This window comes from Daphnia pulex, chromosome 2 (genome assembly GCF_021134715.1).
Source record: "Daphnia pulex isolate KAP4 chromosome 2, ASM2113471v1".
Classification (NCBI taxonomy): domain Eukaryota; kingdom Metazoa; phylum Arthropoda; class Branchiopoda; order Diplostraca; family Daphniidae; genus Daphnia; species Daphnia pulex.
Genome location: NC_060018.1, coordinates 2,682,880 through 2,742,744, shown reverse-complemented (window position 1 = coordinate 2,742,744; position 59,865 = coordinate 2,682,880). Strand labels below are relative to the sequence as shown.

The following is a 59,865-nucleotide window of genomic DNA, read 5'->3' as shown; positions in this document are numbered from 1 at the left end:
GGATTATAAAGCTCGGCTCTCCTATGTTTCATGCTTATATTTATTCTTTTTAATGCGTGGAAATGGAAAGGTGATCGGTCGTCGCAAGAAAGTGGGCGACATAGGAGCGGCCGTCCGTCCAGCAGCTGTTGCCAGTTGTAGGGTGTATATAGACAGACACACGGGCCGTCGTACGTAATACCTTCTCCGCAAAAAAAAAGAAAAATAAACGAAATAAAAGAGCGGCTACGGCACTTCCGCTCGCGCCTTTTTTAACTTGATTCTTTTCGCATCTCCAGGGGAAATGATGGATCACGCGAAAAATGTTTAGAATGTAATGCGCGTGCATAGCCCGTTGTCTAAACGAAACAAATTACATGCGTGGACGCTCATTTTTTTAACTGTGTGACGGCTAAACCCCCCAGAAGAAGAAGAAGAAGATGAACACATCTTTTTTTCCGTTTCGGGCGTGCTGCTTTGGTAAACAGTTTTGCCGTGTGTGTTGACGTCAAACCGCGCAAGGGAACCGCCTTGAACCTATATAGATAGTTGCACAAATCTGGGAAAAAACGGCAATGGTGCAACAACTTAACACGTAGAAGACGAAAAGAAAAAATATGGTTTTAGGTATTAATGCGCCTTCAGCCGTATGGGATATGGTTTTCCCCCCCTCATCACAAATTTGAAAAAAAAAAATATATATTTTATTGTTATTTTGTTTCTTCTCTTCGTTTCTTTGACAGAGAAAAAGATGAGCTGAACCTGAGGATGGTGTGTCTCTATGGTAAAAAAAAAAGTATTTTTATGGTAAGACGAGAGGAGCGGAACAAATTGTGTCCCGTATGGATATACCCCCCTCACCACAGAAGAAGAAAATAACATCTCCCGTCCGTCCGGTTTGCCTCGGCATACATGAGAGAGATGGTGACGTCATGGCCGGTTGAAATTATGAATAACAAATATACACGGACGAAGCGCGCACCACAGCACTGTGTCGTGAGACAGTCCATTTATTACGGATTTGTTTGTCTGGACACGTCATGTGCGTGCCAAGAGGAGGGAAGAAAGAAAAAATCATTTCTGAAATTAACAAAATAAATCTTCTGTCATTCTTGTTGAACCAAACTTGCGTGCTGTAAGTACGCCGAAAAAGTCTTTGATGAAAGTTGGAACGATTTTCTTTCATTAGTTAGTTGCTTCATCGCAGAAATAATCGGGTCGGCGTAATAGAGCGCACGGTGTACACGATAAAAGAAAGAAACAAAAAAGAAATGAAATTTCGCCTGGTTGCCATGACAACCGTTTTCTTATTAGAGGTTTCGTATAGCTCTACCAGGCTAAACCACTGCCCAGCAACGCAATGACGGTTTTTTAAAGGCAACGATTCATCTTGCACGCCGACCCGTGAATCATCTGATGGGGTTCCGATGTAGGTAAAAACGTCGGATGATTTTTTTCCAGAATAACTCATTTCGTCGGTACTCTTTACCACCTGTTGGCCTCGTCTCCATGTGTGATGGGCTTGTTGTTTCGTACCCAATGACAACAGTGAAAAAGAAGGAAACAAGAAAAAAAAAATCTGCCTCGAGTCAAGCAGCTTCTTCGCCCGAGTCGAGTTGGCTCATCGAGATACGGTAGACCCGTAATCGCTTCCCTCCTACACGCGTCCGTCGCAGGCTGCAATTAAAATGGTCTGGGCCAGAAGAGCAAAAAGAACTAACAGCCAGCAGAGAGAGAGAGAGGAATGAGATAGCTCCTCTTATCTGTGTTTCCCCCTGCTATTTTCTATAGGGAAATAAAAACGAATACTGAAATCGCATCAATCCGGTATAGCCCGAAGAGTCATAAATATCCACAGTTTCAAAATGAGCGGGCCATTGGCGGAATTGTCGGCGATAAATCAGCTTTTGGCCTGGGCTGGGTGCCACACGACGATACGCCCAATTGCCGGATAACAAAGAAATAAAACGAACGAAAAAAAAACGACCAAAAAAGGAGGAGTGGGATCAAGAATTCACGCGTTTCCGGAGAATCATCCAACTATTTGAAAATGGCAAAATAAGAGAGAGATGGGGAAATATATAGCCGCATCGAACACGAAGATTTTGGAGAATTCGCACTTCGATACGGTTGTCGTCCACCGCAATGTGAAGCGCGGACGGACGCGTAGAGAAGAGAGAACACATAAAGCTGATCTTGTACATCTTTATCGCGAAAAAAAGCCATTGGATTCGAATTACAATCAGCCATTGGACGACGAACGGCCTGAAAGCGGATTTGCCCAAGTGGAGAGTTGATATCGTGACTCCTCGGGTCTGGGAGAAAGACGATGTATATAGTAAAGGAGCGTTGTTTGTCTGAAGGCGAAACGATTCGAGTTGGGGGGGGGGAAGATCCGTGCTCAGCGCCCGTTTGGTTGTTATCAGTAATCCGAAGGAAAGGAACGACGCGATTGTGTGCCGGATTTTTTTTTATTCGGCCTTTTTTTTTCTTCGTTTCATTCACGCAAATGAAGACGCTGAACGCCGTTAAATAGCTCTTAGACCCGAACCGAAAAGAACAAGCTCGTGTCCCGCCATTTTATTCACACCTGTGTCCCTTAAATGCAAACAGCAATTTACCTTTCCATCCCATTATCCATCCCCGTTCATAGCCTCTTTGTGTTGTTTTTTTTTTCTTTTTTTCTCATCGTGTTCTCTCTCGTTTTGTTCCTCCACTTGTCTAGGTTACCGAACGCATCCACGCCTGATCGTAAATCGAATGCTGGCCCGTCTGAAATCTCGGAATTCCTCCTCGGTCTTGTTGTTGGGCGCCTTTTTTTCCCCCCTCCATCCACCAGAAAGCCGTGCTGGCAGGAGAAAAGAAACATCAGCACACGCGCAAGAAGGACAACAAAGGTTATTGAATATTCAAGCAAATGTCCCGAGTATTTCCCAACTCCTCCCATCGCTCTTTCTTGTCTTCCCCTCGTCTGGATATTCCCATTACATGGCCGACACGGAACAACACTTGCAGCTGGATCACCGAGTACACAGCGGAACGAAACAGGTGCCTCGCCTTGGTGCTGGAATATAAGCTATACAACAGATATTTATAATGGAAATTCTTCAAAATTCGAGATGTATTATATTGCATCCAATTCCCCCTCCAAATCATCTAGCAGCTCTTCAATGTTCCCTCTCATCTTCGGCATAACTTTAAAATTGTCTTCCTCATTCCGTACGTCCATCTCTCGATGCTCATCCCAAATAGGGTTCCGTGTTTTCTGTGGCAGTTCCACCCACAGGGGGGGAATAAAATTAAAACTCGATAGCTCGACCGCGATTTTTGATTCGCGAGTTTTTCAAATCTATAATTTGCACCAAATCGTTATTTTCCCGATAGCTTTCATTTATTGATGTTTGCATAAGGTTGATAAGTTATATAGAGAATTCCCCGGTGACGTCAAACGACCAGCTTAACAAAAACGGCTCTCTCATCGCTGCTGCGCATCAACTTGAGCCGGTTCGATTCGGATTGAGGTCCGGATGGCGGATGCGATGACGCGGTTGCTTCATCCGAGTACTGCTGCATATCTATATTGCATATGATGTATACTCGCAAGAACAAACAAGTCATGGGCTGCATAATCAAACTCTTGACTGACCACTTGTCAACAAATATCGAATTGCGTTGGTTGTGGGAAAATCCAGGCATTGATGAAGAAGAAGCCAAGGGCGATCAGGCGGTGATTGGTTGAACTAGAAAATACCCGAATGGATGTTTGTGTGTCTGCATGTGTGTGCAGTTGAAGACGAACGAGGAGGACTGCGGGACAACATCCGCCGAGAGAGATGTTGGAAGGGCAGTTGAATGGACCCTCTGACGTAGCATCGCATGAGTTGGGCTCGTTAGCGCAGGACTGCGGCGCCGCCATGGCCCTTTGAAGGGCTGGAACGAAGAGGAGGAATCAGACGCCGCCGCCGTCCACCGCGGACGGACGATAGTTCGTGCGTGCAGTACTTCCACTGCGCCAGGGCTTTACGTGGAACTCACGCTGAGTTTTACGACCCTCACAAGGGCACGGGACCGGCTGACTCTCGACGTTTTGCTCATCATCCAGCGACTCCTCTTTCCTCGTTCATCTTCCGGCGCGCTAAGGAAAGAAACCCGGCGCACAGAAAAACACCAAGACGCCCTTCATGGACGCTTAAAAAAGCGGAAAAAAAATAATAATACACGTATTATACTAAGTCTTAAAATTTGCCTTTACATGCTTCCCTACTTCTTCTTCTTGTTCTTGTGTTCCCTACCACCTTCCCGGTTCTTCCCATTTTTCAACTAAACAACAAAAAGATAAATGTGTAAGGAGAATCAAAACAAAATAGAAAAACACGGCCAAATATAACGACGGCCAGCTGTCTTCTCGGAGATCCTGTTCAGCTAGTTATCCCGGCTCTATATAAATCAGCATTCTTGTGCGGGTGTAATCAGGAGAGTGACCATTCACTATGGCTTCCCATCCGGGTTAAAAACGTCTTATAAATATAAAAATAAGGAAAATTAAAAAGAAATAAACACTGAAAAAACAAGCTATATAGCTATAGAGACGAGAGCCAGCTTTCACATCAAGACTGTATATAAGACCGAGGGATTCCTCTATTCTCAGCGCCGACCACTAAAGGCATCGTGTATGTTCGTGAAAGATTGTGGCCAAATATGAACGAAACACTATTTCTCAGTCACCGGCAGGCGATAAGGACTACAAAGAATCTTCCACTCTCTTCTTCATTTTCCTCTTCTTTCTTCTTTTTCTTATTCTCCTTCGTTTTCTTGATTTCTTTCTCACTGGCGGCGGCTCGACTTGGAAACAGCCGGGGAGGTCAATGTCAGGCAAGTCCCCATCATCTGTTCTAACTTCAAAGGCAGCTGGAATCTTCTTCTTTTTTCTTCTTCCCCGACTTCCTTCTTCTTCATCTCGGGGAATTGATGCTGGCACGGCAGAACTGTTTGGCCACGCTCTTTTGTTTCTTTCAGCCCTCTCTCTTTTCCCCTCTTTATCTCACAGTCCCGTGTAGATGTCCTCGGGTTACACTTGTACCTATATACGCTCGGATCGGGACGCAACGGGAAAAAATAAAATAAAATAATAAAGAATAAATAGAAAAACGTCCGGCTTATTTTATCGTTATCCCCGATGACGGTTTGTGCATTCCGTGTTGCAGCGTGATGCAGCGCAACAGCCAGCGGAGAAGGCTTTTTCTTTCTTGAATCGCATTCGCTGCTGTTGTTGATTTTCTTGTCGGGATTCTTCACCGTCTGGTGTGTGCGCACATCTATTCCTTTATATTTGTTTATTATTTTTTTTTTCCTTTCTCTGTGTCCATGTTAACATTGTTGCTGCTGCCAAAATGGGGATAGGATCTCTCGCGTTCCGACGAACTGAACTGCGTGAATCAGAATCAGATAGGTGATGAGTTAGATCCACTATCCCAGATTGACGAGTCACTGGATACAGCAAGAGAGGAAGAAAAAAACAGGTCAAGTCTTTCAGGTGTCTGTGTCATTTTGGTTCCTGTTAACGAAGTTGAATAACCAACACCAGCAAACAAAATGCGATGAGTCGGCGTGAAACCAAACCTGGCATCCCAATAATACAAAACGTGTCTTCATTTCTGCTTCCCTTCAATCTGAATCATTACCTTTGATTTTCTTTCTTTCTGCTGCTCATCCGGCCAAAAAGAAATGCTGTATGTAAAAGTATTTGGGTACAACTTCGTGTGCGGTCAAACACGTAGGACGTGATCGCACGACTTGCGATCGTGTTCAATGTGTGATATGCCCGAATTGAATGTCGGAAAGTGACAGAACAAAAGAGGCTTTACTCTATACAAACTGCCCATCACTTTCATCACGTCATGACTCTTTCCTCTCGCTTTTAACGCACTGTAATGTACACGTCACTTGAAATCGGAACGATGAGCGACGATGAGCGCCCATTTCAGTGCAAACGAAAATGGAATAACTTTTGCTTGATACCTAATGGCCAACCACTAACCCCGTTTGTGTTTGGTTGACACGATTCGCGATTTCCTCTTTTTTATTCAGTATGGGGTCACCAAAATAAAACAAGTTTTGATAACAGGAAGTAGCTACACAAGTGACATGATTTTTAATTGCATCACTATTTATAACTTTCCACCTTCTTCTTCCGTATAAAGGCACTGTCCTCTATACAAATAATTGCAATGTCGATCTATTTGTGTTTCTGCATTTCAACATTTGAATTTTATTAAATTAGTGTCGCCAAAATTACCTTTGCGTCAGCAGTTGCCTGCGCTTATGAAATCCCTGGAAACAGCGCAGATGGCGAGTGACCCACTGCAATTGACTATTTATCCATAAATGGCAATAACCTTATCTATTGAGCAACATATGGTATAAATCCGCCCTTTATCTGAAGGAATTTCCTCGTTGTTTTCCCTTATGGGGGTTGAAAAACGAAAACCAGTTTTGATTTAAAGTGTCCGCATTTAGATTTTCAGCCATATATTGGTTATAGTCAAACCCGGAAGGAGTAAATAGAAGCATCGAAGTATTCCACATAATAATTTTGCCTCTTTTGCAGAATGGTTGACGGCTTCAAAGGCCCGCACGGGTTGTTGTGTACAAACACGTTGAATGGATTGGCATCGCCAAGGACCTATATTGAATTTCAATCGCTTAGCCTTTTAAAGTGTCCGCATTTTGCGATTCTGTTTGTCTGACGTCACCTAAAAATAATCGGATATGGTCTCCTCGTTTGGGTCATCCGAAGGAGGCGGAAGCAACAACAAAAAGGAATATAAGAAAAGAAAAAAAGGAGACATCGGTGGTCGGTCGCTGTGTCTTTGATCGAACCGCGTCGATGAATAATAAAATTTTTCATTCTTTTCTTTTCTTTGTTTGTGTGTGTGTGTAGATACATGTATGTGTGTGTGTGAGTGTAAGCACATTGACGGGTCGGTTGATAGGCCTGGTGCGCTCTCTCTATTCGTGGTTCCTTCTTTTACAAGCCCACCAGCAACAACAACAACAACTGGGACCGCGACAGTATATATCCGGAGGTGTGTTTGTAGTTATGCGTCTGTGGCGGGAGGCGTTGGGTGCGGCCGGCAACTGGCAGACAAGATGGCGCGGCATGTTCGGTTTATATTCGTGATGCTGTCTATATAGGCTCGGCCCGGCCTGGCTTCCTTCTATCGGTCCCTTATCCTCAAAACTTTTTGAACAAAATTTATCCTCTTGGCCACTCGTGCGTCCTCATCATTTCTCTCCATCCTTTCTTTCCTCCTCTTTCTCCCATTTCTTATCTCATTTCATTTTCCTCGTATTCTGTTTCACATAATCGTCAAAGAACTCGCTAGCTACAGCTCGGCGTGTATTTATAGAAACGGCCGAATGAGAGAGACGTCCCGACTCCTTATTCCTACCTTCGCCGTGTCTTCTAACTTATGGCCGACAACTCTCTTCTTCTTCTTCCACTTCATCCTTCTCCTTCCTTTTCATTCTAAATGTTATTTATAGTATATATATACCCGCATCGCCCTTTTATTGGGTGATGTACTGGACGCTGGACTCGTTGGCCATTCCGTCCCGCGTGCTGCCCAGGAAACAACAACAAAAAGGTGAATATAAATCCCAGGCGAGCGAGCGCGCGCTCAGCGGTCGGCCCCGGTGGCTCCGCGCCATCGTCCTCATCAACAGACAACAAATTCCACTCTCCCTCCCGCTGCCCCGCTCCTTCGACGCGTTTTATTTTGCCACACCGATTCCAAAGTCCCTGCGAGAGAGAGAGAGAGAGATAGAAAAACAAGAGACAGGCCAACCAGCAGACTAGGGCCCAGGTATACTAGTAGTTGCATATCTACCACGTCACATCCGCCGCCCGGAGACGAACCAACATAACAACTTTGTCTTATTCTTTTTTTGATTTTTTGAAAGAGAGAGACTTGATTGTTGGATCCATCGAGCGCATGAGAAGAAGGAAGAGTCATTATCGATATCTCTGCAGGGGACGCGTTTTCTGGGAATCAAATAAAACACAAGGAAACGGGCAAACAGCGCGCGTGCAATGTACAGTCAGTATCTCTCTTTCTCTCTCTTTCGCTAAATTTAGATAAATATTCTATGCAGACACAACAGACGAACGAGCAGAGTGCGAGTATCATCGCGTTTCACGGTCGAAGACTCGCGGAATTTTATCGGCGGCGGCGGCGGCTAGTCACACCATCACTTCCGGCGGCGACCATTAGCCCCGGCAATCGATTGGAAACAAGGTGTTGACCTTTATTCCCGCATCGTTTGCAGATAGACGAGCGTGATTCCTATATATTTTTCCTCCTTTTTTAAGGAGTTGCCGGATGGGCTAGGCCTAATCTACGTATATTATCGTCGACTAAGCGTGTCAAAAGAATGGCGGTGAACACGGGTTATTCCACCTAAACCATCCTCGGGACTAGATTAAAGACCCCAAAAGAAAAAAAATTAAACGAAGGCTGGGTCGTCGGGAACACGCCACATGCATATAATGGAGCCATTGTATATAGCCTAGTCTCGGAATCGTGAACTCGGTGATGTCGATCTCCAATATACGGAATAGGTTCGATCGTCTATATTATAGCGCTCTCTATAATATTGGTGTGCCCATCTGGCCAAAATGAAAACCTATCCAATGTTTCGGGGGGAATGAGTCAAGGAATAGAGGAGAACCGCTTTTAATGATCTCACAGGCTAAAAACAGGTTGGCCCACGCTCGGTCATCCTCTTCCCCATCGACTGTCGTAATACGATTATTATTTAAAGAAATAAGAAAGAAAAGAAGAAGAAAAACAACAAATATAATTTTCAAAGAGAAAAGAATCTCTCGGAAGAAACTTGTTTACGGGGTGTGGGTCGAAATCATGTTTTCATACATACGTAGAATGAAACGCTCAAAACAAGAAAAACAGACCAAAATAATTTTAAAAGAAAAAAAAAGAAACAGCGCGCCCAGACAACGGCCGGTTTCTGGCTGCTGGCGATATGCGCTGGTCGGACGGACAAGAATTCCTCGGCCTCTTTGGCTATGGCTTGTCCCTGTCGGCCGCCCGCTATATCACTCGCGCTGATCTAGAATGGAGAGAGCCTATTTCTCTTATTTCTCGTTTTTTCTCCTCTATAGAACTATAGACACACATTCATTCTCTTTCTTCTTTTGCCCCCTCGAGATCTGGCCGGGCAAGGAGAATTAGCTTGTTATATGAGGCAGATTCATTCAGCAGTCGAACGAACGGACGCCCCCCTGCTGGTGGTACTTCTCTTCTTCTTCTTCTTGTTTTCTGATTCCGGCTTCTGCTGCGGGCGACAGTTGCCTTGGCTGCTGCTGCCGAACGGCACAGCAGCGCATTTTTTTTTTTTCCTTTTTCGGGGTCATTGCTCACATGGAGGTTATCAGCGCGCCGCGTTCGATGACGGCGAGAATAAGCGTCATTTGATGTCGATGAGGAGAAAAGCAGTCGATCGACTTCTATATCCCCCAACCGTCGCCCTTCTTTTGTTGCTGTTGTTGTTATTATTGTCGTTTTTTTCTTGCTTCTTCCCATGCAGGTGGGACCTTATGTTGTTGTAAAAAAAAAAAAAAGTTCACGACAACCCCCGGCGCAACACCGGGGAACGGTCACGCTCCCCCATCGTGCCTAGCGATGTTTGTTGCTGAACAGCGGCGCATCTACAGACGTTACTTAGCGCGTAAACCGATCCTCCTCTGGTTATCCATTCACCAATTCATAAGACGGTCGTTGTCGTCGTGCACGGTGATGTCACTGAAGAACGGTGCGTGTTTTGACTATTTGCACAAGGTGGGCTGCAATGTTACATTGGCATAGTGATAGTCGATGGTCAATTCACGCACGACCCCGGGGGCATCCCACCGAGTTCCGTCTGACGACATCGACTCGACGTCACCGTTGCTGGGGCTTCAAACTCGTCTTCACGCTCGGTCCCGCGTCCTAGTCGGCGTTTATTTACACACTGACCTGTCAAGATGTCAACTGGCTTCTTTCAACTTCGTCTCCCTCCTGTTCCCATGACCGATAGACGGACGGGCAAATGAGGCGTATAGGAGACTACCGAGAAATCAAAGCGACGATCTCGGGACTAGCTTTGCGAGAGCCCTCATTTCGGTTGTCGTAGCAACGCCCTCTCTTTTTGGGTGGCGTTTTTTTGAATTCACCAAATCTTTTTTTTCTCCGAATTTTATAGTCAGGCCATTGGCTTTTTTCCCTCCTTTCCTTTCCTGGCCCTTGAACTCATTTTTATTGTTTCTTGTTGATTTTCCGTTCATTCATGTCTTTATGAATTGCCGATTGGATTAGACCCACGCGCGCAACTCCCACCTCTTCCGATTCTTGTTGGTCAGCGACAGCGCCTCTAATAAAAAAAATCCTATTCCTTCTATTTTTTATGTGGATCGTACATGCAAATTGATCGCGTGAGAATCGCCCTCCTCCCGGTCGTTGGGCTGCCGAACCTCTATTGTGTTATTTGAAATTATGCTGATACACAAGACGACCATTCGTTTCCTTATACACCATTTTGCCCCCTTCCATTTCTTTTCCTTTTGTTTATTTATTTTCAATTCCATCATTTGCCTCACTTATTTCCTCCCATGTTTATTATGTGCCTCGCCGTGTGTGTGTTGTTGCTTATTATATCTCTCCTTTCCTTCCGTCTGTGTATTCTTACATCTATAACGACCTTTCGATCTATCGCGTGTTTTGGCAGCCGACTTGTTCGACTGCTGGCCCCCGAGTCGAAGAATCCAGCAACTCCCACATCCTCCCAAAGTTTTTCTTACTATATTGTTGCCATTGTTGACTGGTTTGTTTGTTTTGTTTTGTTTACCCTGGCCTTGAAGAGTACATGGGTGTATACCTGGCGTAGTAGATATACCCAGAGCCAGCTCACACTGTACATTATAAAAGACTTGGCAGGTGATTGCGTGGTTGGATGTGATCGTACTGCTGCGCAAATTGTGGCGAGTTCATAAGGGAGAAGCTGCCAATGATTCACTCTCGCTCTTGATGCCTGCATGACTCTCCTTTACTTCTTCATATTTTGACCGTGTACCGTGTATATAGTACTTGCGTAAATAATACCTACTCGAATGAATGGCGCTACCCACGCAACGCATCATATAATAACTCGGTGCGCATCCGAACAGAATTCAGAACAAAAAAGGCAACAACCACAGCGGCAGAAGATGGTGAATGATGACCGTTGATCATCAGGGCGGGCATTCCAGGAAGTCATCGCTGAAAGATGGAAGAACCTCATCAAGATGCTATAACAAATGGAGAGAAGGGAGAACAAACAAAAACTGCCAAGACGACAGAGAGGCAATAACAGGAAAGAAGAACAAGAAAAATAACAATACGCACGGAGGTCCATTATCCCACTCATTTTTTTCTCTTCGTTTTTCTTGTTTCATTTTCTTTTTTTCAGCGTTGAAAATTTTTAGCAACCGTCAAGGATAAGCCGAAAAATCCCCCACACACACACAAGAAAAAAAAAAAGCGTTTGCCATTAAATTACGCCTCGTTCAAAATTCAGTTTGATGCATGGAGATGTAAAAGATATGCCAAATGTGTCAGTGTCATGTCGTAATATCATTTCTTTTTCCTAGTTGAAAGCTTCCGGCACGTCTTCCGCACCTATATCCAGCAGGCTTCATTATAAAAATTTGAATTTTATTTTTTTTGCTTTCCTCGTCTTATTCTCTCTTGTTTTTCTACTGTCTCTCTCCTACTATGTATCGGCCCCCTTGGTTATACGGTGAAGGGCAATCACCCTGACATCTCTCCAGTGTATAGGGGGGGGGGGAGGTATTGTTGGAAAAACAAAACAGAAAACAGAAAAAATGTCCAAAAGAAGAAATCGTCGAGTCAAACAAGAAGAAAAGGGACAATCATGAAACTCTTGTAAAGCTCATTCGTGCTGCCGTCAGAATTCCTACGCCCCATCAAGTCCATGACAGCACTCAGGTAAAAAGACCCCCCGATGACGAGAGTTGCCCAAGTTCACCCTGGCTGTCACGCTCTTATAGCGCAAATATAACGGCAACTGTCCTGTCCCAAGATTTTTTCGCGCTTCAACGGGTTTTCCGCATCCCGTTGTTTCGTAATACTCCGACGCAAGGTGCATACTACTTTATGCATTTTTGTTGATAATACGATTCGGTTCGTGGTTCGATTCGATTCATCGGCCAGCACCCATCCACACACGCTTCTCATCACGGACGTTGTTACGAAACAGCCAAGAGCTGGTCAGGGGAAAAGAGAAGAGCCCGAGGAGAGTAGCATTCTAGAGTGAAACGGGAGAGAGAGAGAAATAAGAGAAAGAATCTCGCCGAGTATATTATATACTATCTATACCACCACCACACCATACACACTGACCAAACCACTTCTAAACGGAAATCCAGCAGGCTTTTTGGGAGAATAGATCATCACATATTCAAGGCGAGAGAGAAGGGAGACGAGGAGTTCTTTTTTCTATGGAAGTTTTCGGTTTTTATACGGTATAGAAGACGAGTTACCTGGGGGCTACACGAAAACAACACGCCGGATGCGCCCGTGTGTTACGTTGATGACTGCCGTAGAGAGTGTATACAGTGCATTCTTCTGTAGGTACATTTATATACCTACGCTCGGCGATACAATTCTCCGCAGGTATGAACCGATGTTGCCGTATATATACAAGTTTATCACAGGCAGACTGCAGAAATGTGTGTCGACGACAAGAAGATTTATGACTCGCATTCGCAGTATTAAAAAGCAAAAAGCAAAAAAAAAAAAGAGCAAAGGGTTTAGTAATTTTCCATTGAAAAAATTTTTTCTTGAATTTTGTGCGACCGCGCAACAAGATCTCTGCTGCTGCTGCCCTGTAAATTTCAATATAATAATCCCGTCGGGGCATTTTTCGTTAAAGGAAGGTTGTTTTTTTTTTTCTTCTTCTTCTCTACAGATAAGAGGTCTAGGGAGTTTTGACCTCTCTCTCTTTTTTTTTCCGTTTCTTTCTTTCTTTTTCATTCTAATTCTCTTTTGACTCGTTTAAAAAGAGTCTTTCTTCATATTTTTTTCTTCTTCCCTTCATTTTTTTTGTTTTGTTTGTGTGTCTCTAAATTATGCTGTGCATTATCTCTCAATCTTTCTGTCCAGACTGGTTTCTAACGCCCGTCCCGTCCTACAGAGGAATGAGACGCTTTTTTAGAAGGTAGACACAGAAAGGAAGAGACCCACGACCCCAATCTTTTGCCAAAAGTTCTCCGTCTACGGAATGAAAATGAAAAAGACCAACAACAACAACAACAACAGCATTTTCGGAGTTTTTGATTACATCAGCGCGCACGGCTGCTACCCGACATCTTTCTTCGGTTTCCTTTTCAACGGTTAACTAATTTGGTGGGCCAATAGGAGAAGCAAAGATAAAAGAGGACAGCACAAAAGGAATCACTGGTTTTTTGGTGGGGGACCTCTCCTCTGGTCCCGGGCTTCTCCTCCGTGATCATTGCCGAGACGCCCGGGATATGATTCTCCGCTAATCTTTCGGCTCTGGTGAGACGGCAGCGTCGAATCCATAAGCGGATTTTTCTTGGCAAAAGTTTGCAATCTGATCTGACGTTCCGTGACGATATATCGGCGGACCGGCTCGGACAATCGGCCCACAGTGGAGAAGTAGGTAGGTACACAGCAGTGCACTTTGTAGGTAGGTCATCCTCCAATATGATCCATCAAAATGGCCAGTCGCTCCCACAGCATGACCCAGTAATGGAACTGAACGGACTCGAAGGGAAAAGAGAGGCGATTATACCAAACTACTATTCAAAAATCAGAAAGGGAAACAAAAAAACAAAAAGAATGGACGAATGGATTGGTGTAAAGGTAAGTTCAACGCACGCCATGCCTATAGCCTCAACTTCTTTAATGGCAGCAGGAGTCGAAAAAAAAAACTGCGCAACCGCTCGCACGCCACGTGCAATATAACGCCGCCGAAGAAGAAGAAAAAAAAACCTGAATGAATGAATGAATGGAACAGCGAAATTGTGAAATGTGTTTTTACTATATAGCTGAAAGCACACTTTCAGTCAGCTTGAGATCGACAAGCGAATGTGGGAGTGTTTCACGCATTCGACTCCCGCCAGATATAAATGCGATAAAACATATAATTTAACAGTAACGACGCAAAAAGAAGAAGAAGAGAATATACACGACGGAATGTTTGAGCTGCAAGACCAGACAACTGAATGGAAGAGGCTCCGCCATACGTAAAGAGGCCAAGAAGCGTCGGTCCCATCTTCCGAAATCCATTTGAGTTTCTCGTAACCGATGTCGTTAACGTCAAGTCATTATCAGTCGAAAAAGATAATAAAAGAAAATGATTTTTGAAGAAAAAAAAAACGAATGGCAAAGTATTTCAAGCACACGGAGCTGCGAACAACAATTGAGAGAGAGAGAGAGAGGAAAAGGGATTTCCACTAATGGATTTCAATGACTGTATTATATGACATTAACCTTGAATCCTGAATGCGGACGAGCAGTGATGCGCAGGATTTGTGCTTCGTTACCCCGTCAACGTGCAGCTGCCGGTGATACTCCCGGCCGTCCAATCGTCCGTATCTCTCTCTTCTCCCATATACATCCCTTCATCTTCCTTTCTCTTATTGCCTTTTTTGACAACCTGAATGAATATAAGAAAAGAATGAACGACAATAACAAGCAACCCAATAGTCACGGAGGAGATAATATGGACTTCCGGCCGATTAGGACTCGGTTGGTAGCTCCCCATCGTTCCTCCTCTCTTTCCACTCTGCAGCCACCAGTTTAGTAAAAGCCTTTAGGTGTGTGTGTGTGTGTGCTGCATCGAGTTGCCGATGCTGTCAGCCGGCATTGCCTCTCCCGTCGAGCAAATCTCGCCCCGTGTTCAAAAAAAGAAAAGGTGCAGCTCCAGCATTTCAATATATCCATTATGATGGGCCGACCCAGTGTTTCACAAAAGCATTCGTCGATTCCATCCATCATATCCGAGTATATTGCGCCATCCCCATCGCGAGACAACATCTGCAAAAGACAATTATTCCGTGTGTGCTGTACAATTCCCCCTTTTTTTCCTTTTTTGCTATTCGCCATATTATTGATTACGGTTGGTGCCTTGTTTGGGGAAAAGAAAAAAAAGAAAAAAGTGGAATCCCCCGTCCGCCAGACGCCGCCGCCGCCGCCATCTGATTTGCAATTCATTACGCAATCATTTTTCATTTCCCATCGAGATTCAATGCCGTTTTCATCCGAAATCTATTGTTTGCCTACGTCGAAATGGTGATCACGAATCACAAGCAACCGTGGAGCAAATGAAAAACACCCCGAGAACCTCGAGAAAAATACACAGAAAACGGGTTGTATAGTTGCAGCGCAGCGTCGGGGCGTTTCGACAAGTTACGAAACGTATGCAGCTGAGAGAGAAAAAAAAAACAATAGAATCTTCCGAGAGAGAGAGCGAGAAGAAGAAGAAAGAAGGCGACGAGCGGATATCTACAAGGTGTACAGCCTTGAACCCGGCCGCATCCAGCCGCCGAGCCAACAAGACAAAACGTCTTTTTCATTGACAAAGTCAGGAGGACTAGTCGAGAGAAAATGTGAGAGAAAAAGCAAAACCCGCGAGCGCGTTACGGTACAAATACGAAAACAAGTCCGCGTGTGTATATAGAGAAGCGCTCGTGCTGGAGCGCGTCTCTCCAACCCGCCTAGCCTTACGGTATTATTACCATCTTTTTTTTCTTTTTTTCTCGGAGCTGCTGCTGTTGATGGTTCAACTTTTAGCTCCAACAGGCTCTCTCGCCCCTTGGCGACGTTCTTCCATCGCCTTCAGAGATGAGACACTTTAGTTGGTGAGGCCCAGCACACACGCAGAACAAACGATGCGTTCATTCATTCTCCATCTCTCTCTCTTTTTTTTCCTTTTCCTTGAGCTTTTATTTCTTTTGGGGTTGGCTACTTTTTAGGGTGGATTTTTTCTTCTCCTTCATGTGCTAGTTAAGACGGAACAAAGTAGGTCGTTTACAGTCTCACGCTTACTCCTATGCACCGAATGCCAAGCGGGCAACGAATTCTCTCGCTCATACTGCACACAGCACCTTGGACATAGTCGGCAGCTTCGATGGAGTTTCGATAGAGGACTCGGGTGCTGTACAGACATTGGTCTGGCCCGTTCCAGACGGCAGCCCACCGCCACTTCTCTCTCTCTCTCTCTCTCTCTCTTGGAAAAATAATAATAAAGAATTCTCTTCTCAACCTACTTTCCAGCCATGCGGATTGCGCTGTGTGTGTGCGATTCGCTCGCCTCGTACCGTAACACTGAAAAATCGAAATGAATCAACAAATAAAAACCCCAAACCCCTCGATAACTAAGTTGTACCTTATAGACGACGCGGGAATCGCATTCAAACAAAAGAGGGCAGCGTGTGTAGAGAAAGAGAATTGCCATGCACAACATAAGGCATACCTTAATGGTGTGTAGGTCTCCTCTTTGATGGCGGATAAAAGGGTTCCCTTTGGTAATTTCCTTTACTTTTGTTTAGTTTGTCTCATCACGATAGAGAAACGTGCTCTCATTTGTGGGCGGCTGACGAAATTCTTTAACGATATTGACGATTCTCATCGTGGAAAGGGAAAGACGTGCAACCGAAAAACTATAAGAGAGGCCCAAAAAATACAGAAATTATACGAAACAAAAAAAGCAAAAAGAAAGGGACCCCCGTGACTGTGTGGTCACCTGCATATTTCAACTCCCTTCACCTTGCCAATCGATGCGTGATGAATAGCAAAAACATGGCAGGACCGTATATATATATATACAGTGTGTGCGACGTCACCCAAAGAATGCCTCAAGGAGTTTTTTTAATAGAACAGCGACCCTTTTAATATTGACCGATTTTCCTCTTCACGTGTATATTTCCCAGGTCTTTCGCTTTCTCAGGACGCTGGGGGGAGAAAACAAATACAAAAATCCGCTCGTTCTTTTTCCACATGGAAAAGTAACTATAGCAGGCTATTGAAAATGAGGGAACTAGTGGCTCGGTACAATAGAGAAAGAAAGTCTATTTCGAGAGGGTTTTTTCCCCCTATTTTTATTTTTCTTTGTAACGCGGGACGGAACGAACTGCGTGATAATAATAATGAAAAGTCTCTACTTTTGATATTCGATCGGCCCCACCAATTACGTAAACGACCGGTGTCCGGCCACACCTTTGTTATTCAGTCGGAGAATATTTCTTTTTTTCGTTCCTTCTTTCTTTTTGCTTTCTTTCACGCTTTTCCAATTCGTTTTCTTCCAGCAATGGAACAGGGTAGAGAAGATTTTGTCCGGGTGATACCATCCCCCAGCTGGTCTGACTCGGTGGCCATTAAACCGGAGCACTAATGATTCTGGATAGAGAATCAATGGTGCCGAGTTCTTATTTTTTCCGAGAATCGTCATTACTTAAAACTTATCCTCCTCTCCCTGCAGTCTGAACGAAAGTATAATTATTTCATCTCCTAGGGGGGAGAATCTGCTGAGTTTCTATTCAAAATTGCTAATAGTCAGATGGCGTTTTCTCGTTTTATAATATTTCCCTTGTCCGTACGTGTTTCTGTAATTTGTGTAATTTGTGAATCTTATGTCTCCCGCCGAATGAAGAAACGAAAGTCCACCGGTGGATCACGAGTTACCGGTGACGGATGAGACCAGCAGTGGACCAACGGCGGCAGCAACAGCAGCAGCTAGTATATAGAAGAGCCGATTTCTATTCAGTTAATTTTTTTTTTTCAGACGATGTCCTATTTCGGCTATACTGCCCAAACAGTTCCCCCTGTTTACTGCATCGTGAACATAAAGCCAGGCGTCATTACTATAGCGATACTTTCTCTGCCATTTTCGTGTTTTGATTTCCTTCTCTCGGCGGCCTCGGTGGGGGCTCCTGACAACACAAACTCCAAAGCCTCGCTATCACATTCAAATTTGAAATGTCCCGATTCCGCTATTGATGCAAAAAAAAACCCAACCAACAGTGCGGCGCGCAGAAATCTATACAGGCTGGCTGCCCCACACAAATCACGCCCGATTTGTCTTTTCTCCCTTTTCTTTCTCTTGGTTCTCGCCTTTCACCCGCCGCCGATTTGATGGACACATCAAAATGCGTGTGCCACTTGGCGAGTGGAGCATTCTAGTCAATATATATCTATTGTTTAGTATGCAACTGAGGCAATTGATGTAAAACAAAAGAAAAAATAGACGGACAATAAGGCCCTTGTTGATCTGCCCTAAACTACAACTGATGCGGAACCGTAACATATTGAATAACGAATAACGGCCAGGTCGAAACGCAGGAGAGAAAAAACAAAAACAGAAAAACAATGGTGGGAACTTAGTCTTATTCCCATTTCCAGTTTTTCCTTTGTTTCTTTCCATTTCTATTTCTTTTTCTCAATTTGGTTTTCTCTCGATTCCCTTTCCCTTTCTCACTCCAGTAAAGACCGATAACTGCGGGACTTTTCTTGTGTATCAATCTTAACAAATTGGCCCATTATTTATTCAACGACGCGCCCACCATTGATATCGCTAAACTAGAGTGCTGACTGTCATAACACAATGCTCCTGTGTACATACCAGTTTTGAAGTGTAGACTTGTGTTTCCTTTGAAGAGTTGCCAGAAAGAAAGTGGTGGTTGACGCCAGATGTACTCTAACCTAACGAACGAGCAAGGCATGGGAAATATACACGTTCAACAACAGACAAACAAGAAAAAACTTACTAATATCGCTCAAAAATATAAACACGTCCAGCAACGCAGTAGTGAATAAAAACCCCGAAATAGAACATCTCCATCGAAGAACAACAATAACAATGACAGTTCCCCGATTCCAATCGAAGCTGTGTTGCAATTCCAACTATGATTAAATATTTTTTTGTTCAAATATTAATACCAAAAATATTTTTAAAAAATCCCTTAATTTTACTGATTATTCTTCAGCTATTTTTATTTAATTATAAATACCTAAAAAGTCAATGCATCCTAGGCAATCACCAATCGATCGATCGATCCCCCTCCTCAATTTCCACGTTTTGAATTTTGAAACCACGATGAAAATAATTGTTAAGTATTTAATTGAATCACAGTCATAAAATTATGGCCAATAAATTAAACTATTTTATTAAATAATATTTGTCTTATTCATCTTCGAAAATAAAAATAAGATTTAATCATTGTTGGAATATTGCAACACAGCTCTGGATTGAATCGAAGACTCTTCATTGTTCAGTATTGTTCTTCGATGGAGGAGGGTGCTGGCTTTCGCGCTTTTTCGACTGCTGCTGTTATGGACATGGACCATTGGATATTTTTGAGCAATTTTGGGTGAGTCCTCCATTCTCCATTAACTGTGACTCAGTTTTATCTCCTGGCCGATCATTGACATTCGCACCATTTCTGTGTCTCCCTTGTCATTCTTCCCTTTCTGGGCCGTTTTTTACATTGCTCTCGCTCCACGGGCTCACTTCACCACGTGCAACTCGTTCGTTCGTTTTTTTATCGGTTGGTCGTGACCAAGGTGGGTCATAGTGGTCGTGATGATTGGCTGCCAAAGAAATAAAACAGATTCTGCTGGGATCTTCGCAGGGTAGACTATCGACGACTAGGCGGCTCTACGCAACTCGTTGCCAATTTCAATAAGAACACGCAGCGATGACGCCTTTCTCTGCTGATCTCTCCTCTCTCTCTCTCTCTCTCTCTCTCTCTCTCTCTGTTTGCCGGTCGTGATGGATCACTTTCACTAGATAGACACTCTCTTCGACCTCGACAATTCCCAGTTTGTGTGTGTTTGTTTTTCCAGATTTCGTCGGCTCTTATTTGCTTCTGCTGCTCTCTCGTTTGACGGATGGCAAAATTTCATTAGCATTTTTCCCATGTTTTTCGCTGGTTTAACCTATGGTCCGGGTCGTTTCAAACCGGTCTGGGTCATATATTATGCATATGAGTCTGATTTCCCCCAAGAATTCGGTCACTTTTTGTACTATATGAAGTTGTCTACCTGCGCTCGTTTTTCGAAACTAGACATTTCTTCTGGCTGGCTAACCCTTTCAATTCTGCGAAAATATCGCTCTACAGCTGCTCGTCGGTCGGTCGCTCGCCACAGGAGTCAAGTCGTCACCGCTATGTTTGGACGCGTCTTCGATGTTATTCTCTCGTTCCAAGGAAATTCAAAAGCAAGCAATCGCCCGGAGACAAATGACGTCCTCGTTCAAATGTTCACGGTGTCGAATGGTTCACACTCATTGAGTCGCCACCACAACACACTAAAGTCGCAAATCTTTTGCCTGCGTCATTCGTCGTTCAGGATCTGGTGTCTCCGTGTTAAATGAATAGATTGAGACGTGCAGGACCCCGGATTTCAGGAGCCGGACGTTTTTTTTTATTGACGTTCTTCCGCTTCACAGGGACGTCTTAAAAAAAAGAAGAGAGAAATTTGTTTATTAGCGCATCCACACTGCTGTCGCAATTAGTCTACTATTCTAGGGGGCTAGCCTTGACCGGGGTAGGAGAAAATGCGTTCCTTTCTTTGGCGTCGTCACGCTATATATTCCCCTTCTCGAATTATGTCACCTTCGTTCCAACCTGCTTCGTACACATATCCCTCTCTGTGGTGATCTTTTCTCTGCGCGCTTGTGGCAAACGACGCCCACACTCTGGTAATCCCAGTGCTGGACGGAAGAGCACCAAGGCTACCTGTTCCCAAAAACCACAAGGTAACTTGGTGCTGTAGCCTGGTGCTATGGCCAAGTTCTATTTCATGTGTCTATACCCTTCAACCTTGATTTGTCGTGGTTGCTCTATCGGGAGCAAACCCCTCAAGACTAAATAATTAACGTCTTTCGCGGCTATACAGTTGAGAGAACGAATAGAACAGGGTGGAGTCATTGCCAGTTGCCCGTTGGGAATTGGAAGACGAGTGCTACCGCTCCGCCGAGGCGAGTGAGACGGGAAAATTGCTCTATTCTGGACGTTGTCGTGTAGAGTGTTATTCGTGACCGTGAATAAGATCGGTCGAAGGCTGTTTCGCAGCGTTCCAACACTTTTGCAGGCCCCACCCGAATGCCAGCGTACTACTTCCTATCAACTCGATTATGGTCCCTTCAAGAGCAAAAGAGTACATGGCACCAACAAACAAGACATAAAAATCGAGTTAGAGGTGCGCAATCGCTGCCGAACATCAGTGATAACCCTGGGCTTTTTGAATAAATTGGATTTTTACAATGCGATCGTTTCTTTTTGGGTAAAAGCCGAACCAATTATTGCGATTACACTCTTACGCGAGTGGGAGGAAAATTCACATGAAGCAGCTCACTTCCTGCATTCTAACGTAGATCGAAGAATTGGAAAACAGGTCTCTCTCTCTCTCTCTCTTTTTTTGGCAGCAGCAATAAGCAAACAAAGTAAAAACGGTGTGACATCCACTTCTAATCACTAAGGTTGGCAACAAAAAACTTGACAAAAAACCCTAGAAGAACTAAAAGACAAAAAAACCCATAGAAGAACAAACAAACCAACCCAAAAGTAAGACGCAGTTACGAGCAAAAAACAATACCAATCTATAAAGAAATTGATGTAGGACATCCCAATCGAAAAAAAAACCCCTTACCATTGGGTTTTTTTACGAAAAACAACCGGGTTTTTTAATGAAAGAAATAGCTTTTCACTGCATTCGCTCAGCAATCGTTATTGGAGAGAATGACAAGTACTGGCTTATATGACGGTCATCGACGCACTTAGCATATGGTTTTTTTCGCTGATATGGAGGGCGACGAAAAACAATAACTGCGTCTATGAAACTGTTCATTTGTAACGTAATCGGCCCTTACCAGATCGGAGAAATCCCGAAAAAAAAAACAATTTTCCGCTAATTCGAGCGGCCAGCAGCTGTCCGAAAGAGAGAGAATTAGAAAAAGAGACACTCTCCTCGCGATCCGCGATTCTCTGTGAAAGAGAAAGAGGGATAGTATCTACTTATTGTATCGTAGAAAGAGAATGAGAAACAAGACTCAAAAAGCGCAAAAAAATTAAAGAGAGACCGGAGAAAGGAAACCCGAAATCATCGAGAAAATAAACTACAAGGTCTGAAAAAAAAATCTCTACTCTCAACCTGATGACTGCTAAGGCGGAGAATATCGCTGACAACTGCCCGTGTACTTTTTTTTTCTTCGTGTAAAATCAATGCAAGACGGTAGTTATAACTAACTTATGCTTCGTGCTTTTCCAGTCGACTAAGCTCCGCTCCACGCGTGACTGTACGGCGAGAGATCGATTTTTCGCGACTAGTTTTCACCGTCGAAAGTGTTCGACATTTCTTTCTCTTTCACTCACCATTTTTTTTTTCGACCGCGCACCCGTACATAATCCAGTCTTGGAAAAGAACGTGTTGTGCCTTTATCATTTCGTTTTTGTGTTTGTTTTTTTTTCTTTCTCTTCAACATTCTCTCTTCCGTATCGGATAGTTGAATATCATTTTCCCGGCCTATAGCCTTTTGTTAATGGAAAAAAAAAGGAGAGCATGGCATACACACGATTTGGGACAGTATAATAATACCATAGAAAGGAAGAAAAGAAAAAAAAAGAGAGAGAGAGACTGGGGTCGAGGCGCTGGTGGTCGTCTGACATGCTGGACAGGTGTTGAGCAGCACTGTAGTAGCATTCAAGGCCAGCTCCGAGCTCCACTCGAGAGTTATTGGGAGTTATTAAGACTGGCTCTCTCTGGCCTCACCATTCCCGAACGTTTGTGTCTATTAAACAAAGCACTGGGCCGACTCTCCCCTTCTCTTATGTTTTTTTTGTTTTTTTTTTTTCTTTACCCGGTCTCGTGTATACTTTGTAACCCTTGGGATGGTTGTCGACGTTAAAAAGTCGGAGAAGAACCTCGTGAAAAAAAGGGAACAGAGGAAGAAAAGAAATACAGGCAGGACACACACACGTCTTGGGCGATGCCAATCAGAGAGGACAGGGAGGACAGAGAGGTGTACATATACAGTCAATAGCGGTCAGATGGTGAGTAACCCGCGCGACCAGGTATATATAGCCTACATTTTATACTTTAAGGGTATCTAGAGAAAGAGGCGAAGTTTTTTCGTGAGCTTGCTTTTTTTCAAACGTACCAAGAAGAAGAAGAACAACAACGAATATCATCCTCTTTTGCGTCTGTCGAAAACGAGAGAGATAAATAGAGGGATCGCTAGATAGCCAGATAGATAGAGTACATACAGACACAGAAAGAAAAAGAGAGAAAAAAAAGAGAGAATTTTTGTTTAGTTTTTTATTTTTTCCTCCAAAGAAATTCAAGGACCCAACAGAGCCAGCGACAGCGCCAACACTGAAAGCCACCAGAAGCAGCGGCAGCAACGGCAACAGCAGCGCCTCGCTCCGGCTCTCTCTTCCCTCCTACTTTTTCCTCCTCCTACGTCTTTTCCCTCCCCACCCATCCACCTTTCCCATGGCTGTTTGCCTTTAAGACTTCCACCTGTTGCGGCCACTTGGAGCTCAGAGAGGCTCTGGCCGTGGCCGCGTCAACAGGTGCTCCTCAGACTTTTTGTTTCCCCTCCTGCCAGTCCGACCAACCTCCTTCGTACCACTTTTCTAACTTTGAAGCCCCACACACCACCGCATCGCTGTTGTAGTTGTTGTTATTGTTGTTGTTGTTTCTTCCTTTCCGAGCGCGCGCGCGCTCTCTCACTTTTTGATTCCACCACCAACGAGTGACCGGATTTTTAGTTATTCGTGGCTGTTTTTTTCCATCAAAGAACTCGAAAAGGGAGAGAGAGAGAGAGAGAGAGAGAAACCAAATAGGAAGAAAGTGCCGTCCGCCCATTTGCCGAGTGACTCGATCGCTTCCATTTCTGTTTGTTGTTGTTCGCTTGTTCGTTTCCTTTGACGAGTTTCAAATTGAAAAAAAAAAGAAAGAAAGAAAAAATGAACCTTCTGCGACAGTGCTTTCTTATCGATTCATCGGCAACACCACCAATGCTTTTTGCGTCTTTGTAGAGAATTTCGTTTGTTGCCGTTCGCTTTCGATTTGATTTGACATAGAAGTGCGAATTTTTGACAAAATTTCAGCTCTCTCAACACGGCTGCCGTCTACCTGAATCTGCACCGAATTCGATCGCCAAGACAACAAGGCCCAAGCGACTTTCTCCCTCGACTTGGCGTCTCACTTTTGTGCAATTTGGCGTGGAATTAATTTGTTCAGAGCCGCGAGGAGCCGCCGTTGAAACGTCACCACCACCACCTCCTGCCTTCAGGTAACGACCAATATTATTCTTAGTACATTCTCTTCTATAAGGAAAATAATTTAAAAAAAAAGTCACAAACTCTATACACACTTGACCGGGAACACCTTACCTCAATCAACGCCCATTTTCTATACGTTGCGTCAGCTCGAAAAAAGTCAAGACCAAACCTCGCCATCAGACAAACAGATTGAGGCCAATAATGATTGCTCTTAAAACAGTTAAAATTTTTCAAAACTATCTGCTGGCAATTCGCTCTAATCCTTTTGCGTCGTTCGCCTTTTATACGGCCGACATTAAAAATCAGAAACGAATAAATAGCCGTCGTTATAATCGAGTGATTTACAGCTGATGGACGTGATGTTCCCACCCAAAAAGAATACGCTTTGGTCGAGATGACCGGAATGAGACGACGTCCCACCGAGAGAGAAATAAAATAAAGAAATAGAGAAAACGCTTTTAGTCCGGAGGGTCTCAGACTCTTTTCTCTCAAGAAGAAGAAGAAGAAAAAGAAAAAAGAAAAATCTTGAGCAGCAAAAGAAAAATAACTCGGGTGGTAGCCCCTTTTTTCCTTCACTGCTGGCATCGCGTTGATGCTGTATATTTAATCGAGGACGTGAACCTTTTCTGGTATAAATAAATAAATTGTTTGCAGCATCCAAAACGGTCGGCAGCGTCTTCTTCAACCTTCACGGGAGTTGAGCTCAAAGTATGGGATGCTAAATGTCGCAAGCGTGTCGCCTACAAACACGCATGTTTATTCTTACACGCAATTTGCTTACACTGTGAGTCATCAGTGCCTCGTTTTCGTCAACCTCTCTATTTTCCGCGCCACTTGGTTTCCATAGCATTTTGATTTCAAGTTTTCTATTCAATGTACACAATTTGTTTCCGTCTTTTTCACTTCCTCCTCGGTATTTTTCCAACCGTGAGTATTTCGGCGTTTCGATTTCTTCGAGCAAAACTTTTCTATTTTAGTGCCCGGATACGAAACTCAAATTTACCTACTTTTTCTCCGGCCAATTTTCGAATAATTTGAACTCCCCGCCACTGTTCGCAGTGCGGAACCACTTCCATTTGACCAAATAAGGTGTTTAATGTACCTCATTGGTCTAATTAAAGACAACACGGAGACGAAGGGAAATGAGGAAACCACGGCCACCATAATATTTACAAATCGTACAGCAGCGGTTGAATGGAATCCTCGCACACTCAACGAGAACCAGAGACGCTGACAGAAAAGATGAAGTGGAGAGTTAACGGGCGACGAGAATAGCGTTTCCGCGGGAGTGGCCTCGGGCAGGTGTGTCCGAACCATCACCATCCGGCAGCTGCCCCCCAACACGGAAAAAGCTGGCCATCACAGCAAGTTTATAATCGAGCGTTCAAAATGGATGAGCGCAAAGAGATTTCGTAGAGAAAGCCCGACGACGCCAGCAACAAGAAAATGAAAAAAAGTTGATGATGATGATGATGAAGAAGCTCCAAGAAGAAGAGAGAGGTAAAGCCTGGGAGACGAAGCGGACAAATGGACAGATGATCATCGTCTTTCATCTTGGCTTTCTCCTCGAGTGAAAATCCCTTTTTTCTTCTTCTTCTTTCTCTCTCCATCTTCTTCTTATTCTTCTCTCTTTCCCTTACGGACTTGTGAAAAAGAAAATAAAAAGAAGGCGGGAATTGTTTGAAACGCGTTGTGCTGTGTATATACAAGACGCGATCCACTTGGGTCCACCCATTCGCTTTGAAGTAAATAGGACAGCCCCACGGCCGTGAGTAACTGAACACACACACACGTACGTGTGGTCAAACGCCAAACAAAAAAAAACAAAAAAAAATTGTACACACACGCAAACACATAAAAAATGGTCATTGAAGCAGAGAATCTCTTTCCAAGCGTTCTTCGGTCAAATTCGCACGAGTTTCTAAACTTATAAACACGAAAGTGAAAGCCAATGATTACTTTGCGCGTATATATATATACGGCTGTTGCCACCTACACCGAGCAACCAATAAAGTTCTCCCTGTTGTTTCAGCCGTAATAATAACTAATGATTTTCGCCGATTTTCTTTTTTTTGTGTATTGATTTGTTTCTTTATTTGTTCTTTCTCATTTTCTTTTATAGCCTTTCTCTGCGTCTGCCTTTGCGCCTTTGATTGAGGACAACGCCAGGGAATTGTTTTCTACTGTTACTGTTGCTGCTGCCATATTTACCCCTCCGTATCCCGTTAGAATCATGTCTTACACCAGGATTTATCTCGCTGTGGCTTTCCTCTACCTTGCCACAGTCCAGTTGCCCTTCTCCGCTGCCAATAATCAAGTAAGTTCTCATTTTTTTTTTCTTCAGAGGATTCGGTTTGCCTTGTTGTATCTTTTTCTTCTTCTTATTGGCTAGTCACGACAATATGGTCACCCGTAGATCTATGACACACAGCTGTTTTTTTTTTCTTTCTTCCGGCTGTATCTATCTATCCGTATTATAGTGTCGATAAAAAAAAGCTAACGATAAAAGGGTCGTCGATATCTATTATTGCGAGATAACTGTGTGTCATCGAGCCGCATTGACTTTGTCGCGACTGTACAAATCACTGTGGATCGATATACGGCCACCTGCCGGGGGAGAGCCCACCTACAGTTTCGCATCCGCCTTTAGCCTCGTCTCACCTTGGCTTACTTCATCCGCCTTTTCTCAAGTCCTGTTGTACAATTTGACTGGCCGTCGCCAGCGTCTATAGAGACCGCTCGCTCGCTATGGGTGCGCACAACCAGCGTACAGGGCTGGCCCCAGTGTCCTCTCCTCTCCCAGCGGCTATTATTCAAATGATATACGATATTTTAAGTATGAGGAAATGAGAGAGGGGGAATGACAACGACCGGTGATTTCTGTGGAGGTCTTCCGAATCCGGAAAAAGAAAACAAAAATACAAATCAAGAAGCGCTAATGGAGTCGGCGGCCGAGGTGCGGAGTTGAAAGGTTCCAGCGTAGGTAAGCGAGGACGACCGGCAACCAAAAAAAAAAAAAAAATCTCTGAAAGCCATTCTGACAAAGCGCAGATCATTGAAAAGTACCGTCTGTCATCAATAAAAAAAACCTTCTGACATTGTTGCGGATGGCGCAGGAGCGCACAAGAGGAAGCAGTAAGGAAACGAGCCAACGAAATAAAAGAGAGAGAGAGATGAGAGAAAGACAGACTGTAAAGAGAGAGCATCATAGGAATACAAGGAAAACATTATTAGATGTTGGGCAGCACGCGCTTTTTTGCCGCTTGATAGATGGGACGGTTAAAGCGCGACGATGCAAAACGGGCGGCTTTCTTCTTCTCTAACGTGTCGACTTGCTGCCAGACAACGTCTTTGGCAGAAAGCATAAGCGCCTACATCATCGCCCGCACCGAAACGCTTCAAAGACTTTTGGCTATTTTTCATCCGTTTTCTATTCACACAGGACGCTTCCCTATTTATTCTCAGGGTGCAATTCTAAATAAAGGATAACCGCACACTTGTCTTGTAATCCGGTAGTTATTTCTGCTTTCTTATTCCATTTTTTTCGTGAGACAGTTAAATTTTTCACGGATTAATTCCTCGGCTCCTCGTCTGCACAGCACACAAGTCGAGGTCGAGTGGTATAATAATAGCACTCGTTTCATCATCGGCCGAGTGGCATTTTGCTCGTTTGATTGGAGACCTGAATCCCCGCGCGCCTTGAATAGTGCCGCCCGACATAAAGCAAGTCTAGTAGGTCAAGCCGATGGATTTTGATTGATCCGACAAAGGCATGGGGCAGGGAGAAAGACCGGTAGGGACTAGCTGCCGTTCGCCGGTCAACATATGCAACGTAACATGCCAGCAAGCTGGCCCAAATCGAGCTTTCTCCGTTGCTCAGTGTCGGTTGACTCGGAAGGCAATTCGCTGGCTTTCCGGCCTTTCGTTGGCAAATCAACGAAACTTACAGGCACAACAGGAAGAACAGGAACTACCAAGCAATCGATATATGTTCAGACTTGGGGAAGGGCTCAACAGAAAAAAAAAAAACTTTCACATCGTTCGATTTTGTCGCATTGTCTATTTGTTATTTTTTTAACGTTATATACGGCTTTGTTTTTATTATAGACCACATACAGTACCGGTTGGTTCTTGTATGCATAAAATTATTTTTATTCCTCTAACCGATTCCTCCATTGAAAGTTCTGCATGTTGTGCCAGGCTTAGAGACAATCAGGGCAATAAACGGCGGCAGTAGGGCAGTGTCATCATCAATACTGTCCGTTCATTGAAGGAGAAAACGCCCTGCGTCATTTCGTCTGTGCGCTTTCTCCTCTTATCGAACGGATAAGACGTAATCATATCAGAGCGGAGCAGAAAAAGGCATAGAAAAGAAGTTAACTGAAAGAGGGGGGGGGGGGGGGGAGTAATAACAGTCATGTGGAGGAAAATGTAGGAGAGGAGAAGATCGAGGTTATGTTTACACGCCAGCGGGAGAGCTCGTGTGCGACATGGATCTCCTGCAGGCGCAACAGCTGCTCGCCGGCGATATAGGCGCGTGCGATTCGAGCCTTTCTGGAAACGAACGATATTCCGAGAACAGCTCCGCTTGGCTGAACAAAGTCCAGGGATAGACCGGCAGCCGACCTCTTTCGACGCCAATCTGCCAGTAATGAACCGGACCGTGATCAAGGGAAACAAAACGAAACGAAACGAAAGGCAATTGCCTATTTATAAAACGGTCGTTATACATATCGTGTGCTACGCCTGAGCGACAAAAAGCGCCAATCGAGTCGTTGTCCAACAGCACCAAAGCCATCTGCACCTGGAGTTTTAAGGTGCCATCATCCACACTTGCAGTCATGCACAACTAGATAGAGAATAGTAATAGTAATGATAATCATCATCGTAACAATAATAGCAATAATAGTTAAAGGGAGTCTTCCCGATTTCTTAGTAGCCCTCGTTTATGTTTTTTTGGACTCAAGTTCGGACAGACTGGTGGTACGACTGTCTTACTACATACCAACCAAGCGTAACCGTCCACTCTGGATTTTTTTTTTCTTTTTGTTTTGTTCTTTCTCCTATTGGTGTTTCTGTCTTGTAGAAAGGAGGAAGGAAAAAAAAAACAACAGCAAGAATAGAACACACATGCCCCGCTCTGGAGCGTCTCATTTTCCACTACGCATGTCCTATATTTGTTTTTGATATGTTTTTTTTTTGTTTTTCTTTTTTTTTTCCCGCTGCCTTTTTGTTTATTATAATATATATTTCTTTTTTCTCCGTCGAAAGGAAGGTTTCAGGGTAGAGCTGTATATACTAGGTGGGTGTAAATAAACTGGAGCGATGTGATTACCATACAGCAGAAAGAAACGGCATCTAAACTAATGACCGTTGCGCAAGCGTTGGGTGTAGTAATAAGGCGACCCACTTTGTTTACCTGCTTACACAACCAATATCTACATCATCAGGCAACAGCAGGGTTGTGCTGATTGCATTTCGGTTGTGATGTCGACGTCTAGACCATCGCGCCATATGATTTACAGTATAGGAAAAGAGGAGGCCATTTTCGCTGTCACTTGACTGACTGTACAGGATAATTCCAATGTATAACCCGTATACCGGTACACACTGAGTAACCCCGTCGTGAGTTTATCCTTAGATAGAGAGACCTGCAGTACGTTTGCGGTCCGAACCTCTTAGACCTCCGGCCGCTATCAGAATCTTTGGCCAATGTCATCGTATGAATAGGATTACGATCTTCCATTTTTTATGCTTTATCGGTGGGAAAAACTGGACAGCCCGACCTTGCAGGCGCTGCTGTAGACACAAAGAACTCGTCGTAGGCTATCTCACAGCACCGTACAGACAAACAGAGACGTGCAGAGTTGCTCAAGGTTCTGCTGCCGATGTGTGTATAGCCTCGCTTTGCGAGTTTTGATTCTCTCGCTTCGTGAATAACCGGCTTTTATTTTTCTTCTTCTTCTTCGTTCCGAATGCCAAGTCGTTATATTACAGTCCATACATAATGCATGAACGAGCTCTTTTCTTCACATGTTGTTTTTCTTTTTCCTTGCCTGCCCGAAAATTCGTGCTCGGGGAGAGAGAGAGAGAGAGAGAGAGAGAGAGAGAGAGAGAGATCGGCGCAAAGTGCTTTACTCGCCGGGCCCTCGCTTATTACGTATTGGGACTGTGCGAATAGACATAAGCCAGGATCGTAAGGAGAGAAAGACACCTACGTGAACATTCAAAGCGACGACGATTGCATTTTTTTGGAAAGACTAAACCGCATCGTACAGCAAAAAAATAAAACGCAAAGGCTCGAGGCTGGTCGAGACCAATAGCGAAAGCGGACTTGCCGACCAGGCACTTTCATCGTCATTTTCCCTTGTAGTAGACTTCTTCTTCATTTGATTTAGTGGAATTTCTTATTAAAGAACTGTCCTTTCCTTCATGAGAGCCCCGTTGGGCTCACATCCAACAAGCCCCATCGACTGTATGGCCTCCGCGTGTGAGCTCTAGAGCCGATGAATGACTTACAAGTCTTCAGAATGATAGGTGTATCAAGTATCCGCGATAGAAAGGACGACAATGGCACAAAACCAGTGCGAGAAAGTAGCTGACTCCCTTTCCATTGTACTGCAGGCTACTTTATGAAATTTGTCTCGTTTTATCTTGTGAAAATTGACTCGTAAAACGGCCAAAATTCTTATATGGAGGAAGAAAAGGTTTTGTATGCGCGTGCACGACACAACAGCGCAAGTATGGTAGTTATGGCCTCGACTTGTTTCCATATCCTCTTGCGCGTTATGTTATATTTGTTTTGAATGACCTGTCTTGCGGTTTTGTTCCTTTATTTTCGAAATGCCTTTTTTGGTGGGGCGCAAACCCTGCACTGAACAGCAACCAAAAATAACAAATAAAATTTCCAACAAAAGGAAAAAAAAAAGACTTAATAAAAAAACACAATTTATTTTTATATTACAGGTTCACCATGACATGACGCCCGACGAACTGCGGCGGGTATTTCACGTCGACTCTCACGACCAAGGTAGAACATAAATCTAGGCTGTGAAACCCGCCCTTTTGAAATTGTTGTAACAGTTGCATCACATAATATTTTTACGTAACCAATTCGATAACGTGGAGTTTTTCTGGATTTCCGCCGATTTTAACACGTTTTTTTTTTCTTTCTTTCTGTATTTCCAGTACCAACATATGAAGTCATCAATTTGCGATCGAGAGTACGGCGCGACGCTGAGCGGGATATCCGCCACGTCGATTTATCTGCATTCGGCACACGGTAAGTCACATTTGAAAAGTAGACCCCTATCCTCAATCGTATAGGAAGAATACCTATAAACTCATTTCCAAATGAAGCAATCAGTCAAACATTATAATCTTGTTTATCTTGGGTAAAACAGATATAACTTGCGATTGGAACGAAACGAACAGCTGCTTCGTGGTGGCAACAAGGTTCGAGTTTGGGTGGCCGATTCTCCATCCACCGATGAATTTGGTGGGAACCGAACGGGTTCTACCCAATTTGGAGGAATCACTCTGGAAGAGCTGCCTCAGGTAAGATTGAATTACTGTGTTTATTTTAATGGGAAAAGGGACCACTTAGGCAGCAGCCCACTTATAGAATACTTGGTCCCTATGACCTTCCTCCAAGTCATACATCATACATAGGGATCAAACGATTTGCATTCTACAGTCGCACCACAGCGCCGTAATCAACGCTGATTAGTGTGATAATCATTTGTTTCGACAGCGTGACTGCCGACTTGTCGTGCATTAGAGAGAAAACAATGTGCAGGCTCGCTGTGTGATATTGATGAGATATTGTACGCGCCACCCATCATGGACTGGACTGGACTCGAGTGAAAGTATCTAGCTGAAACGCGTGATCTGGGTCCGAAATGAAAATTATGTGCCGGACACGCGGGGACCCCCGTCAATGTCCAAAAAACCCAACTTTCTACCACGAGCTTGGTCGTTGTTGCAGACTCTGGTGCCCCCTTGGGTTTTCTTTTCTTTTTTTCTTACTCGGTTTCCTCATCGCGTTGATATACGCAACAAATCAAATCGAATTTCGATCAGCTGGGCAATGACCAAGTCACGAAGACAAATGGTTGCTGGCTTTATATCTAAATATGCTAGTGTTCCCAATCAGTCTCTCTATTGTTTGTCACTGATTGATGCGATGAAGAGATAAGAAAGTTCGACAGCTTTTTTACCTCGTCTAAAATGATAATCCACAGCGCAGGCCACGAGCAATAAAGTGTTGAAATTTAACGACCCAACGCCCAGCTTCCGCGTACTCAATGCGATTTGTGTTCCTAATGCTTTTCCAAGGCTACCTACCGTACTTGGTGTCGGTGATTGAGTGCGGAAAAATCCGTTTCGATTTCGTTTGGGCGTGCCCTTAAATTGCAGCTTTTCATTCTTCTCTTTCCTTAGATTTCTCATTTTTTTGCGCCAGATATCAGGCGGAATTTGACCTCGAAGGCTTTTAGAACTTCTTAAAAAGCGCACGCTTCATTAATATTCGCTCAAAACTAAGGTCAACCTCGTAAACATTCGTTGGGGGTGGAATTGACGATAAAATTGCTAAGGGGATATGTGCTAAGGGGGTACTGCCGGTAGGTTTTTTTTTTTCAGGAAAACTGGGAAAACTGGAGAAGGAAGAAAGAGTTGTTCTGACGACTTTTCTGTTGTCTTACATGTTCTGCGGGAAGAAAGGAAGCAACAACAAAACCGCCACCTAATAATTCAGGAAAAGAAAAAGCGAAAGCGTGGTCTGACTCTGCTGCAGCTCTTGCTAGTCGTTTCTAAAAAAGATAACGAGCTGGACAGCTCTCCTATGCTCAGCCGCTTTGGTAGCTATGGGAAACCAGAGCAGATCCAAAACAAAACTAAAATGGGAACCCGGAGAAACATGGGTCTGTACATTCTATACAGTGGCTGGGCTGGTTACAGCAGGACATGAGATAAGAAGGAAAAAGCAGCAACAAACCACTTTTCCCATTTTCATATAATCTGATATTTTATATCGATAATCTGGCTGTATGTCTAGCAGGGTTGCAGTCTGATCATCACGTTAGCCTCAAGCTAAAAGGTGAAAGGTTGGTGACGGTCCACTTCTTTCTTGTGTCCGTCTAGCCTGGCTAGACGGTCTCTTTATCTCTCCTTCGTATAATTTCGTTATTCATACGTGAAAACGAAAGTTAACCAAATTAACGTCTTTGTTTTTTTCCTCTCTTTCCTTTCCTTTTTCATGTAGAGCAACCTGCGCTTTTTTTTCCTGCACGAGACACGACTCATTTACGTTTACAGTTTTCTTTAAACGAGTGTGTCCGTATAGATTTTTTTAAAAAGGAAAAAAACTTGGCCGTTGTTAAAGCGTTGAAGCAACAAGGCCGCACGAAGACCTCGCCTCGCCCTTTGGCTCTCTCTCAGGCTCACAGGGCGAGGCCCCATAATTTTTCCGCGGCAACGTCAAAACCCGGCCAATGTATGAAATGTATATTGAGCATTATTACGCTTTACCCTGGTTTGAATGAGGAGACATTCCGTCGCCCAAAAGCGCCTCTGCTCTAGCTTTTTTGTCCACTTTCAAAATGTCGACAAACTTGGCACGACCAGGACAGACTGATCGATTGTTTCAAAAGAAACCGAAATTATAGAATCAAGACATCAAACAAAAAATAACTAATAAAAGAAACTTGAACCCTCGAGAAGGTTCTCTCCGGAATCGATAACAAGCCGCAAGTGTTTTTCGTCTCGTTTTGTGTATAATTCGTCATCGTTTAATGTTTCATCGTATCCGGGTTCTTGATCTTGATTTGGAAATTGCCCCGTCATCATTTCTTTTTGGTTTCATTTTTGCGCGTTAAATATTTTCCGACGACGCTTTGCTCTAGTTATGAATGCGCCCTGCTGAGACTGAAAATCAGGGGATGGTCGGGACTTTCACCGTTCACGACACTGAACGAATGACGTCAGCCAGTGAGCCAGGTGCCTAGAGGAACAAGAAGAATGATGTAAAGAGCTCAACACTATATTCAAATGCGGTGAATGGTTTCAGAGAGAAAAAAAAAATTGACGGCCGAGGAAATAAGTCGGGAGACGGTAAAGAAGAATTTATACAAACGCACAGACAAAAAAGAGAAGGGAGAAACGGCCACAAACAATAGCCACATAAAACGTTTTAATGGATACAAAAAGAATTAAACTGAAGATGTTGTGAAATATGTGCGCCACGCTCCACAATTGATTGCCGACTGCCTTGGATGAGAAAATTAGAAACGACGTGAAATGCGCAAGATGAGGGATGAAGTTATTTGCGCGATGCGTCAAGCCTTTGGGTTCTATTCATCCCAAATACGGCGAAAGAATCTAACGGCGAGGTGACGAAATACATCATTGTGGTTAAAGGGATGCTACCGGTACCGGTTGAGAGTGAACGTGCCTTTGCCAGGTAAATTCAACTTTGACGTGGGTATTAACGAGAAGAATAGGGCGACACAAAGAAAAGAGAAAAGAGAGAGAGAAGGGGAAAAAAAAAAGAAAAACTAAACTGGGTCAGGATTGTCATTTCAAATTTGAGTGAGAGTTTTTCCTTTTATTTTTTTATTTTTTTCTTTTCACTTTCACTGGTTTTTTTGGTTCTTTTGAATGCTGGGCAGTGAGGCTTCTATCGCCTGTACAAATCTGTCGAGTCGCGCAAAGACTATTCGATCATCCGTCAACTTGACGAACAAAACGTACGTCAGAGTGACAGAATTTTACCTGATTCTTGTTTATTTTCGATCCCTTCTTTTCTCTTTCTCTCCGCGATGCTTCGATCTTCTTTCCCTTCTCTTTTTAGTCTTTTATCCCGTCAGACTTCTTCTTCAGTCCCACAGCAGAGCTGCAGAGCTCTTTATAGTTCGTCTCTTAGACACGGTTGCAAATGACTTTTACTCTTCCAGTCTTTTCTCTTCCCTTTTACCTCCTGTAGCGGTGGACTGGTGGGCACGAAACGACAACTTTCCAAGTTTGAGTTTTTGTTGTTTTTTTTTCTTTCTTGTCTTTCGCTTATTTGAACGAGCACTTTCTTCGGTCCAGCGTTGCCCACGCAGACAACGGGTTCGTAAAGGCTGTCGGATTGAGAGCGTCAAGTACGCACAGCATCTCGGATTCCCCTTCACTTTCGCATTGCCTTTTTTTTTAACAAATCATAGATTCTCCCTAACTGCTCGTCCAACATTTTTGTTGGAACTGAATTCAAAAAGATTTGTTTGCTTTTGTGCTGGGTGGTTAAAAGAAGAAGCCAATCACTTTCCTTTCAACTGAATCCCCTTGTTTGGAATGAGCTTCATTCTCTCATCTCCTTATAGGCGACGCTCTTTCGCCCAATCATCCAATCTTGTTGCCTAAGGGTCATCCAGAGTTTGAATAGCCCTCTTGTTGTTGCTGTTATTTTTCTTTGCTCCGCGAGCTTCTCGAACAATAAGTTGCGCGTCATCCAAGGAGCTATACCGCACTAAAAAGTAAAAACCAAATAACATTTGGCACGAGCCGGATTCTCAGTTTCGGTTATATGAGAATCTATATACATACAGGGTACACACAGTATATGTTTGTGTTTACATTTTGATTTCTATACCAACTTATATTGACTTGCTGCTGCTGGTGCATTCTTCTGCCTTTCAAGGTGCTTCTCCATTACGACTTGTCGGCCACCACATAAACTGCGTACATTATAACCCCGGCAGTGATATGAAAAGAAGAAGAAGAAGCAGAAAACCTTTCGACGCTTGTTGACCTTTTCTTGTCCCTGTCGGCCAGAAGTCGAATGAATCACTCACAGTGGGAAATTAAGTTCATGTTTTCAGTCTGCCCCTCTCTTTTTTTTGTGATTCTCCTTGATGATTTTTTATGGTAGCATTACTGGCTTAAATTGTCGTCGTTGAAACCGGTTGCGTAGTTTCGTCGGTTGGTTTGTTTTTTTGTTTTTCCTCCTCTATTTTAGTCTTTTACGATTGGAATAAAAACAACTCCGTGCGATCATGAATGCCAATCGTTCTAGCTAATAATGACCGAAATCGGGGAATGTCAGCGACGAGTTGCCGGACGATATTTCAAACTTGTTCCTAACTTGAATCTTCTTGTTTTATTTGTATTCTTCTTTATGTGCTGGCTGTTGCTTCACCAAGGACGATGATGTCGGTACCGTCTACCAGGATGAGGACACGATGGCAGCGGTGCTAGTCAACCACGACGCCGAAGATGACGCCCTCATTTTGGTAACACTATTGATGGTTTTAACTCTAATTCAAATTCAAATTAGCTTTAACCCGCTAAAAGAAAAACCGACGTTCGTTTTACGCCAAAATAAGTGGACTTTTGCAAATTGCGTCTATAAGGAGTGGTGTTTCGATAACCAAAGCTTAAATACGATGGAAAACGAGTTCGCCCACCGGCGACCACCACCGCCATCGACCACCGCCGTTATAGAGCCGATAGAGAAAGAAGCGGTTTGGCCGGAGAAATTTCGGTCATGAGCTTGGTCATGAGTGGAAAAAAAGAGACCTTGAGCTGCCGATGTGGAAATCCATCCGAATTCCGAAATCGTTGAACTATTTTTGTTTTTCCTTGAGCCTCGGCCGAGAAAATGACCAATTTTAGAGGCTAAGCACGACTTGGATAGTGCCGGAGAAAACTGTCGACAAACTAATAAGAATGGGACTAAAGCATAGAGACATGATAAGGAAAACGAAATAAATCATAGGAATTGATCCTCTCGTTCCAGTCCGACCTTGGCTTTTTAGGGACCCAACTAAATTCTTTTATTTAAAAACAAAATCATTATAGACAGAGCTGCGAGGCTGCTCCTTGGACAGAGAACCTTGAAGGTTCGGAACGGCATGCTGCGCGCAAGCTCCGATCGTCAGGTTCCTAGTGGAAGAGAAGCGGGCGAGATGGAGAGAATGAGACAAGGCAGCAGTAGTAGGAACCCATAAGAGAGAAATAGGGACGAGGGAATGAGGCAAAGAAGGAAAGGCAAAGTATCCATTTTTCAAACGATACTTTTCTCTTTGGCAGAGCCGCGACGACAAGACTCGAGAGCGTCCAATATTCTCGTAACCAGATTATTGTGAATGGTAAACGGCAGGACGGGATGCGAAGGTCTCAAACGACTCGGCGTCAGTGAAGCGCAACTGTTTCGATCCATTACACTCGCTGAGAATTGAAATGAAGTATTGAGGGAACGAAATAAGGGAACAGTCGAATAGAAAACGCTGGATAATCTCTAGAGAACCGGAAAGGTACAGAGAAATGCAATACATTTTAATTGATTAAAATAATGAATCTAGGAGGAGCCACAGCTGAGGAATAAGCAGCGACAGCAACCAGAAGGGTTTGAAGGAAAGCAACAGTTGGCGTGATTTTTGTCTTGACAAACACCTGTTGAATTTTTTGGTTGTTGCTGTGAACGCAGCGAGGCGCGCCCTTAACCGAGCACCTGCGCTCTTGAAGTTTCAAAGGTCGAAGGACACGACAGGTTTCAGGCTATAGGGAAAAAGATGGCGAGAGACGGACAGGCAGAAAGGTAGAAAAAAACAAACATTCCTCCACTTCCTGGTATGGGCCGTGCTGAAACAATCCAATCCTGTGGCCTCTTAAATAATTTTAAAAATAGCATGCGGATGAGAAATGATTTAGCAGCAGTGAAGCGAGCAATGCGGATGCATCGTGCGCCGACTTTTGTGCGGCTTGTCGACGACGTAACCAGCCATTATCGTAAACTAGGCGCTCGGCTCTTGATCTTAGTTGTCCATCACGCGCAACCATTTTGCTTTTATGTCCATCGTCGACAGTTCAGCGCTTGTTGTGTTCTCATGCTATAGCCATCATTCTTGGCAGAACTTGACTTCTCCTTTCTTCACTTGTTGCAATATCTTAAACCAAAAACAATCACTGGCAAGCAAGACAAAATCACTGATTAAATCAATCCTACAGGACGGAACTATCGGGAGTGAATTGGTCATCCGCCCACTACCTGTCAAGCATCGCAAACTGCAACAGAAATCCGCCGGAGTTCAGCTGCAGAGCGGCTCGCACGACGACGAGATGTTCATGGACGAAGAGGATTTCCGTTCGGCTGATTTCATGACCCCGTCGCCGCCGTCGACGCTGCCCCCGGCCAACGACACCGAGAATGCCTTAATCCGCAAAAAGCGCTCGCTGTACGACCTGAAACACAGCGTTGGTTCTCACGTCGTTTACAAGCGCGCCGCTATCCAATCCGACGACGATTATGGTATGTGTTTTTTTGTTTCTATCTTGATGCTGTTCCCCTTTATTGTTATGTCGTCCATCGAGATATTCAACGAGCGCTAGAATGTAGCTTTAATGAGTCTATACAAGAGGATCGTAATGGGGTTCCGAACGAAACGCTTTCGTAGTTTTCTCGTCCATCCGACCCGATCATTAACCCATTTGGCGATCATCTTCTTCTTTATTTATGGCGGATTCCATTTATTTTTTTTTCTCGAGGGAAGAGAAGAAATAGATTAGATCTTGTTTTTCTTGTGGGAGATTCTGTTGGACAGCGAAAGGATTCAGAGAGAGAACGAGGAAAACGAAACAAAACGCGCATTTTAAAAAGAAAATGAGCAATCAACTAATACACCAGATGGAACCGGCCTTGGATGTATAGTGAGGTACAAGTACCCATAGCCGCTGCTTTAACTATGGTCATCCTGTCTTATAAGAGAGAAAATCTCACTTGAGAACAATAGCGGACGTGATGCTTCAATGAAGCAAGTCGTAATGTCTATAGAAAGTAGCTCTATGGTTATATTTCCTATACGATACTATAGATGTCTTTCATTGGCTCCTCCATTCAATGCTATTGAGACCAAAGAAATGCCACCAAAAACGAATAGTGAATATCGCTAGATTCCATTTAATATGTCTATAATTTTTCAATGTCTTCTCTTTGTGTGTCTTGGAATGCAGCGTTTATGGAAATGGACTTGCCTCCAACGGGGAAGTCTCAGCGAATGCCTCGTACGAAGCGCAGCGCTCCGCCGACCATCTATCCTGAAATTCTCGTGATCGTCGACTACGACGGCTACAGGTAAGGGCGTGTGCCTTGTCGCCCTAAAGGCGTCGCATTGTCCCTCTTTCGATTGCCGATCGCGTCCGCACTGTCGTCTAGCTACACCCCTGCGACACGTGACAGTCTTTCCCACTGGATTTCAATGTCGCCCTTTTCTTTTTCTCGACTGCACAGGTTGCACAACGGCGACAACGCTGAGATCAAGAAATATTTCGTCTCCTTCTGGAATGGAGTCGACCTCCGCTACAAGTTGCTAAAGGGACCTAAAGTGCGCATCAGCATCGCCGGCATCATCATCTCCAGGGTGCGCAAAACATTTTTTTTTTTCCCCTCTTCATCTTTATCTCTTCGTGCCAGTTTTCTATTTTCTTGTCGCTGCTGTTGTAAAAAAAAAAGAACATGAAATAATGGTGATTGAATGTGTTATGTCCACAGGGACGAGATGCGACTCCTTATTTCGAGAAGAACCGTGTCGGACGCAACGCCATCGACTCGACAGCCGCTCTGACTGATATGGGAAAGTACCTGTTCCAAGAGAGGCGCTTGCCCGTTTACGACATCGCCGTTGCAATAACCAAGTAAGTTAGCCATCTTTCGATGGCTTCTAAGATAAAAAAAAAAAAAATAATAAGTACTCTATGATCGCACAAGCGACGTCTAAGCATTGGTTTTTACGTCAAATAAGAAAAAAGTTTGTCCAGTTTTTTAAACCAATCAATTTCGGTCTGATAGTCCGCTCGCGGACGAGCCGAGAAATCCATCGAAAAGAAATGGCACACGGAGCATTTTGACATTTGAAATTCTAATTCGATAGCTTTTTGTGCCGTTTATTTGTTTCGTTTCTTGTCCGTTGTTCTTAACTCCTTCCGCCACCCGAATATGCAGGTTCGACATGTGCCGACGTCGTAAAAGCGGCCGCTGTGCAAACGGCACCGCCGGTAGGTTTTGCTTTAGCCCCCTACCTTGCTTTCCTCATTTGTTCGTCCAATCCTTCATTCATCATACAGTCAACTTCTAGCGAAGCTAACCGCCATCGCTTTCGATACTAACATCCCTCCAGCTCTTCCATTGATGTGCTTTTTTTTTGTTTTCTCTCGCTCTCCTTCTTTTAAAACAACCCTCTCGCCCGCGGGAGGCTAAAAAAAAATGCTAATCGCCAACGTGAGCCGTCCGTGAATGGTGAAGAAACCACACGAAGGGACCCTGTAAACATTCCACTTGGTCGCTTCCAGCGAACTTTTGTTTGAAGCCAAAAGATTGCGCGGCTCCTCTTTGCGGATGGAGTGGTGGTCGTGCGCTAAAATAAAACAAAGATCACGAATTTTTCGCTCCGTTACACAATCAAGCCCATAGAAAATATTTTATCGACAGTTTCTTTTAAAAAAACAAAAAAAAAAACAGAAGATACTTTTTTATACGTTTACTGTAAGGTTCCGGATTCTACGAACGACAACTGAAAGACTCAAAATGCTTAATTTTACGGACATAATTTTTTTTAAAACAAACTTTAATTGTGTTTATGACTATAAAGAAATTGACTGCATCCAAAACGGTCGGATCAGCTGTCCTGTCAGAGGCTGACTAATTTGTCTTGGCTAACCGTATTGGCATTATTGTTATACTTCCAGATTGGACATGTGTAGACGTGAATTCGTTTCGGACGATTGCAATCGGGGAACTGCCGGTAAGTCGAGACCACTGTGACTTGCAAACTTTTACTTTGAGAGAAATGAAAGCAAACTGTACTTGACTATGGCCCCAAAAGAAAGTGAGTGAAATTCTCTCGCAAATTGTATATGTTTCAGTGTTTATCTTTCAGCGCGGATCTCTTTCTCCCGTTTCCTTCCCGAAACCATATTTTACAAGATATGATTCGACGCTTCTCATTCACCTGTTTTCTCAAAGGCAGATGAATGGACAGTAGTTGAGCGTGGTGGGAAGACGTCTGGAGAAAGGGCCCGCAGAGAAAACGAAAGAGAAACATGAGTAAATAATCATAATAAAAAAAGTTAGCAATGTGCAGCGTCAACCACTGCGTACAAAGCAAGGGATGTGGCAGCATTTAATTGCCCCGCTGCGCTTGTTAGTGGCCAGAGAGAAAATAAACACAGCAGAATTTCACTCGCTTATTTGGGCGCATCTGTTGATGCATGAATGACTTGCCAACTTGTATACACACTTCATGTTCCTGTCCACTCTATACGTCGTTCACTATACATCACTCATTTACTCTTACTTTACTGTACTGAACGTGTGTTTTTCGAATCAGAAACTTTTTTCCACTTATTGACCATTTTGCATGACGAAACAGTACTTCTCTTTGACATGTGTTTACTCTTGAACGCACTTGGATTAACTATGCGGACTTGTCTGGGACACACAATTCGAACCACACGCACTTTTGGCCGTTCCACTTATTTATTTATTTACTTTTTTTTTGTTTAATTTAATCTTTGCAAAAGAATTAGAATCATACGAAGAGAGAGTGCGGCAGCACATCTTCTTGCTCCTTTTAAAAAGAATTTTGAGTCAGCAACATCGAATAGTCTACTGATTTTTCGAGGGACTCAAAAGAAAAAAAAAGAATATTAAATGTTGTCGGAGCCGAGGTAAGCTTTACCTTACAATTGCCATCGAATTCTTAACAATCGGCAAGGAATTGGACCACAGCCCGAAAAATCATGTGTTAGGCTTGGAAACTATTTGGTTCTCTATACACACATCCGGCAATTCAATCATTTCGTTCACATCACTTCTGTTGCATCTTCTTCACTCTGCTGTCCGTAATTTAAAAAAAAAAAAAAAGTAAAAGAAAAAAAAAACTTTAAACAAAGCAACAAAATAAAACATGAAAAACCTCCTCAAAAGCTTCTCAAATCCTTCCTGTATTTATCTTTTTGTAAATAGTTGGTATTCAATCTTCTTTCGCTGTCTGTCGTTGATGGGGTGACTCGCTCTAGCATCGGCAACACCATTCTTCCTTTCTCTATCCATTTCCTCAACCACATTGGAGCAATCCTCTTTTGTTTCCCCCGCGTCGACGCATTCAAGATTGATCATCACGATTATCTAATACCCCCCAATACAGGATTTGCCTACGTTGGAGGAGCCTGTGTCGTTAACAAGCGTCTCGAGAAAGTCAACAGCGTAGCCATCGTCGAGGACACCGGTGGATTCTCCGGCATCATCGTCGCTGCTCACGAAGTCGGCCATTTGTAAGTCTAGTGCCCTGGGAAGAGGAAGTTTACAATGACATGCTTTGAGAAGAAGACACGTCAACTCAAGCTGACATTGTTTCCCTTTTTTTTTTTTTTTTTTAGATTGGGCTCTGTTCACGACGGTTCCCCGCCACCGAGTTACCTGGGAGGACCTGGCGCTCAGCGCTGCCGCTGGGAAGACGGTTATATCATGAGTGACTTGCGACATACTGACCGTGGTTTCAAGTGGTCCTCTTGCAGCATTGCTCAATTCGACCATTTCCTCAAGTAGGGCTTGTTTCTTGCCTTCTTATTCCAATTACTACGGCCCTCCGGCCAGCAAATGGCACCCGAGTGAGACGATATAATCAATTCCCTATTCTTTTTTCTCGCAATGTCAGTGGAGAGACGGCCACCTGTCTGTTCAACAGCCCTCATGAGGACGCTGTACTTCCCCGTGTGTTGCCTGGAAAACTGCTCAGCCTTGATGCCCAGTGCCGTATGGATCGAGGCACATCTGCCTGCTTCGTAAGCACTATAGCAGCTTTTACTATTAATAAGTGCAGCACCTTGATTTATGCTTTTTTTTTCTGTCCCAATAACAGAAAGACGATCGTGTCTGCGCTCAGCTGTTCTGTTTCGACGCTTCGTCTGGTTACTGCGTCTCATACAGACCGGCAGCAGAAGGCTCTTCTTGTGGTGACGGACAGGTAAAAACCCGAAGTTACTCATTTGGATTGAGAGAAAGCGGTTAACTTTATGGGATTTCCCGCTTGATTTCCTCAGATCTGCAATAACGGAAGATGCATCGTCGAGAATGAAAATGCCATTCCTGACTATGCCGAGGACATCGGTCTCAATTCCTTCTTGAAAAGAACTGACACCATCTTGGCAGCCACTGAAGCCAAGCCGTTCTATTCTGGAGGAGTAGCTTCAACAGCTCACGTCTTCAATCCTACTACCCCCAAAACAACGACGACCACTACCAAAGCGACAACGATAACAACAAGAGCGACAACAACCACAGCAAAAGCAACAACATCAGCCACCACGACAACTACAACTTCAAAACCTTTAATTACGACCGTTCCGTGGTGGCACACAAGTTCCAAGAGCTCCACGCCATCAACGAGGTAAAGGGCACACTCCGTTTTATCTTTTTTTTCTTCGGTTTCAAACCAAATTGCCAAGTCATTATTAATTATCTTTTGTTGCTTTTTCATTCAGGTGGTGGAACAATTGGACCAAACGATCGACCCCGTCGTCGGTAGACCCGCAGGTGACCAACACCCAGCCTGCGGCCTCTTCGCTTTCACTGGCACCTTCGACAATTCCGGCCACGACCGCCGTCACTACACCACGCCCTACGATTAGCGTCACGAGGTTCCGCCCGACCACTACATCCACCACTACTACCACAACGACCACTACACCAAGAACAACATCACGCACAACTGCCGCTCCTAGCCCAGTGTCCAACAAATTTTCCAGTTCTGGTAAAAGCCTCTTAAAAATTTGGTTGCTCCGAAACAATTCACTATAAGAGGGAATTTTTTTTGTTTTTTTTTTCACAGGTGTTAACGAATTATGCGAGGATAGAATAACCAAGATTGCTGGGTCCATGTCCTGCCAAGACTTCCTACAGCGCTACGGTTTCCAGTACTGTCGCCAGCCTTACATCATGAAAAATTGTTGCGCATCGCAGCAACGATACTGCCCAAATTAAAAACCCAGCACTTGCGATTTTGAGAAACACTTAATTAACCAGACAAACGAAAAAAACCAGAATATAAAATCGCTTCCGGCTCAGTGATGAAACAGAGACACAACAGAATATATTTGGCGTCATTGGTCGAAGAAGAAAATGAAAATGAACAAAAAAAAAGAAAATAAACAAACAAACAATTTAAATATTATAAGACGAGGTGCGTTCACGATCTCCGATTGGAAATTGTCGACAGAGACTGCCGCCGCATAATAGTACCCATTCGCATAATTCGCGTGCATAAACAATTAGTTCAAAGACCCCGTCTTCCATCGTTAATAATGTGATCAAGGGTCTACTCTTATTTCCGCAACCAATGCTGTTTATCATGCTCGTATCAACTAAACAGAAAAAGAAACACAACAAGATAAATCTGAACTTATCGCGCTGGTCTGTTCCTAAGACACGAACGTTCTTGCAAAATGTTATCTAACTTTGCCCTCCTCTTCGGTTGGACTCATTGGTATAACGGCTTGAATAATCGATAATGCTCCCACTGGATGGTGATGATCATAAACGAACGGAATGATTGCAAACAAACCAGTCTTGCCTGTGTGAGCTCTGATGCCTCACTGTACAGATGTACAGACTCCGACTTTTTTTCTGATGTACAAGATTTTGTGCCTCTTTGATAGATTGTTTTTGTTTTTCCTCTCAATCCCTCCCCCCCCCCCTCAACCCCTTTTCAATCCCAATTCCTCCCTCCCCAAATACTAGACCCATCGCTTGATGTACGCGTGCCTTTTTTGTTGAAAACGATCATTTTTTATTTGATTTTATTTAGTTTTTTGTGTGTGGATAATTACGCGGTGTTTGTGAATCGAATGCAAACTTTATACGTTTGCACGGCGGGCGGTGCCGGCGTTTACCGGCTGTCTCTCGAATATTGTACAGTGGTTTTTGATCTATCTTTTTCTAGAAACAAAAATAATGGACGAAGGATATTCAAACTGTGGTATTATTTCATTGTTTTATTCGCCTCTTGTGACATAAGTGTGTGCCGCTAATAATTAGTGGATAAAGCCATTACTGGTACCGAGTTTTCGTACTAGGCGCCGAAAAAGTGCGGAGCCACTATCGCAGCAGCTGCTTCAGTGTCTGGTCACGTAACACAGCAGAGAAGGGGAGGAGTTCCAGACACGTATTGATTTCCAATGTGTTGGGTTGCTAGTGCTGACTTTAGTCTTATTCACGACAGTGATCAAGATGGGATGGAGTACAAAGAACTTCCAACTCGGTCAAGGAAAAACATCTGTTCCCTAAAAACATTTCATTCATTATTGAGGCTACGTGACTCGACACAAATTTTGCCGACAGATTGCAAAACGAATTAAAGCAAAACCACGAGAACATTCGGCATGATGACCAAATCACGAGAGCAGGTAATTTATTTATACTGAGTCGAAAATTGTCTTTCTCGTCCTAAGTTCAAAACAAACTACAGCAGTATATCGCATACGGGCATTTTCACTGTTATGATGCTGATAGTGAAGGGGCCCCCATATAAATAGACACTGCTTGCAGCGACTATTTTTAGAGTTTGTGTTATGTATGTGTGTGTAGCGACTTTGTTGATCTCTTGAAATCCTATTATCAATTATAAAACGAAAGGCAAGGTTGGGAAAGGACAAGTAAGTAACATCATAATGTGGACTGTTTATTGCCCTAGTTAAGTCGCGTCTAAAGAGAAACGGGGGTCTATAGACCGACAGTGATGATGAGACATTGCTTATCATATCCGGCGTTTGAAAAATCCATCTAAACCTAAGACTGGTCGATGTATATAGTTAGTCGGTTTGTCACTCCCGTTGAGGGAGGCTGTGCGATCTATACGGTGCGTGTTGTCAACTTGTGCACGTATCTCGATAGATTACGTTTCTCACCTGACAAGGACACATGCCATTTTTTTTTCCAGCGCCACGAACCACAGCATATCAGCTGATTACGGTACCTATTATATACGAGTGATCTCCTTCAACGAAGAAATTTTTGAATCCGGAAGCAAATTTTTTTACAGGTGAGACACGCATACGTTCATCCAATTAAAGGAAACTGTCCGTTTGCTGTGACCATTAACTCAGTAAGAAGCGTTCCCCTGTAAAACTGTAATTACATAATTCATGTTCCAAGTGATGCAAGCTGTTATCAGTCCTGGGTAATTTTGCTAAGCTAAAGTTCAATCTGTAGTAAGGCTATGGGTTTTCGTTTCTTTCCGCGTTGTGAAACAATTACATGTTCAGGTGTGACTTTGAGAACTGTCATATCAACAGTGATCATTAAAAAAAATTACACAAACAAATATTTTGCACCTGTATCTTCATATAGATAAGCAAATAAATAAAAAAGGCCATTAAAGCATATCTAATGTCTACATTATTTCAGACTGCCCTTGACGGACCACTCAACCTTTACAGGATTCATCCGGATATCGACGCGTATTACAAATCCCCTTTTATCTCGCGATTGATTGGCTGTTGATTCAAGTAGGTTGCACCATTCTGTCACATACAATCGCAACATTTCTAAATGTCGGAAAAAAGTGAAGCGGACAAACCTCAGCTATTAGCTCGTACGATTCTCTTGATATTTTTTTTCTGCGTCGTTACATCATTAACATCTAATTTTGCACAGCTTCGCTTTTTGGAAGTTGCCGATTGACAATCACCTTAATGTGCGCGGTAGCGTCTTTTTGCGCTCTCTTCATGACTATAAATCTCGGAATGGTCATTGTTTGTATGAACAAAGGACATACTAATAGCAGCAATAGTACGGAAATGGAGGGGTCTAACTGCACTGCGAATCCGGAATTTGAAATTCAAAGCACGTGCGGAGTTAACACAACGCAGGTAAGAGAGATCATTTCAAATAAACATAAGGTTAATAATTGTTATGCGTCTTGCATTGATAGGAACAAGATGTGAGATGGGACAAGAATGCTCAAGGATTGTTATTAAGTGCCACTTACTACGGAGTGGTATCTATGCAGCTGCTCACCGGTTGGCTGTGTGATAAATTCGGAAAGACCAAACTCATAATGTCAGTAAAAAACTAAAAAATAACATTAAACAGAAATTATGACAGGCTATACAAATTGAGCTTCATGCAGGATCTGCGGGAGTACTGTTCTGGGTGTTACGTCAGTGCTGTCACCTTTGATTATTGAATATGCCGGAGTGCCGTTTTTCTTCGCTGCCCGTGTCATTCAGGGAGCTTGCATGGTAGGCGTTAAACAGTTTATTGTGAGTTTTGCAAAATTATGTTCTACTTTTCTTCTTCCATGGATAATGCGACCCGCACAACAGTGTTTCATGCTGTCACCAGTTTTACCTTTGTTAAGACGCTGGACAACCGCTAAAGAGCAGGGACTTTTGGTTGGCTTGGCCTTCGCTGGCGCTGCCTTAGCAAACGCAGCTACGTACCCGATGGCTGGACTTATGTGTAAATATTCAGGATGGAGATCGATTTTTTACTTTGCTGGTAAGTCCATACGCTTGGTAGCTAGGCTAGTCGCATTTATTTGAACCCACTTGATTGAGATGTCAATTGACAGGAGGATGTGGCATCCTGTGGGGTTTAGCGGCAATCTTCATAATTTATGACAAACCAGGACAGCATCCTCGAGTTAGTATTAAGGAAAAGCAATATCTTCTTTCCACTCAAGTTGAAAGTTCATCAAAGGTAGATTTACAACAAAAATATTACATTCAAATGTGTTGTAATAAACTGACCAAATGTTCGTTTTACAATTCAAGACTAAATTTCTTCAATTTAGAAAACAAATAATGCGATTCCTTGGTCAAAAATTCTTCGATCGATTCCTGTTTGGTCGGTGATTACCACAAATTTCTTCTTCTTTGCAGCCACAGTATGCCACTACTATTTTATTATACTTTTTTTGTTATTATTGTTACACTGTAGATATATTTAATTATTCAAAAATGAATTTTTCTTTCTGTAGAAAGGAACGGTAATTAATCTACCACTCTTCATCAGAGACGTCTTAGATTTCAGCGTCACCGAAGTATGTATCCCGTTTCCAGTGTTTAATTTACACATACTGAAACGTTATATTCTCATGCAGAATGGCATTTTTTCCGCTATGCCTTCAGTGGTCGCTTTGATGCTCCATTTAATCATCGGTCCGCTGTTTGACTGTGTACGTGCGAAACAAATATTTTCCGTCACAGTTGTCAGAAAAATATTTCACGTCATAGGTATAATACTTTTAAGCAATCATATTTGTGGAAAGAAAAAGAGCATCAAGACTTGGAAATTGTTTAACAAATTTCTGTTACCATATTAGGGACTCTATTCCCTGCAATAATGATGTTTACCGTTAGCCAACTACCTCCAGATCAAAAATATATTATTATCGGTTTAATCACTATTGGTTACGCATTGTATGAGGTGGCCTGGATGGGAGGATTTTCATTCGCGTTTATGGATATGGCCCCTGACTATGTAGGAATTATTCAGGGAATAAACAACACCATTGGACTCATGCCTGGGTTTATAATGCCCGTCGTCATTTCAAATTTGACTCCCGAGGTAATTTACTTGTTTTTTTTTTTTTTACATTGCTTTATTAAGGAAACCTCAGTGAATTTTTACTAAATTATTGTGATACGATTTATAGGGAACTTCTCAGGAATGGAGTTACGTTTTTCTTATGTTTGGCGGATTGTACAGCGTGGCATGTTTAATCTTCTTATTAACAGGATCGTCAGAATTGCAAAGTTGGGGAAACGCAAAAAACACTAGCAAAGAAGGAGAAATCGACAAATCGCTCGAAAAAATGGTCGCATAAAATGAAGCATTGAGAAATACATTCAAGCTTAATTGTTGCCAAAATCAATTAAAAATATTGATAATGTTAAGTACAATGTACTAAAATGGAGAAATAACTGCATGCATCTAAAAACGTTCTGCCGAACCACGTTAAAAGTTATGTGCTCTAGCTCTATATTACCGAAATTGAATTCAATGCAATCAATTATGTGCAGGTATTCTTATAGGGGGAACTTTGTGTGTTGTGGTTGTCTTCGTAGTATATTTCGAATAGCATACAATAACCCAAATCCAAAAATATAGCCCTATACACTAAAGTATAGCAATGAAAAACATTTATTTTCCTTTCATAACATTACTGAATTGAAAATAGAAACAGACGTAAGTGAAGGGATCTTATATAATGCGCAAAATGTATTAGGTCCTTGTGTATTGTGCCGCACGTCGGCATTGTAAGCTAATTCAAATGTATTTGAACTACGAAGCAATGTGAGCAATAGACATTAGACATCACTCGGATACATCGCGATATGCCGTTCTAAATCATAAAAGTCACGATCTCTTAAAGAATCATTTCAGTGTTCAAGAGACCCTAGTCTTCATAGGTTTCCAATAAAATGAAGGCAAAAGTAGGTGAAGTTGGTGATCTGCAAGTTGCTGCACGTAAGTTTAATTATTTTAGCGCAATCGTAAAACTAGCACAGTTCACTTTACTTTTAAGACAATGCGTTTAAGTTTCTTTGGCATATTTAATGAGTTTTGTAATGTTGCGCTCGCACCTTAAAAGAAGTTTTGTTCGTTCAACACTCAACAGCCAGACTTCTAGGAAGCTGTAGATTGACAGTCAGTCTCACATGTTTATTTACTTCGTTCGCCGCTATCGTAACGACGATTAACCTGTCAATGGCGATTGTTTGCATGAATAGACGAACAAAAACGTGTATTGGAAGTGAAGAGATCAACAGCAACTCAAGTTTTGGATTTCCGGAATTAAACGGAACTTGTAGCGACGCAAGAGAGGTAATTTGTTGTGTGTCTGTAGCTTTATACATATAATGATATATAATGATACATACATGCATAATTCCATTATGGAACTAGTTTAGAGGAGTTCTTACTGATGTTTTCAGTATTTGCTTCTAACATCTCATCCCACTCTCGTATATAATTTCCTTACACCTCATTTGTATCTCGTTCGACCTTTATTTTGTGTTTCTTTTCAATCCCTTACTTAAGGACCACGATTTCTGAGACCCCGTCCAATTCAGTATACATATTAGATATAAAAAATGCATCCACTAGTTGCGCCGGAACAGCTTCTTGGTCTGAACATGTTAAACAGCTGTAGAATGCCGATACCCTTATTTAAAAAGCTTAACGATTCACAAAACAAAAAGGCGTCATCATAAATGAATAGCTTTTGTCTGAATTTGAGATTTTCGTTTACATAGGATAAACAAATGTATTTGGACAAGCCATCCCAAGGAATGCTGTTAGGCGCTCTTTATTATGGAGTAGTCTCAGCACAGCTGCTTGTTGGTTGGCTATGTGATAAATTTGGAAAATATAAACTGCAAATGTAAGTATTATAGGCCCTTCGCCTTTGTTCAAAGTGGAAATATATATGTGCTACCAAGAGTTTAAAATGATAAATATATTCACACTGGGACATTTAAAGGGCTCTCGGTTCCGGGTTTTACGGAATTGCTTCCTTCTTGTCTCCAATTATTCTAGAGTTTGCCGGTGTACCTTACTATTTTGCTCTTCGTGTCCTAAAGGGGGTTGCTACGGTAAGAAGTTTTTTACATGTTAATATTTTTCGCCTCTTTAAAAATAATTTTATAATGTGCAGAGTTTTGCTATTTCTTCGATGTTGCCGATGTTAACTCGCTGGACAACCACCCAAGAGCAGGGTCTTTTGGTGGGTATCGCAACTGCCGGTATTGGTGTAGCTAATTCTGTTACCTACCCAATATCTGGCTTGCTCTGCCAGTATGGGGGATGGAAATCTATTTTTTATTTTGGTGGTATATAGTACAAGTACAAATTTAATCGAAGTCAATGCCTTCAAGTACTCCAACAGTTCATTCAAGCGTTTCTTTTGATATTTTTAAGGGACTTGTGGTATGCTGGCAACTTTACTTGTTGTGTGTTTAGTGTACGATAGCCCAGCTGTACATCCTCGAGTGGAAGCGGAAGAGAAGCAATTTCTTCTCTCTTTTCAACTTCAAGGTGAATCAAAGGTAAAACAGATTTGAACGTACGTACGCAATATAGCTACATTACATGACATCACATCAGACTCAACAAGGCAAAATGTTCCAAGTTTGTTGAACGTGAGAACACATTTTTCTTTGAATTTTAATTTGTCGTTTAACTGAAACAGAAGCGACGAGTTATTCCGTGGGGAAAGATGCTTCGTTCGGTTCCCGTTTGGTCTATTATCATAACAAATTTTTTCTTCTTCGCTGTGGTAAAAGGAATAGTTCTCAACTTACCGATTTATGTCAAAGACGTCTTGGATTTCACAGTTACTGAGGTAAAAATGCAGAGTTTATAAAAGTAGTGTGTCGCGCTTTTGAATAATGTATTTTGTCTACTACATATCATATAGAATGGCATATTTTCTGCTATGCCATTAGTCGGAGCTCTTGTTCTCCACTTAGTTGCAGGTCCTATTTTTGATTACGTTCGGACCAAAAATATATATTCACCGACCACCGTACGAAAAATCTTTCATGTAATAGGTAGCTATAACGATTACAATAGTAGTATATGCATACATAGATATTACATACACTCACTTCTATTTTATTAAGGCACCCTTACTCCTGGAGCATTGATGTTCATTTCGAGCCAACTAACACAGGAGCATAAATATTACATCATCTCATTAATAACCGTTGGCTATTCTCTTACTGAATTTGCTGTTATGGGGGGATATAACTTTGCCATGATGGATATTGCTCCTGATTATCTCGGCGTTCTTCAAGGAATTAATAAAACAATTAGTCTAGCTCCAGGTTTTATTATTCCGATGATCATATCGGCTCTAACTCCAAATGTAATTTCCTTGAGACTATTGCTTAACATTTTCTAAGATTTAATTTTCCATGTTTCTTATTATGCTTATTTTCAGGGATTGGAAGAAGAATGGGCAAACGCTTTTATTCTATTTGGTGCCCTATATATTACTTCGTGTCTGATTTTTGTGCTGACTGGTAGTGCACAACTTCAGAGCTGGGGTAAAGCAATAAAGAGTGACATGATCTGAGCAAAGAAATATTGCAAACATCAACCAAATCATCAAACAAATTAATTCAAAATACTACGGGGGAGGGGGGGGGGGAGCCCGGGGATTTGATACGTAGTAGAAACAAATTTTCAAAAATTTTCCAATTAAAAAAAAAAATTGGTTTTTCCTAAGCTGGCAACGCTGTCGTTGTTTATTTTTGGCGAAAGCTCCTCTGAGCCATGAGCTCCTCCTGAGTCATGAGCAGTCTGTTATGGTATTATTTATTTTTTTATTTGCATCGTTGATTTTCAATTGGTCACTGTCAAAAATGATACAAAGAATGCTTACTTTTTTAATACAGAAATAATTGAGTTTCGAAATATATATTGCGAGCCCGAAGGGCGAAGCTAATAATCGCATACGCAGAAAAAAAAGCCATGTCACTTTGTCTGTCTGTCTGTATGTATGTATGTAACGCTTCATAGCTCGGGTGTTTCACGACAGATTTCGGACTTTTTGGTCTTAAAAATTAAACAAAAAATATGCGGTGCGACCAGAACAAAAATAATTCCATTTACTTAATTAGTTCTCCCGTAATTAATGAAAAAATGATAAAATAATTGTTTTACGACTAGTGAAATCTGGCGGTGGTGACTACAACTTTTTTTACTTTAGATAAAAATAAATCACCACCAGATGTCCATAGCATCGCCGTGATGACGCAATCTTTGATGTCCCAACCATGACGCAACAACCAGATTTGCATTTATGTTTTGCAGTTATTTGACTAAAAGATGGTTATTTTGAAATTCAATTATTGAACTTTATTTGTAAAAATAGGAACATATGAGTTGAGCAAACTAAACGTAAATAACTTGCAAGGATATTGGACTGTGACAGAAAAATCCCGTTTTACGACCAAAAAGTCTGTGAAGAAAAGTGTGAATTGTGAATAAGTCCGACTTAACAATAGGCCCGGAATTTGTCATTTAATACAGTTTTCAACTAGCTTACGACTATCCCTTCGCGGCGAGCTGATAAGCTTGCTTTTCTATCTTAGGCCTATATTTTTTAGGGGGGGGGGGGGTCGAGACAACTACTATACGTAGTTTCAAGGGGGGGAGTCAGCCCGAACACTTCAATCCACTACAAGGGGGAGGGAGGGGGGTAAAAATCCGCCAAAATCCCACTACGTAGTATGTGAACGGCCAAGAGTTTTCACTCTTTACTGTAATGACGTGACAAAACAAGCGGGTCGTTGTACACGCCAATGTATTGGAAACTGAGTCGAGCGAGGAGAGGACCTCGCAGTAAGACAACTAAATGGCGACTGAGGGGGGAAACGAAGCTGTGTGGGAGAAGACGGAAGGGCGCAGGGTTGCAACACATTACATTTACGGTATGTTGTGTTTCAAATTGAAAAAAACGAAAAAAATTGGTAAGAGAGTTCGTCTATCCTGTTCCTCCTCTAGTGTAATTTTCATTTGATAACGATTCAAAGCGAAGGAAAAGAACAGACAAAACTGCGATGAAAGTATTTGTGTATTTCGTAAAAACACAGAATGTGTACAATGAAGTTGTAATAAACAATTCTTGAAACCCAATTTGAACAACTAATATTAAAATATATAAGTAGCTAGTGTTTCACAGTATTTGGAAGAATTTTTTTCTAAAACTATTTCTTCATGCTTTGTATTATGAATATATTGTTTCAAAGTACTTTAAATGGTGAATTAGACATCGATTACCATATCCTGTAAAAAAGACATACAAAGGAATAGTTTTAGATAAAAGGGTTCATGGAAACTCTTCCAGGAACTGTGAAACACTACTTCAGTGAGTTTGAAGATGCTATATTGATTGTTTCACGAATGCAAAACATTTCTTTCTTACAGGATATGTTAATCGATGTCTAATACACCATTTCAAGTCCATTGAATCAATGAATTCATTATACAAATGATGAAGGAATAGTTTTGGAAAAAAGGGTTCATGGAAACTCTTCCAGGAACTGTGAAACACTATTTCAATGAGATTGAAGATGCTATATTGATTGTTTCACGAATACAAAACATTTCTTTCTTACAGGATATGTTAATCGATGTCTAATACACCATTTCAAGTCCACTGAATCAATGAATTTATAATACAAATGATGAAGGAATAGTTTAAGAAAAAAGGGTTCATGGAAACTCTTCCAGGAACTGTGAAACACTACTTCAATGAGTTAGAAGATGCAATATTGATTGTTTTGTCACCTTTTTAAGTTCATTGAAGCAATAAATTTTAAAGGAATTTTTTAGGAATAGAAATATAAACTAGGCAAGATAGAAATAAGTTCTGTAGCTGGGTCAAACAATTTTACTGAATTTGAATTTGCTATTTTGATGGTTTCACTCATCCAAAAGTTTTCTTTCTTACAGGATGTGTTAATCGATGTCCAATACACCTTTTTAAGTTCAATGAAGCAGATATTTTCAAAGGAATTCATTAGGAATAGAAATAGAAACTAGGCAAGATAGAAATAAGTTCAGTAGCTGGGTCAAACAATTTTACTGCATTTGAATTTGCTATTTTGATGGTTTCACTAATCCAAAAGATTTCTTTCTTACAGGATGTGTTAATCAATGTCCAATACACCTTTTTAAGTTCATTGAAGCAACGAATTTCAAAGGAATTCATTAGGAATAGAAATAGAAACTAGGCAAAATAGAAATAAGTTCAGTAGCTGGGTCAAACAATTTTACTGAATTTGAATTTTCTATTTTGATGTGAAACCATCTAATCTAATCCAAAAGATTTCTTTCTTACGGGATGTGGTAATAGATGTCCAATAAACCTTTTTAAGTTCATTGAAGCAATGAATTTTAAGGAATTCTTTAGGAATAGAAATAGAAACTAGGGAAGATAGAAATAAGTTCAGTAGCTGGGTCAAACAATTTTACTGAATTTGACAATACGACGTTTCTATCACTTGACTAATACAAGTGATAGGAAAGGTCTCCACCACGATTTGGAAATATTTCAGGCTATATGTTTTGTACGTTTTTTTGGTATTTCTTCAACAACAATGCAACCTGTCACATGTACTGAGTTTCTTCTTATAATTATTGTAAAATAGAGTATTCTATACTGATTCAACACAAAAAATACTAAAACATGTGATAGGAAAGGTCTCCACCACGATTTGGAAATATTTCAGGCTAGATGTTTTGTACGTTTATTTGGTATTTCTTCAACACCAATGCAACCTCTCACATGTTCTGTGTTTCTTCTTATAATTATTGTAAAATAGAGTATTCTATACTGATTCAACACGAAAAATACTAATACATGTGATAGGAAAGGTCTCCACCATGATTTGGAAATATTTCAGGCTAGATGTTTTGTACGTTTATTTGGTATTTCTTCAACACCAATGCAACCTGTCACATGTTCTGAGTTTCTTCTTATAATAATTGTAAAATAGAGTATTCTATACTGATTCAACACGAAAAATACTAAAACATGTGATAGAAATGGTCTCCACCACGATTTGGAAATATTTCAGGCTAGATGTTTTGTAAGTTTTTTTGGTAATTCTTCAACACCAATGCAACCTGTCACATGTTCTGAGTTTCTTCTTATAATTATTGTAAAATAGAGTAAGTCCCCTCAATCTTTTGAGACTTAGTTTTCATTTTGGTGTTGAGTATTAAGCCTGTGGTGTGACCGTAAAGTCTTGAAATCACAAAAATGATGGCAGAAAAAACTTCAAATGCTCATAACTTTTAAATTTTATTTTGTCGTTTGAATATTTGAAATCTAGGTAATAGAGGACAGTCCCCACAATCTTTTGAGACTTAGTTTTCATTTTGGTGTTGAGTATTAAGCCTGTTGTGTTACCGTAAAGTCTTGAAATCACAAAAATGATGGCAGAAAAAACTTCAAATGCTCATAACTTTTGAAATTTGTTTTGGTGTTTGAATATTTGAAACCTAGGTAATAGAAGACAGTCCCCTCAATCTTTTGAGACTTAGTTTTCATTTTGGTGTTGAGTATTAAGCCTGTGGTGTGACCGTAAAGTCTTGAAATCACAAAAATGATGGCAAAAAAAACTTCAAATGCTCATAACTTTTGAAATTTGTTTTGGTGTTTGAATATTTGAAACCTAGGTAATAGAAGACAGTCCCCTTAATCTTTTGAGACTTAGTTTTCATTTTGGTGTTGAGTATTAAGCCTGTGGTGTGACCGTAAAGTCTTGAAATCACAAAAATGATGGCAGAAAAAACTTCAAATGCTCATAACTTTTGAATTTTATTTTGGTGTTTCAATATTTGAAATCTAGGTAATAGAGGACAGTCCCCTCAATCTTTTGAGACTTAGTTTTCACTTTGGTGTTGAGTATTAAGCCTGTTGTGTGACCGTAAAGTCTTGAAATCACAAAAATGATGGCAGAAAAAACTTCAAATGCTCATAACTTTTGAAATTTGTTTTGGTGTTTGAATATTTGAAACCTAGGTAATAGAAGACAGTCCCCTCAATCTTTTGAGACTTAGTTTTCATTTTGGTGTTGAGTATTAAGCCTGTGGTGTGACCGTAAAGTCTTGAAATCACAAAAATGATGGCAAAAAAAACTTCAAATGCTCATAACTTTTGAAATTTGTTTTGGTGTTTGAATATTTGAAACCTAGGTAATAGAAGACAGTCCCCTTAATCTTTTGAGACTTAGTTTTCATTTTGGTGTTGAGTATTAAGCCTGTGGTGTGACCGTAAAGTCTTGAAATCACAAAAATGATGGCAGAAAAAACTTCAAATGCTCATAACTTTTGAATTTTATTTTGGTGTTTCAATATTTGAAATCTAGGTAATAGAGGACAGTCCCCTCAATCTTTTGAGACTTAGTTTTCACTTTGGTGTTGAGTATTAAGCCTGTTGTGTGACCGTAAAGTCTTGAAATCACAAAAATGATGGCAGAAAAAACTTCAAATGCTCATAACTTTTGAAATTTGTTTTGGTGTTTGAATATTTGAAACCTAGGTAATAGAAGACAGTCCCCTCAATCTTTTGAGACTTAGTTTTTATTTTGGTGTTGAGTATTAAGCCTGTGGTGTGACCGTAAAGTCTTGAAATCACAAAAATGATGGCAGAAAAAAATTCAAATGCTCATAACTTTTGAATTTTATTTTGGTGTTTGAATATTTGAAATCTAGGTAATAGAGGACAGTCCCCTTAATCTTTTAAAATTTAGTTTTCATTTTGGTGTTGAGTATTAAGCCTGTTGTGTGACCGTAAAGTCTTGAAATCACAAAAATGATGGCAGAAAAAACTTCAAATGCTCATAACTTTTGAAATTTGTTTTGGTGTTTGAATATTTGAAACCTAGGTAATAGAAGACAGTCCCCTCAATCTTTTGAGACTTAGTTTTCATTTTGGTGTTGAGTATTAAGCCTGTGGTGTGACCGTAAAGTCTTGAAATCACAAAAATGATGGCAGAAAAAAATTCAAATGCTCATAACTTTTGAATTTTATTTTGGTGTTTGAATATTTGAAACCTAGGTAATAGAAGACAGTCCCCTCAATCTTTTGAGACTTAGTTTTTATTTTGGTGTTGAGTATTAAGCCTGTTGTGTGACCGTAAAGTCTTGAAATCACAAAAATGATGGCAGAAAAAACTTCAAATGCTCATAACTTTTGAAATTTGTTTTGGTGTTTGAATATTTGAAACCTAGGTAATAGAAGACAGTCCCCTCAATCTTTTGAGACTTAGTTTTCATTTTGGTGTTGAGTATTAAGCCTGTGGTGTGACCGTAAAGTCTTGAAATCACAAAAATGATGGCAAAAAAAACTTCAAATGCTCATAACTTTTGAAATTTGTTTTGGTGTTTGAATATTTGAAACCTAGGTAATAGAAGACAGTCCCCTTAATCTTTTGAGACTTAGTTTTCATTTTGGTGTTGAGTATTAAGCCTGTGGTGTGACCGTAAAGTCTTGAAATCACAAAAATGATGGCAGAAAAAACTTCAAATGCTCATAACTTTTGAATTTTATTTTGGTGTTTCAATATTTGAAATCTAGGTAATAGAGGACAGTCCCCTCAATCTTTTGAGACTTAGTTTTCACTTTGGTGTTGAGTATTAAGCCTGTTGTGTGACCGTAAAGTCTTGAAATCACAAAAATGATGGCAGAAAAAACTTCAAATGCTCATAACTTTTGAAATTTGTTTTGGTGTTTGAATATTTGAAACCTAGGTAATAGAAGACAGTCCCCTCAATCTTTTGAGACTTAGTTTTCATTTTGGTGTTGAGTATTAAGCCTGTGGTGTGACCGTAAAGTCTTGAAATCACAAAAATGATGGCAAAAAAAACTTCAAATGCTCATAACTTTTGAAATTTGTTTTGGTGTTTGAATATTTGAAACCTAGGTAATAGAAGACAGTCCCCTTAATCTTTTGAGACTTAGTTTTCATTTTGGTGTTGAGTATTAAGCCTGTGGTGTGACCGTAAAGTCTTGAAATCACAAAAATGATGGCAGAAAAAACTTCAAATGCTCATAACTTTTGAATTTTATTTTGGTGTTTCAATATTTGAAATCTAGGTAATAGAGGACAGTCCCCTCAATCTTTTGAGACTTAGTTTTCACTTTGGTGTTGAGTATTAAGCCTGTTGTGTGACCGTAAAGTCTTGAAATCACAAAAATGATGGCAGAAAAAACTTCAAATGCTCATAACTTTTGAAATTTGTTTTGGTGTTTGAATATTTGAAACCTAGGTAATAGAAGACAGTCCCCTCAATCTTTTGAGACTTAGTTTTTATTTTGGTGTTGAGTATTAAGCCTGTGGTGTGACCGTAAAGTCTTGAAATCACAAAAATGATGGCAGAAAAAAATTCAAATGCTCATAACTTTTGAATTTTATTTTGGTGTTTGAATATTTGAAATCTAGGTAATAGAGGACAGTCCCCTTAATCTTTTAAAATTTAGTTTTCATTTTGGTGTTGAGTATTAAGCCTGTTGTGTGACCGTAAAGTCTTGAAATCACAAAAATGATGGCAGAAAAAACTTCAAATGCTCATAACTTTTGAAATTTGTTTTGGTGTTTGAATATTTGAAACCTAGGTAATAGAAGACAGTCCCCTCAATCTTTTGAGACTTAGTTTTCATTTTGGTGTTGAGTATTAAGCCTGTGGTGTGACCGTAAAGTCTTGAAATCACAAAAATGATGGCAGAAAAAAATTCAAATGCTCATAACTTTTGAATTTTATTTTGGTGTTTGAATATTTGAAACCTAGGTAATAGAAGACAGTCCCCTCAATCTTTTGAGACTTAGTTTTTATTTTGGTGTTGAGTATTAAGCCTGTTGTGTGACCGTAAAGTCTTGAAATCACAAAAATGATGGCAGAAAAAACTTCAAATGCTCATAACTTTTGAAATTTGTTTTGGTGTTTGAATATTTGAAACCTAGGT

The 59,865-nt window shown here is 41.8% G+C and overlaps 3 protein-coding genes and 1 long non-coding RNA gene across 8 annotated transcripts; 3 read left to right on the top strand and 1 right to left on the bottom strand.

Moving 5' to 3' along the window:
• Nucleotides 1–13,532: 13,532 nt before the first annotated feature.
• On the bottom strand, nt 13,533–18,908 carry LOC124188352. 2 transcript variants are annotated; one of them, XR_006872320.1, is made up of 4 exons: nt 18,824–18,908; nt 18,679–18,758; nt 14,550–14,715; nt 13,533–13,811 (listed from the first exon to the last, which is right to left on the bottom strand). It is a non-coding gene; the product is annotated as an uncharacterized LOC124188352 (long non-coding RNA). The 2 variants fall into 2 exon arrangements; XR_006872319.1 differs by lacking the exon at nt 13,533–13,811 and having other exon boundaries at nt 14,079–14,715.
• A 4,656-nt stretch (nt 18,909–23,564) lies between these two features.
• LOC124188349 (A disintegrin and metalloproteinase with thrombospondin motifs 18-like) lies at nt 23,565–45,349 on the top strand. 2 transcript variants are annotated; one of them, XM_046580910.1, is made up of 18 exons: nt 23,565–24,354; nt 26,466–26,660; nt 31,310–31,373; nt 31,532–31,625; nt 31,747–31,900; nt 36,526–36,615; nt 38,333–38,633; nt 39,335–39,455; nt 39,612–39,741; nt 39,873–40,015; nt 41,066–41,121; nt 42,526–42,652; nt 42,758–42,922; nt 43,036–43,162; nt 43,240–43,344; nt 43,421–43,767; nt 43,862–44,130; nt 44,209–45,349. In XM_046580910.1, the coding sequence occupies exons 2-18, from the start codon at nt 26,577–26,579 to the stop codon at nt 44,358–44,360; spliced, it is 2,529 nt and encodes an 842-aa protein (XP_046436866.1). In that variant the 5' UTR covers nt 23,565–24,354; nt 26,466–26,576; the 3' UTR covers nt 44,361–45,349. The 2 variants fall into 2 exon arrangements, with proteins under 2 accessions (XP_046436866.1, XP_046436867.1); XM_046580911.1 differs by lacking the exon at nt 41,066–41,121 and adding an exon at nt 40,323–40,375 and having other exon boundaries at nt 23,584–24,354.
• A 136-nt stretch (nt 45,350–45,485) lies between these two features.
• Nucleotides 45,486–49,291, top strand: LOC124188350 (sialin-like). 3 transcript variants are annotated; one of them, XM_046580913.1, is made up of 13 exons: nt 45,877–46,346; nt 46,417–46,479; nt 46,782–46,968; nt 47,031–47,245; nt 47,308–47,435; nt 47,506–47,617; nt 47,702–47,876; nt 47,950–48,077; nt 48,172–48,264; nt 48,358–48,420; nt 48,481–48,613; nt 48,703–48,947; nt 49,036–49,291. In XM_046580913.1, exons 3-13 carry the CDS (start codon nt 46,926–46,928, stop codon nt 49,204–49,206), a joined length of 1,506 nt encoding a protein of 501 aa, XP_046436869.1. In that variant the 5' UTR covers nt 45,877–46,346; nt 46,417–46,479; nt 46,782–46,925; the 3' UTR covers nt 49,207–49,291. The 3 variants fall into 3 exon arrangements, with proteins under 3 accessions (XP_046436870.1, XP_046436869.1, XP_046436868.1); XM_046580914.1 differs by lacking the exons at nt 45,877–46,346; nt 46,417–46,479 and adding an exon at nt 45,486–45,781; XM_046580912.1 differs by lacking the exon at nt 46,417–46,479 and having other exon boundaries at nt 45,877–46,416.
• A 455-nt stretch (nt 49,292–49,746) lies between these two features.
• LOC124188351 (sialin-like) lies at nt 49,747–54,026 on the top strand. Its single transcript, XM_046580915.1, has 10 exons — nt 49,747–49,850; nt 50,002–50,207; nt 50,639–50,766; nt 50,866–50,977; nt 51,040–51,214; nt 51,303–51,430; nt 51,574–51,726; nt 51,802–51,934; nt 52,007–52,251; nt 52,327–54,026. Exons 1-10 carry the CDS (start codon nt 49,805–49,807, stop codon nt 52,459–52,461), a joined length of 1,461 nt encoding a protein of 486 aa, XP_046436871.1. The 5' UTR covers nt 49,747–49,804; the 3' UTR covers nt 52,462–54,026.
• The last annotated feature ends 5,839 nt before the right edge of the window (nt 54,027–59,865 follow it).

Bases quoted from the DNA above. Each gene is read 5' to 3' on its own strand.
- LOC124188349 (XM_046580910.1), top strand. From the start codon at position 26,577: ATGTCTTACACCAGGATTTATCTCGCTGTGGCTTTCCTCTACCTTGCC. The intron at 43,163-43,239 runs GTAAGCACTATA...TCCCAATAACAG, and splicing joins GAGGCACATCTGCCTGCTTC to AAAGACGATCGTGTCTGCGC. The intron at 43,345-43,420 runs GTAAAAACCCGA...TGATTTCCTCAG, and splicing joins CTTCTTGTGGTGACGGACAG to ATCTGCAATAACGGAAGATG.
- LOC124188350 (XM_046580914.1), top strand. From the start codon at position 46,926: ATGTCGGAAAAAAGTGAAGCGGACAAACCTCAGCTATTAGCTC. The intron at 47,877-47,949 runs GTAAGTCCATAC...GTCAATTGACAG, and splicing joins ATCGATTTTTTACTTTGCTG to GAGGATGTGGCATCCTGTGG. The intron at 48,614-48,702 runs GTATAATACTTT...TTACCATATTAG, and splicing joins AAAAATATTTCACGTCATAG to GGACTCTATTCCCTGCAATA.
- LOC124188351 (XM_046580915.1), top strand. From the start codon at position 49,805: ATGAAGGCAAAAGTAGGTGAAGTTGGTGATCTGCAAGTTGCTGCAC. The intron at 49,851-50,001 runs GTAAGTTTAATT...AACACTCAACAG, and splicing joins TGATCTGCAAGTTGCTGCAC to CCAGACTTCTAGGAAGCTGT. The intron at 50,767-50,865 runs GTAAGTATTATA...GGACATTTAAAG, and splicing joins GGAAAATATAAACTGCAAAT to GGCTCTCGGTTCCGGGTTTT.